At 48.0% G+C, this 68058-nt stretch overlaps 1 pseudogene, besides 7 other annotated features; it reads right to left on the reverse strand.

Annotated features, from left to right (window-relative positions):
- Positions 8901-9070, reverse strand: PTMAP6 (prothymosin alpha pseudogene 6; annotated as a pseudogene).
- Positions 19229-19842: an enhancer, noted in NCBI's record as "H3K27ac-H3K4me1 hESC enhancer chr20:55286729-55287342 (GRCh37/hg19 assembly coordinates)". NCBI's record gives its function as "activates a minimal SCP1, AML or CMV promoter by ChIP-STARR-seq in naive H9 embryonic stem cells {active_cell/tissue: H9 hESC(naive)}" and the evidence as "EXISTENCE:reporter gene assay evidence [ECO:0000049][PMID:30033119]".
- Positions 19843-20456: an enhancer, noted in NCBI's record as "H3K27ac-H3K4me1 hESC enhancer chr20:55287343-55287956 (GRCh37/hg19 assembly coordinates)". NCBI's record gives its function as "activates a minimal SCP1, AML or CMV promoter by ChIP-STARR-seq in primed H9 embryonic stem cells {active_cell/tissue: H9 hESC(primed)}" and the evidence as "EXISTENCE:reporter gene assay evidence [ECO:0000049][PMID:30033119]".
- Positions 29671-29740: an enhancer, noted in NCBI's record as "active region_18144". NCBI's record gives its function as "activates an Ori minimal core promoter by ATAC-STARR-seq in GM12878 lymphoblastoid cells {active_cell/tissue: GM12878}" and the evidence as "EXISTENCE:reporter gene assay evidence [ECO:0000049][PMID:35858748]".
- Positions 43642-44280: an enhancer, noted in NCBI's record as "OCT4-NANOG-H3K27ac-H3K4me1 hESC enhancer chr20:55311142-55311780 (GRCh37/hg19 assembly coordinates)". NCBI's record gives its function as "activates a minimal SCP1, AML or CMV promoter by ChIP-STARR-seq in naive H9 embryonic stem cells {active_cell/tissue: H9 hESC(naive)}" and the evidence as "EXISTENCE:reporter gene assay evidence [ECO:0000049][PMID:30033119]".
- Positions 50381-50880: an enhancer, noted in NCBI's record as "H3K4me1 hESC enhancer chr20:55317881-55318380 (GRCh37/hg19 assembly coordinates)". NCBI's record gives its function as "activates a minimal SCP1, AML or CMV promoter by ChIP-STARR-seq in naive H9 embryonic stem cells {active_cell/tissue: H9 hESC(naive)}" and the evidence as "EXISTENCE:reporter gene assay evidence [ECO:0000049][PMID:30033119]".
- Positions 67059-67662: an enhancer, noted in NCBI's record as "H3K4me1 hESC enhancer chr20:55334559-55335162 (GRCh37/hg19 assembly coordinates)". NCBI's record gives its function as "activates a minimal SCP1, AML or CMV promoter by ChIP-STARR-seq in primed H9 embryonic stem cells {active_cell/tissue: H9 hESC(primed)}" and the evidence as "EXISTENCE:reporter gene assay evidence [ECO:0000049][PMID:30033119]".
- Positions 67663-68058: part of an enhancer, noted in NCBI's record as "H3K4me1 hESC enhancer chr20:55335163-55335765 (GRCh37/hg19 assembly coordinates)", that runs on past the window's edge. NCBI's record gives its function as "activates a minimal SCP1, AML or CMV promoter by ChIP-STARR-seq in primed H9 embryonic stem cells {active_cell/tissue: H9 hESC(primed)}" and the evidence as "EXISTENCE:reporter gene assay evidence [ECO:0000049][PMID:30033119]".

A 68058-nucleotide genomic window follows, 5' to 3' on the forward strand; every position in this document is an offset into this window, starting at 1 on the left:
CGAGTAGCTGGGACTACAGGAGTGTGTCACCATGCCTGGCCAATTTTTGTATTTTTGTAGAGACGGGGTTTCGCTGTGTTAGCCAGGCTGGTTTGGAACTCCTGACCTTAGGTGATCCACACGCCTCAGCCCCTCAAAGTGCTGGGATTACAGGCATGAGCCACCACACCTGGCCTTTTAAGTGATTTTCTTGTGTGAATGTCATAGAGTGTACTTACACAAATCTAGATGGTATAGCTTACTACACACCTAGGCGTAATGGTATAGCCTGTGGCTCCTAGGCTACAAACCCGCATAGCACGTTACTATAGGCAATTTTAACATAACGTATTTATGTATCTAAACATAACTCAGGCTGGAAGCAGTGGCTTATGCCTGTAATCCCAACACTTTGGGAGGCTGAGGTGGGCAGATCACCTGAGGTCAGGAGTTCAAGACCAGCCTGGCCAAAATGGTGAAACCCTATCTCTACTAAAAATACAAAAACTAGCTGGCCGTGGTGGCACGTGCCTGTAATCTCAGCTACTCAGGAGGTTGAAGCAGGAGAATCACTTGAACCAGGAAGGTGGAGGTTGCAGTGAGCCAAGATCATGCCACTGCACTCCAGCCTGGGTGACAGAGTGAGACTCCATCTCAAACAAACAAAAGACTGGCCGTGCAGTAGGTTTCTTTATCCCAGCATGAGCACATGAGCAATGCATTGCACTATGACATTACAGCAGCTACGACATTAGGCAATAGGAATTTTTCAGCTCCATTATAATCGTATGGGACCACCATTGTATATGTGGTTTGTCGTTGACTGAAACAGTGTTGTGTGGTGCATGAGTGTACCCAAGAATCCACAAAATGTGTATGTGGATGGATGGATGGAGAGAGAGACAGGTACAGCAAGAGAGTGTGAGCAAGACCAAGACAGTGAGAGTACACGCGAGATCAACAGAATGTGTGTGTGAGACAGAAAGGGATGGAGGGAGGGAGATTCCTGAAGCCATCTTTGAGCACCTGGATTCAGCCATTCCTGAAGCTGACCTTGTTGTTAAAGGAGGCTATAAAGATCCATTTTTTTCTTACGCACATATGAATCAGATTTCTGTCACAAACCGGAGTCTGGGCTGATTCCTCTTCTGCCTCTGATCCTGTTTATTGTAACAGAAAGGGTTTTCTTTTTCTGTCTTTCTTGTTTGTTTGTTTGTTTGTTTGAGACAGAGTCTCACTCTGTCACTCAGGCTGGAGTGCAGTGGTGTAATTTTCACTCACTGTAACCTCTGGCTCCTGGATTCAAACAATTCTTGTGCCTCAGCCTCCTGAGTAGCTGGGATTGCACGTGCCCGCCACCATGCCTAATTTTTTTTTTTTTTTTGTATTTTTAGTAGAGACAGGGTTTTGCCATGTTAGCCAGGATGGTCTCGATCTCCTGACCTCGTGATCTGCCCGCCTCGGCCTCCCAAAGTGCTGGGATTACAGGCGTGAGCCACCGCCCCCAGCAGGATCACTGTTAAACCTCCTTGATTGTAAGTGTTGGAAACCCCAGTTCAAAGTAGATTAAGTGAAAAGTGGAGTTGATTGACTTGTGTGTGTGAAAAATCCAAGAGTGTACAAGCTTCAGGCACAGATGGATCTAGGGTCTTACATGATTTTTTTCCAAGATGTGGCCTTTCCCTTTCTGGGCGCTACTTTCTTTGTTGGCTGCACTCTCAGGCTGGCTGTTCTTTGAGGTGACTCCAGGTCGGCTGTAGACCCTCCAAGTCCAGAATCTCAGTGGAAAGAAATCTCCTTCCTCCAAAAAATTATATCTGAGGGCCTAGAATTGAGTACCAGTGGGCAGGTGCCGTACATGAACCAATCATAGGGATTCCCTAGCCTGGAAGAGAATGTACTGATTGGGCATGTGAGGTCACATGACCCTTGGGGTGGGAGGGTAAGGACCGAAAGTCCCTATCTGAAAGCAATGGAGAGGTGGTTCCCCAGAGAAAAATGCAAGTGCTGTCATCAGGAGAGGCAATGGACACCCGGTCATCATCCCCAATAATTCCCGTCCTCCTTTCTTTGAGTAACTACATCCCAGCGAAGTCCCCTAGGTCCTTCCAGAACTTGGTCCCCAGCATCTTAACCTCTCCCCAGAGAAGTGTTTCTCACTGGGCTGCCATCCAGGGATACTTCCAGTCTTTGGGAGGTGTTGGGGATCCTGTCTTTCCCTCTGCAGAAATGAAACAAAGGAGGCCAGGAAGAGACATCCCATCCCTTGTGGGGCTGGAAGCCGCCTGTCACAGAAACCAGGAGCCCTGGGCACCGTCATATGATTTTCCTCTTTTGTGTTTGCAGAAAATGTGGTATTAATACAGGATGTTTGACAATGCGGGCAGGATTAAAGGGCGGCCCTAATTGACCAAGGAGTGGGTTTCCAACTGGTTACTTTCTAGAATAATTCCATGCAGCAGGCGTGATTAGTCATGTCATCTTCATGTCATTTGCAGTGGAGAAGTTCAGCGTCCTAACAGTTTGTGACTGGCATGCCTGATACTGAACAGGAACCAGCCACTTTGGCCCATAAAAAGGATACAGCAAGTGTCTCTGAGCTATGGCCTGACCAGCTGCAAGCCTGTCCCTGCTACATTGCTAGGTGGAAGAGACCGCTTTTCTTTTCCTTTTCCTTTTTTTTTTTTTTTTTGAGATGGAGTTTCACTCTGTTGCCCAGGCTGGAATGCAGTGGCACGATCTCGGCTCACTGCAGCCTCCGCCTCCCAGGTTCAAACGATTCTCCTGCCTTAGCTTTCCAAGTAGCTGCGCTGATAGGTGCCTGCAACCACCTCCGGCTAATTTTTGTATTTTTAGTAGAGACGGGGTTTTGCCATGTTGCCCAGGCTGGTCTTAAACTCCTGACCTCAGGTGATCCACCCACCTCTGCCTCCTAAAGTGCTGGGATTACAGTCATGAGCCACCGTGCCCAACCCAGAACTTATTTATTTTAAGGAAATACACTCATGCGGTTATGGAGGTTGGCAAGTTCAAAATGGCAGGCTGGAGACCCAGGGGAGAGCCAATGCTGCCCTTCAAACCCAAAGGCCGTCTGCGGCAGGACTCCCCCCTACTGGGGGAGGTCAGTCTTTTGTTCTATTCAGGCCCTCAACTGATTGGGTGAGGCCTACCCAGGTTATGCGGGGCAATCTGCTTACCACCCATTTAAATGTGAATTTCTTTTCTTTCTTTCTTTTTCTTTTTTTTGAGACAGCGTCTGGCTCTGTTGCCCAGGCTGGAGTGCAGTGGCACGATCTAGGCTCACTGCGAGCTCCGCCTCCCAGGTTCACGCCATTCTCCTGCCTCAGCCTCCCGAGTAGCTGGGACTACAGGCGTGTGCCACCATGCCTGGCTAATTTTTTGTATTTTTAGTACAGACGGGGTCTCACCATGTTAGCCAGGATGGTCTCGATCTCCTGACCTCGTGATCCGTCTGCCTCGGCCTCCCAAAGTGCTGGGATTACAGGCATGAGCCACCGCGCCCGGACTTAAATTTTAATTTCATCTAAACACCTTCATAGAAACACCCAGAATAATGTTTGACTACATATCTGGGCACCATGGCCCAGCCACGTTGACACATACAATTAACCATCACAGATATCAACTAAGTGAAACCATGCAGTATGCGCCCTTTTGTGTCTGGCTTTTTTGGTCCCACCTTATGTCTATAAGATTTATCCATGTGATTGTATGTTCATTCTTTTACTTTGCTATGTAATACTCCATTGTATTATTATACTACCATTTATTTTTATTGTTGATAAATGTTTGCTTTATTTCCAGTTTGGGGCTGTCATAAATAAAACTGCCGTGAATATTTTTGTTTATACTATTTGGTGCACATAAATGCTCACTTCTGGGATTGTGGAATTGTTGAGACACAGGGATTCCTATGTCTCACTTCAGTGGGTACTGACACACCACTTTCCAAAGTGGGTCTATCTGTTCACCTCTCAGCAGTGTGCGAGCATTCCCGTTGCTCTGCACCCTCGTGTAGACTGGATATTGCCAGTCCTTCCGATTCAGCCATTCTAGTGGGTGTGAATTGGTATCTCAGTGTGGTTTTGATTATGCCTTTATTTTTAAAAAAATCTGTATTAAAGGAGACCAAAAACAGACTCTCATCTAACATTAAATTTTTTTTTTTTTTTTTTTTTTGAGATGGAGTCTTGCTGTGTCACCCAGGCTGGAGTGCAATGGCATGATGTCATCTCACTTATAACCTCTGCCTTCTGGGTTCAAGTGATTCTCGTGCCTCAGCCTCCTGAGCAGCTGGGATTACAGGCGCCTGCCACTACACCCAGTTAATTTTTGTATTTTTAGTAGAGATGGGATTTCGCCATGTTGGCCAGGCTGGTCTCGAACTCCTGACCTCAGGTGATCTGCTTGCCTTGGCCTCCCAAAGTGCTGGGATTACAGGTGTGAGCCACCATGCCTGGCCTGGACTCCCATCTAACTTAATCTTCATAAATATTTCTTTATAAAGATGACCCTATGTGTCAGTTTTCAGAGGGAGAAACTAGCATTTACTTTGTACTATTCTCTGACGGGAGCTGTGCTAGGAGCTTTACAGATTTTATCCCATGCCATCCTCAAGACAATGCTTTTAAATTTATTTTTAAATTTATTATTATTATTATTTTGAGATGGAGTTTCACTCTTCTTGCCCAGGCTGGAGTGAAATAGCGCCATCTCGGCTCACTGCAACCTCTGACTCCCAGGTTCAAGCGATTCTCCTGCCTCAGCCTCCTGAGTAGCTGGGATTACAGGTGCCTGCCACCACGCCTGGCTAATTTTTGTATTTTTAGTAGAGACAGGGTTTCACCATGTTGGCCAGGCTAGTCTAAAATTCCTGACTTCAGGTGATCCACCTGTCTCAGCCTCCCAAAATGCTGGGATTACAGGCGTGAGCCACTGCACCAGGCCTATTATTATTATTTTTTGAGACAGGGTCTCACTACGTTGCCCAGGCTGGTCTCAAACTCTTGAGCTCCTCCCAAAGTGCTGGGATGATAGGCATAAGCCACCACACCCGGCCTCAAGACAATTCTTAAAAGATGTGGACAACCCTGGGGATAGACTAGGCAGACAGGCAGTGCCACCAATCTCGCAAGCCCTGAGCATGAAAATGAGATGTCAGGTCTCTCAGGGAACTGACGCAGCAATTGCTCCTGCGACCGGCACAGTGTGAATATGACAGATGTCGCTGAAAAGAGAAAGCTGCTCTGGATGGAGCTGCTGCAGGAATCAGCTGAGGCTTGAGTGTAAATGCTTTATTTCCCATTCATCTCTGCATCAGGACCACAAATGGCAGACCGCAGGAGCCGAGTGTTTGCCTGCAGTTTGCCGCATCAGCCCTCTGGCGTCTGGGCCGGTGACATGTCCTTACCAGTTTCTCATGAAGATAATAGATGAAGGTATTTTGCTTTGTGAAGAAATGTTTATTGTTGATAAATGTTTCGTGTTCAGGACACCTGAACACGAAACAGCAGGCAGGCATTCTTGAAATAAAAGTGAATCCTGATGTTTAAAATTTATCTGTTGAAAGAATCCATTTTCCCCCTATTTCTGTCATTTTGCTGTGGAGTAGTGAAAAATTCATTGCAGACTGGGTTTTGTGAACCACTGGGGTAATAGAAAAGTACAGACTTTGGTGCCAAACTTAGGTTTAGGTCACAAACCTGGTACTTAGGGCTGCATGACTTTGGCAAAGTCACTTCATCTTTCGAAGACCCAGTTTCTGGGTAAAGGCTCGGAAGGTTGTCTGTGGAAAGTACCTGGTACAGCACCCAGCCTATGGGAGGGGTTCAATAAGTGTCAAATGAATTTCTGTTGTATTTCAGGTCCATAATCCTTTAGCTACAAATGCAACATTTTTTAAAACTACACAAACAGGGAGTGTTTTTCTTATCTTCTTATGCTTGGTTCAAATTCACTTGGCAGCAAAAGCTGACATGAGGCTATTTTATAGTCTCTATTTATCCCTATGGGCATAACTACTCATATGTTCTGCTTTAGAAATATTAACATATTTGATACTGGTGTGTCTTCCCAGGCCTCGGGGAGGTCATATAGTGCACAGCATACGCAATGTACTATATACGATCTGGACCATTCTGAATTCTGATATACATCTGGATTTTAAATGACAAACTAAATTCAGATCCACTTAGGAAAAAAAAAAGATATGTCATCTCATGAACATTAAAAAAAAAAACCCAAGGGTATTCTACCTTCAGGTACAGCTGGATCCGGGACTCAAATGATGCCTGTATGTTTCTGTTTGTCTCTCCACTCAGCTCTGAGACTCTCTGCTCTTCTTTGAGTTTTGGCTTCATTCCCATTCATGCTTAGACAGGGTTTCTTTGCATCGTGGGAAACAGGGTCCTTTGCAGCTCTCACTTCTAAGAAAGTGAGACCCTCCCCCTCCTGGCATTGAATATCAAATTTCAGTGAAGATTCCGATTAGCTCTTCTTGCGGCACGTGCCCACTGCTTGAGCCAATCAGCATGGAGGGGAAATAGGGTCTTGTAATTGGGTCAAGTGCCTACTCCTGCAGCCCTGCTTCGGATGGGGGGAGAATTGATAGCGCTGCAAGAGAAGTGTGGGGCCAGGCAAGCCAGCAGAGGCCAGGCCATCGATTACAAAGTAGCTCTGTGGCAATCAAGTCCTTCATCCACATTCCCAGCCCCAGGGAAATCCCAGTCTAAGCAAAGGACATCTTGGAGGAGGTGGCGCCTCACACCTTCTGAACCTTTCCTTTTGGCTCTGCATCTGTGCTACTTGGTGACAGGTGCATCTCTTGTGACAGCCTCACCTCTTGCAGATCCTTAAGGTCTCCCTGAATCTGCAGTCGTCTCTTTTTCTGTTCCTCAACGTGACTGGAAGAGCTGCCACAAGCTGTTCCTCTGCTGGAACGTTCTTGGCTCTACTTCTCACCTGGTGAACGCTGGCTCACTTGTGATTCTCAGTTTAAAGGACAGGTCTTCAGAAAAGACTTCCCTGACTCTCTAAAGCCTCTCTTCTAGTTCCCTCCCAATCCCTGCCCTCTTTTCTTGATCGTGTTCATTCCGTTTTGTAATTATATATTAATACTGTGTCTTTATTTGTTTAGAAACTGTCTCCCCGGCTAGACTGTCACAATTTAAAGGCAAGGCCATGTCTATTTCACCCACACTGTATCTTCTCAGAGCCAGACTCACAGTGGGTGCCAATAGTTTGTTTTTTTCCGAGACAGGGTCTCACTTGTTGGAGTGCAGTGGCATGATCACAGCAGACTGCAGTCTTGACCTCCCCGGGCTCAGGTGATCCTTCCACCTCAAACTCCTAAGTAGCTGGGACTACAGTTGTGTGCTACCATGCCTGACTAATTTTTGTATTTTTTGTGGAGATGGGATCTTGCCATATTGCCCAGGCTGGTCTCAAAATCCTGGGTTCAAGTGGTCCTCCTGCCTGGGCCTCCCAAAGTGCTGGGATTACAGATGTGAGCCACCATGCCCGGCCCCAACAAATACTTTTTGAATGAAGGAATGAATGAGTGAGTGAATGGCAAGGCTTGAATTGAAACCCTGGCCTCCTTGACAATTGGGCTCACTGCTCATCTCTCAGTGTGGTCAGACCTGAATGAGGATGCCTGAGTCTATCTTGTTCTAGGGCACCTTTCTTTCTTTTTGTTTGAACAACTCAGCCAAATAAAATCCTAGTTTATCTTTAGTTTTTTTTGTTGTTGTTGTGGTTTTGAGACGGAGTTTCGCTCTTGTTGCCCAGGCTGGAGTGCAATGGCGCAATCTTGGCTCACTGCAACCTCCGCCTCCCGGGTTCAAGTGATTCTCCTGCCTCAGCCTCCCAAATAGCTGGGATTACAGGCATGTGCCACCACACCTCACCTGGCTAATTTTGTATTTTTAGTAGGGGCAGGGTTTCTCCATGTTGGTCAGGCTGGTCTCGAACTCCTGACCTCAGGTGATCCACCCGCCTCAGCCTCCCAAACTGCTGGGATTACAGGCTTGAGCCCCACCGCGCCCAGCTTATCTTTAGTTTTTTGTTTGTTTGTTGAGATAGAATCTTGCTCTGTCACCCAGGCTGGAGTGCAGTGGTACGATCTCAGCTCTCTGCAACCGCTGCCTCCCTGGTTCAAGCAATTTTCCTGCCTCGGCCTCCCAAATAGCTAGAACTCAGGCACCCGCCACCCTGCTAATTTTTGTATTTTTAGTAGAGACAGGGTTTCACCATGTTGGCCAGGCTGGTCTCGAACTGCTGACCTCAAGTGATCCGCCTGCCCCAACCTCCCAAAGTGGTGGGATTACAGGCGTGAGCGATTGCGACTGGCCGGCAAGGTTTTCTTGAAGTTTGAATTTTCCTTTTTGGCTGCCTGGTCATCCTCATTGGTCTTCTGCTTCTTGGTAACAATATTGTCATCCTGATCATTTTCAGCAGCCAGTTTGCCCTCAGCAGCCTCAGCTTCCTCATCTTTATCTCCATCTTCTTCCTCACCATCAACTTCCTCCTCCTCCCCCTTCCTCTCCACTTTCTTCCTCTTCTTTTTTTTTTTAAATTAAATTAAATTAAATTAAATTTTATTTTATTTTTTTGGGACAGAGTCTCGCTCTGTCGCCCAGGCTGAAGTGCAGTGACACGATCTTGGCTCACTGCAAGCTCCGCCTCCTGGGTTCAAGTGATTCTCCTGCCTCAGCCTCCCGAGTAGCTGGGACTACAAGCGCATGCCACCACGCCTGGCTAATTTTTTTGTATTTTTAGTAGAAATGAGGTTTCACCATTTTAGCCAGGATGGTCTCGATCTCCTGACCTCATGATCCGGCCACCTCAGCCTCCCAAAGTGCTAGGATTACAGGCGTGAGCCACCACGCCCAGCCCTCCACCTTCTTCCCTTCTTTGTCTACCTCATGGTCAGCCTCCTCCTCCCCATTGCCCTCATTAGTATTCCTGTTAGTAGGGGCATCTCTTTCATTGTCCACCTCCTCCACAACTTCCTCCTTCTCCTTTAAGTCTTGGTGGTGATCTAGGAGCTGGTGTGCACGGCTGCGTCTGACATGGGGCACACAGGTGATCTGATGAAGGGGATTAAAAAGAAAGTGAGATTCGGGGACTGGTGACAAAGCTGCCTGCCAGAGGTGGCTGCAGTAAGCAGGGAGCCTGATGGCAAATAATACAAAGATGGCTTTTCAGAGCAGCCAGTGGGGGCTTCAGCACTTCTCATTTGCTTCCCTTTTCACGTATATTTCACAAATGTTAACTCCCCCTGCAAGAACCAGACTTCTCGGAGTACTCAGCATCCTCTGTGGCTTGTATGGTAGCTCCACAGACCCCCTCCTGGCCCCGCTCACCTCTGAGTGAGCGTGGTTGGTTTGTGTTGTCACCTGGATAATTACCATGGCTGGCAGCTTCCTGGTAGATGTAGAGTGCTGGGATTATGGGTGTGAGCCACCGTGCCCAGCCCCACACTTTATTATTATTATTATTTTTTGAGATGAAGTTTCACTCTGTCGCCCAGGCTGGAGTGCAGCGGCACGATCTCAGTTCACTGCAACCTCTGCCTCCCAGGTTCAAGCAGTTTCCCCTGCGTCAGCCTCCCAAGTAGCTGGGATTACAGGTGTCCACCACTATGCCCAGCTAATATTTTAATATATTTAGTAGAGACAGGGTTTGTCATGTTGGTCAGGTTGGTCTTGAACTCCTGACCTCAGGTGAACTGCCCGCCTCGGCCTCCCAAAGTGCTGGGATTACAGGAATGAGCCACTACGCCTGCCCCCCACCCCCCACTTCTAAAGCACCAGATCTCATGAGAACTCACTCACTATCATGAGAACAGCAAAGGGGGAAATCTGCCCCCATGAGTCAATCACCCCCACCAGGTCCCTCCCCAACATTGGGAATTACAATTCAGCATGAAATTTGGATAGGGACACACAGGCAAACCATATCAAGGCCCATGACCCAAGTTTAGCCAGTCAGAGTCCTTCCCTGGGACTTGCCTAATCCCTGGTCATGATGCCGTACGGCAGTGAAGCTGCACCCGTGTGACCAGGGCCCTCCTCAGGGACACGGCCATTCTGAGACTCAAGCTGACTCACCAGGAGTGGCAACGACAACAGAAGGCCCTTCGAATAGCAATGTTCCCATTTAGTGGACATCCCCGACGTTTTTCCTAAAGCCTCCACCAGCATTAGTTTCCTTTTCTGTAAAATGCGGATGACGACGTTCTGGGAGGCTAAGGTGCTTGCCCAAGATTTCAACATGGCAGAGCCAAGATTCCAACACAGAGAGGCTGCCTGCAAACCCTGCAGCCTCTGAGCTGGCCCGTGAGATGCTGCCTGCCACCCATTTTGGGGAGTCCCCTGCCTTAGACCTTGTCCTTGGCCCAGGAGAACTGAGGGCATCCTTTGTATAGCTCTGTTTTCATAGTGGGTGAGGGTGGGCACATGTTTGGCTGAGCGTGGGGTGAACAATAGACCCGGTGCCAAGGTTTCCAAAGCCCTCCCTCCCACCCCTCCTCTCGCTCCCTCAGGGCAGATGCATTTGGGGTCACTGTGGAAGCTACTCTCATGAATACCTGTGTGACAAAGGGCTGCTTCATAGAAGAGAAAGTCTCTTTGCCCAACACTAAGCCCAACGCCAGTTAAACAGCTGTAAAGCACACCCATTCCAAGGAAGCATTAAAGAAAAAAATCCTGTATCTCCCACTTAGGTAGGCACATCCCAGCGATGCTGGGGCAGAGCTGCTAATGGCCAGGGGAATGGCTGGCGCGTCTCTCAAAATTGGATCACACTAGCTCCTGGCTCCATCAGCCAGAACGGGATGGCGTGCACTCCCGAGGGGGCTCCGCGACCCTGGAGCAGTGCTGGGGGGCTCTCTGGAGGACAGGAAGGCCCCCGTGCGCCAGATTTTCAGCAACATCAGGATGTGGAGAGAGCCCAGCTCACCACATCCCCTTGGCGAACTGTGACAAGAAACGCACCAGCTTTCAACACAGCTCTTGTTCTCCATCAATGGGTTCCATTGTATGCACGAATTCCCCAGCTCTAGGAGTTGGTTCTGTGCCCTGGCCAGAGTCTGAAACCAAGGGACCTGGTCTCCCCCACTCCCTTCCTCAGTGTTGTGCAGCATCCGCAAAATCTGGTCAAAGAGCTTCACCTCGGGGAGTGTCCTTTCACTTCTCTCTGTGGAGGAGCTGGGAGGGTGGAGAGCCACAGGAACCACTTGGCCATCCGTCCTCGGGGCACTTGAGCCTTTGAGGTTTTCCCCACTGGCCCCACCTCACTGCCCTCCACTTGATATTCCCCATTCAAGTCCAGGCCGGAGATTGGCAAACTACTACCTGTGGCCCATCACTTGTTTTCCTAAATAAAGTTTTATTGGAACACAGCCCATGCTCATTGTTTATACATTGTTTATGGCTGCTTTGTCTTTACAATGGTAGAGTTGAGTACTCATGACGGAGATTGTACAGTTCACAAAGCCTAAAATATTTACTATCTGGTACTTTATTTTTATTTTTTTGAGACGGAGTCTCGCTCTGTTGCCCAAGCTGGAGTGCAGTGGTGCGATTTCGGCTCACTGCAAGCTCCGCCTCCCGGGTTCACGCCGTTCTGCTGCCTCAGCCTTCCAAGTTGCTGGGACTACAGGCGCCCGCCACCGTGCCTGGCTAATTTTTTTGTATTTTGATAGAGATGGGGTTTCACCGTGTTAGCCAGGATGGTCTTGATTTCCTGACCTCGTGATCCACCCGCCTCGGATTCCCAAAGTGCTGGGATTACAGGTGTGAACCACTGTATCTGGTCCTTTAAAGAAAAACTTTATCTTCCCATGATCTAGGTCCAAGAAGAACTACAGAGAATTTAACTTTTGGCATTTCCATTTTTTGGCTCAATTGACTGATTCATTCATTAGACAAATATTTCTTGAGAATCTAATATGCATTAAGCTCTGAGCTAGGTGCTCAGGATACAGAGATGGACAAGGCAGACATGTATGTGCCTGTCCCCAAGGAAAGCAGAGGAGATGGCCACTGTGCAAGCAGCTCACACATTGTTAGTTACAATTGTGCTGAGTGTTACAAAAGAGAGGGTGGTGTGCTCTGTGGACCCAGCCAAGGGGACAGAGACAGCTTCCTGGTGAGAGTAATTTGTCAGCTGAGACCTTGAGGATGAGTAGGAGTTAGCCAGGTCAATGGGCTGGGGAGAGAGGATGGAGACTCCTCTAGACAGAGAGCCCAGCCTGGGCCAGGCAGGACAGAGCATGGCTCCCTCCAGGAGTAGAGTGAGGTCCTGGGAGGAAACATGGAGGTTGAGCTTCCAGAGATGAGCCGTCACTCTACCACGACTGGATCTGATGAGGGACTGGGATTGACCCCTTCTTCCTCAAGACACTGAGGTTTCTATTTTCCCTATGCAAATCTCAGTCTTCTTCTTCTTTTTTTTTTTTTTGAGATGGAGTTTCGCTCTTGTTGCCTAGGCTGGAGTGCAGTGGTGCGATCTCGGCTCACTGCAGTTTCCACCTTCGGTTTCAAGGATTCTCCTGCCTCAGCCTCCTGAGTAGCTGGAATTACAGGCACCTGCTACCACGCCCAGCTAATTTTTGTATTTTTAGTAGAGTCGGGGTTTCGCCATGTTGCCCAGGCTGGCCTCAAACCCCTGACCTCAGGCGATCTGCCCGCCTCGGCCTCCCAAAGTGCTGGTATTACAGGCATGAGGCACCATGCCCAGCCAAAGCTCAGTCTTAATTCAGATCAACATATAGTTTGTAAAGTGGGATTGCCCAATTTGGTAGCCACTAGCCACGTGTGGTAATTGAAATCTAAATTAAAATTAATAAAAATAAACTTTAAAATGTTCAGATCTTTGGTCACACTAGTCATAGTGCAAGTGCTCAAGAGCCACAGTGACACCCCTGTCGGACAGTGCTGCTGGAGGACATTTCCAGCAGAGTAGAACATTTCCCTGGACAGCATGGCCTCAGGAAGGGCCCCGCCCTGTCCTCCATCAAGAAGCCACCATGTGAGGACTTGTCTTTCTTTTCTTTTCTTTTTTTTTTTTTGAGACAAGAGTTTCGTTCTTGTCAGCCAGGCTGGAGTGCAATGGTGCGATCTCGACTCACCACAACCTCCGCCTCCCGGGTTCAAGCGATTCTCCTGCCTCAGCCTCCCGAGTAGCTGGGATTACAGGCATGCGCCACCATGCCTGGGTAATTTTGTATTTTTTACAAATACAAAATTAAAGACGGGGTTTCTCCATGTTGGTCAGGCTGGTCTTGAACTCCCGACCTCAGGTGATCCGCCCGCCTCGGCCTCCCAAAGTGCTGGGATTACAGGCGTGAGCCACCCCGCCCGGCCTGAGGACTTGTCTTTCAAATGGAAAAATAGATTCTGGGCATTGGGGTTTTGGATCTTCTGCCCATGATCAAGTTGTGTGATCTTGGGCGAGTTACTTAACTTCTTCAAGCCTCAGTTTCGCCATCTGCAATACTGGCCCAGAGCAATGTTTGGTGTATGATAGGTAGGGCTCCCTAAATGGCAGCTGAAATAGTTTTAACTTTTGTAGTAGAGTGAAAAAAAAAAAAAAGTACAACCTTAACAATGGCCCCTAGGATCTCTATTAGAGAGAAAATTGTTTTTGTTTGTGAGAGCATTGTGCTAAGTTGCTGTTGGGGGAGGCTGGACTCTGGGGGACGGGATGTTTGAGTCTGCACTGGGAGATCAGGAACCTGTGTGTTATAGGAGCAGGGAGGAGGCAGAGAAGTGGCAGGAGGCTGGGAATCAGGAGGGATGGAGTGGATGTGTGGCAGGCACTGAACATCCTCATTGGCTTGAACTGGAGCTTAGTTCTTCATCCGTCCATCCATTCATTCACTCATAGATCCAACAGGCCTATTTTGGCTGCATGGGTCCAAAAACCTAATTGAAGGAAAGAATTAATGACTTACGTGACAGAATCATAAGCCAGAGGTGAATCAAATCTGGCTTTAGGGAAAGCTGGATGCAGGGCTCTAGCTGAACAAAAGGATGAGGTTTCTCTCTCCTCTGTATTGGCCCCACATTTTCCCATCTCACAAGATGGCGGCCAGGAGCTCCAGGGCCACATGGGCTTCCTGATTCCAGAAGAAGGAAGCAGCAAGAACCTTCCGGGGATCCCAGTGTCAGTCTCCTTGTGAGTCTTTGGGTTAGACTGGGTCACGTGCTTATCCCCGAGCTCATGGAACAGAACGATCTGCTTGGCTCCGGCTCTCAATATTCCGCATGGGCTGGGCCAAAGAAATAAAGGAACAAAATAACTGAAGGGTCAACAAATTGAGGAAACCAAGGAACATGGAGAAAGCTGAGTGGACGCTGGGTATGGAACAAGAGATGTCCACCATAACGAATTCACTCAACCCTCTAGGGCTGGGCTCTGGGGGCAACAGAAAACAAGCTGAGCCCTCAGCCTGCATGGAGCTTACGTTCTATTGGAAGGAAACAGCCTCATCCCGACGGCCCTTCTCTCCCTCCCCTGGGGAGACTGGAGACAGAGCCTCCTCTCCCTCCTGGTCTGAGTCCAGCCCCAGGAAAGGAGTGAAATTAACTGTCCATTGTTTTAGTGACACTTCCTGGGAGCAACAAAGGGCCTTTCACAGTGAGAAAGTGAAGCAAGTAGATGCGGGATGACCTGGAAGTCACAGAATGTGGTTGTCGAGGTGCCAGATGGAAAATGCCCAACAGGTCATGTTCAGAAATTGGAGCTGAAACAGACACACTCTTGAAAAAATATCCATATATGGTTGGCATTTCAGATGCACTTTGTGAAGTCAAGGACACTAGGCTGGGTACTCAGAAACAGGAAGCACCTAGAAGGTCTTGGAAAAATCAGTGAGCAATGGGATCCAAGTTCTCTTTCAGGTCCGCCCTCACTCTTCTGGGTTCATGCAGCTGTGGACCAAGGGAGAACTGAAGCACCTGGCATGTGGCCTCAGTCCCCATCCCTCTCCCTGCCATGCAAACCCCTCTCAATGGAGAATTCTAGGCAGAGGGAGTATCAAGAAAATAGACGGTGGAGGCCCGGAGCACGGAAGAATCAAGGGACTAAAAGCAGAGAGCAGAGAGGAGGACGGCAGGCGGGGGATGGGCCGGGCTGGTGAGCTGGGACAAAACTTAGAGGAGTTTGGAAGCCAAGGACATGAGCCTCTTCATTATCCCGAGAGCCCCCAGATGCTTGGTGAGAGTGAAGCTGGGGGGCGGGGGTCAGGGGGACTGTGTTCATCTCCTAAGGCTGCCCTAAAACAACAGAAATCTATTCTCACACTTCTGGAGGCTACAAGTCAGAAACCAAGGTGCCGGCAGAGCCATGCTGCCTCCAAAGTCCTTCCTTGCCTGGTCTGGCTTCTGGTGGCTCCCATCCATCCTGGCATTCCTCAGTTTGCACCTGTGTTGCTCTCGTCTCTGCCTCCATCTTCAAATGGGCTTTGTTTGTGTATCTCTGTGTGTCCTCTCCTCTTCTTATAAGGACACCACTCACTGGGTTTAGTGTCCGCCCTAATCCAAAATAACCTCATCTTAACCAATTACGTCTGGGAAGCCCCTATTTTCAAATAGTCACATTCTGAGGTTCTGGTGGACATGAATTTTGGAGGGAACACCATTCCATCAATGACAGTGGCCAGTTATGATTTTCACTTGGCAAAAAGGACTCTAGCAGCATAAAGAAGGCTTGAAGGAGGCCAGTTTGGAATCAGGAGACAGTTAGGAGGCAGGAGAGAGGTGGAGGGGGCCTAGGCCAGGATGGGGATGGCAGGAGAGAAGTGGAGGGGGCCTAGGCCAGGATGGGAATGGCAGGAGAGAGGTGGAGGAGGCCTAGGCCAGGATGGGGATGGCAGGAGAGAGGTGGAGGGGGCCTAGGCCAGGATGGGGATGGCAGGAGAGAGGTGGAGGAGGCCTAGGCCAGGATGGGGGTGGTGACGAGGGAGGAAAGTACATGGCATTGAAAGATGTTGAGGAAGGAAAATCCAAAGGATGGGTGGGATGTGGGGCAGAGTGAAAGGTGGACTGTGATGACACCACCCAGGCCGAGTGTGGCGGCTCACACCTGCAATCTCAAAACTTTGGGAGGCTGAGGAGGGAGGGTTGCTTGAGGCCAGGTGTTTGAGACCAACCTGGGCAACATAGACTTCACCTCTACAAAACAAAACAAAACAAAAAACCACAAAATTAGACATGGGGTGCGCGCCTGTGGTCCCACCTACATGGGAGGCTGAGGCAGGAGGGTTGTTGAGCCCAGGAGCTCAATGCTGCAGTGAGCTGTGATCATGCCACTGCACTCCAGTCTGGGTGACACAGTGAGACCCCGTCTCAAACGGGAAAAAAATGGAGACTCCCCAGATTTCTGGGTGGCTTATCAGCCTTATCTTCTGGGAATAAAATTTGGTGAGGCTTAGGATATGATAGAAAATAGACAGGCAGAGGCAAAGAAAGAAATGCTCTTTAAAAAGAGAGAGAAGAAAGCCTGAGCTTGCTGACACCCCACGAGATTTGCCCATGAGCTGCAGGAGTTCGCTTGGCCACTCCTAAACCTCTTGGCTCAGCGCGTGGGCACCACTCAGAAGCTGATGACAGCCCTCCATAGAATAAATAACCCTCCCTGTGAGCTCATTCTTCAATCAGGCCCCTCCTCGTCACTCACTCTGGCCCACGGACCAGGGGGATTGCTGGGGACATAGCCGAATGTAGCATCCGGTGGCTCGGGGGCCAGGACCGCTGGCGCAGTGATGAGCCTCCTCCTCCTCGCTTGCTCTCTGGGGTCACAGCCAGACACGGGGGCAGGGGCAGGTCTTCAGGGCTAGGGTCTCTGACCCAAAATGCTGGGAGGGTTTCCTCCATTGCAGTTCCCTTCGGAGCTCCTGGCGACTCAGAGATAAAGACCACAGAGGCTGCCCTTGGGCTGCCTGGGTTTGCCTGGAATCTGGGTGCATTTCTTGGGGCTCCCAGGACACACTAACATGAACTTGGTGGCTTAGAACAACAGAAACCTATTGCCCCACAGTTCTGGAGGCCAGAAGCCTGAAGTCAGTATCATTGTGCTGAAATCATGGTGTGGGCCGGGCTGCGCTCCCTCCGGAGGCCCCAGGGGAGGCCCCTTGCCTGGCCTAGCTTCTGATGGTTCCTGATGTCACTTGACTTGTGGCCACTGCAATCTTCAAATCCCACGTCTCCATCTCTCCTTCTGCCCTCCTCTTCTTAGAATGCATGTGATTGCAGTTAGGGCCCCCTTGGCTAATCCAGGATCACCCCCATCTCCAGCTCTTTAACCACACCTGCAATGATCCTCTTTTAGAAGGTAACATTTACAGGTTCTGGGGATTAGGACCTGCTACGTCCTGGGGGGGCTTTTATTCTATTTCCTGCAAACTCCTTCACTTACAAGCTGTGTGGGCAAGACACTTATCCTCCCCGTGCCTCAGTTTCCTCATATAAAAATAGCTGATACTCTGCTTTTTGTTTTTTATTTTTTTAAGACAGAGTCTTGCTCTGTTGCCCAGGCTGGAATGCAGTGATGTGTGATGACCGCTCACTGCAGCCTTGACCTCTCAGGCTCAAGTGATCCTCCTGCCTCAGCCCCCGGAGTAGCTGGGACTATAGGTGCATGCCATCATGCCCAGCTCCTTTTGTATTGTTTGCAGAGACAGGATTTCGCCGTGTTGCCCAGACTGGCCTTCAACTCCTGAGTGCATAGACCTGCCCACCTCAACCTCCCACAGGTGTGAGCCACCACACCCAGCTGACGCTCCGCTTTTTAACAAAAGAACCCACAATCTCTAGCTGGCCACAACGTCGTTCAAATACAGACAGCATTTTCCAGGCCCCCTTGCAGCTTCACAAGACCACGTGCCCAAGTCCAGCCAATGGGACGTAAGCAGGGGTTGATGTGTAGGGCTTCTGGGCAGGGTCCTACTCCTTTCCTTTCCTCATTTATGCCATGATGTTTAGAGGACTGGGACCGCCATCTTAGACCATGAGGTGAATTTGGGAGTGGAGGCCAACACGTCATAGGTTTTTATGAAGATTAAATAAGAGGCGCACATGGAGCCTTGAGGAGGGGCCTGACACGCACACATGATCCATGGGGGCTTATTTCTCTTTCCCTACCGCTCCTTCTTCCCCCTCTTCCCCTTCCCCCTTCCCCTCTACCTCTTTTCTTCCTCTCCCCTCCTCCTCCCCCTCCTTTGTTCCTCCCCTCTTCCTCTTCCCACTCCCCTCCCGGCTTCTCTTCCCCCTTTTCCTGTCTTCCTTCCTCTCCCTCTCTTTCTGTCCCTCCCCTTCCATCCCCTCTCCCTCCTCTCCCTCCTCTCCCTCCTCCTCCCCCTTTCCCTCCTCCTTCCCCTCTTCCTCCTCTCCTTCCTCTCCCTCCTCCTCTTCCTCCTCTCCCTCCTCCTCCCCCTTTCCCTCCTCCTTCCCCTCTTCCTCCTCTCCTTCCTCTCCCTCCTCCTCTCCCTCCTCTCCCTCCTCCTCCCCCTTTCCCTCCTCCTTCCCCTCCCCATCCTCCTCTCCTTCCCCCACCTCCTCTCCCTCCCTCTCCTCCTCCTCTCCCTCTCCCTCCTCCTCCTCTCCCTCTCCCCCCTCCTCTCCCTCCTCCTCTCCTCCTTTCCCTTCTCCTCTCTCTCCTCCCCTTCCTCCTCCTCTCCCTTCTCCTCCTCCCCTCCCTCCTCCTCTCCTCCTTGCTGCTGTTTTACTTCTGCGTCTGGGGTTGCAGATCCCACAGGCAACCTTGCGGACAGCATGCGGCCTCTGACAAGTGTTTCAGGGGCTCCTTGAGCGGTGTGTTTACACACGCCACACCCACAGCTTGCTTTTTTTAGTCATTCTTTATTAGTAATAAAAACAACGCATTACTAAGCAAGCCACTGCACTGGGCACTTAACATGCCTTGTTTCCAAACTCTCCAGCAATTACTAGGTAAAATTATTATATTGAATCTTGTGTTATCTTTATGAAAGTCATAGCTATCATTCCCTAATTTAAAGATGAAGATATTGAGGATCAGAGAGGATGTTGCCCGTTCACAGTCCCACAGCTTGTTGTGTTGGAATCAGGGGTCAAACCAACTCTTACCCTTGACTTGGGCTTCCTTCCATGGTAATGTATGGAGCCCGCACAGGGAACTGGCTCTGTGTTAATAAATATTGGGGTTACTAAGGTGAAAAAGATCAACCTCCACCTTCGAGGAATTCCTCATGGAAGGGTTATGCTGCGCTGGGAGACTGTTTGGGGTCAGGTGCTTGAGGTGGTTTCCTGGAGAAGACATGATTTGAACGGAGCCACAGAGAATGGATAGGGTGTGTATAGACAGAAAACGGAGTGAGCTGGGAGTGGCTGGGAGGCTGTGAGCTGGACATGGCTGGGAGGCTGGGGGTGCTGGAAAATCAGGAGGTGGACAGTTTGTCCTGGGGTGAGGATCTTGAGTCTACACAAAGTAATGCTTCCTCCTTTTAATCAGAGATTATGAATTTCTTTCTCTTCCAAGAAAGTTTTGCTTTGTTTTATTTTTTTGACAGGGTCTCACTCTGTCATCGAGGCTGGAGTGCAGTGGCATGATAAGGGCTCACTGCAGCCTTGACCTCCCAGACTCAAGCGATCCTTCTGCCTCAGTCCCCAGAGTAGCTGGGACTGCAGGCGTGACTGCAGGCATGCACCACCACACCCAGCTAATTTTTTGTATTTTTAGTAGAGATGAGGTTATGCCATGTTGCCCAGGCTGGTCTTGAGCTCCTGGACTCAAGCAATCTGCCTGCCTCAGCCCCCTCAAAGTGCTTGGATTACAGACATGAGACACTGTGCCCAGCCATTCTTTAATTTATGTAAATGGAATGCATATTCACTGGGAGGAATGTGGAATATACAGACAGTCACAGAGCAGGCCTCTCCACCGGAGACTTCCTGCTGTCAGGTCAGCAGCAGGCGTGGCTCACCACCGGGAGCCCTTCCCAGCACCGGGCACCCTGCTGTTCACTCGCCACTCACCCCTATATTCCCAGACATGCAAACTGATATACTGTAGATGGGCACGACCCTCTGTGTCTTCTTGTAATATTAAAAAAAAATTGGGGGCCCGGTGCGGTAGCTCACACCTGTAATCCCAGCACTTTGGGAAACCAAGGTGGGCAGATCACTTGAGGCCAGGAGTTTGAGACCAGCCTGGGCAACATGGTGAAACCCCATCTCTACTAAAAATACAGAGATTAGCCAGGTGTGGTCCATGCCTATAGTCCCAGCTACTCAGGAGGCTGAGGCAGGAGAATCACTTGAACCCAGGAGGCAGAGGTTGCAGTGAGCCAAGATCGTGCCACTGCACTCCAGCCTGGGCGACAGAGTGAGACTCGGTCTCAAAAAAAAAAAAAATTTTTTTTTTTGAGCCAGGCATGGTGGCTCACACCTGTAATCCCAGCACTTTGGGAAGCTGAGGTGGGCGGATCACTTGAGGGCAGGAGTTCAGGGCCAGCCTGGGCAACATGGAGAAACCTCGTCTCTATTAAAAATACAAAAATTAGCCAGACGTGGTGGTGTGTACCTGTAGTCCCAGCTACTCAGGAGGCTGAGGCGGGAGGATCACTTGAACCCGGGAGCAGAGGCAGAGGTTGCAGTGAGCCATTGCACTCCAGCTTGGGCGACAGAGTGAAACCCTGTTTTGAAAAAAAAAAAAAAACAATTTTGGCCAGGCGCGGTGGCTCACGCCTGTAATCCCAGCACTTTGGGAGGCCGAGGCGGGTGAATCACAAGGTCAGGAGATCGAGACCATCCTGGCTAACACAGTGAAACCCCGTGTCTATTAAAAAATACAAAAAAATGAGCCGGGCGTGGTGGCGGCCGCCTGTAGTCCCAGCTACTTGGGAGGCTGAGGCGGGAGAATGGTGTGAACCCGGGGGGCGGAGCTTGCAGTGAGCCGAAATCGTGCCACTGCACTCCAGCCTGGGTGACGGAGCGAGACTCCATCTCAAAAAACAACAACAACAACAACAACAACAATTTTTTTTAGAGATACTTGTAGATTCACATACAATTGAAAAGAATAATTCAGGGGGGGTCTCCTGTATTCTTCACCAAGTTTCCCCAAATGGTAAGTTCGTGCATAACCAGAGTGCAGTATCACAATCAGGAAGTGGACGTCGATACAAGCCTCCCACCCAGTTGGATGCCCCCAGTTGTTCCTGCAGGCGCTTGTGTGTATTTAGTCCTGTATCATTTTATCACACGTGTAGGTTGGTGCGACCCACACCACAGGTCAAGATGCGGGACGGTTCTGTCTTAGTCAGTTTGGGCTGCTGTAACAAATAACACCCTAGACCGGGTGGATACAGCAGTCTGTATTTACTTCTCACAGTTCTGGATGCTGAGAAGTCCAAGATCAAGCTGCTGGCAGACCCAGTATCTATGACCCAGCAAGATCACAATGTGCTTAACCTTGGATCCTTGGTTGGCAGCTATCCACCCTCTGGTCGTGTCCTCACCAAGGCCAGAAGGAAAATCATCTCTCTGCTGTCTCTTGTAATCCCAAATTTGAGGGCCCCACCTTCATGACCTAATCACCTCTCAAAGGCCCCACCTCCTAATACCATCCGAATACCGTCACACTGAGAATTAGGCTTGCATATGTGAATCTGCGTGATGGAAGCGTGCTGTTTGTATCAAGCTCCATCACATCCACCCCTCATCTGCCCTTTCTACAGCCACAGTCGCTTTCCATTCCTTTCCATCCTGACAGCCACTCATCTGTTCTCCACCTCTATAATTTTGTCACTAAAAGAATATTAGATAGGCTGAGTGCAGTGGCTCATGCCTGTAATCCCAGCACTTTGGAAGGCCAAGGTGGGCGGATCGCCTGAGGTGAGGAGTTCAAGACCAGCCTGGCCAAATGGTGAAACCCCATCTCTACTAAAAATATAAAAATTAGCCAGGCATGATAGCAGGTGCCTGTAATCCCAGCTACTTGGGAGGCTGAGATGGAAGAATAGCTTGAATCCAGGAGGCGGAGGTTGCAGTGAGCTGAGATAGTACCAAGGCACTCCAGCCTGGGCGATAGAGCAAGACTCCATCTCAAAAACAAAAACGAAAACAAAACAAACACACACACACAAAAACAAACAAAAGAATGTTAGATAAATGGAATTATACATCATAGAATCTTTTCAGATTTTTTTTTACACAGCAGAATGCCCTTGGGTCTCCATGTAATTTTGCGTTCTATAGCGTGAGGATTGTATTCAAGTACACAGCGAGATCACAATGTGTTTAACTCCCTCCTGCTGTGTAGGTTATTTTCACTTAAACATTATTTTGAATTATGCTGTGGCAAATATCCTTGAAGCTGAGTATACACTTGTATAATAAGGATTTATTTCTTAAGACAGGTTCCTTGCACTGGACTTGCTGGGTCAGTGGTCTCGCCAGATTTTAAAGGCATTTCACCTAATTGCCCACTACAAGCAAGGTTCTCATTTTTACCCCTCCAGCTGGTGAGGGAGACATTTTGGCTCCCTACATCCTTGCATCCTTTCTTAAGGAGAAAACTCCTGTCCCCTGAAGCTCATCTCAGGCCCAGGACTGCTAAGAGTGGACAGAAAGGGGAAGAGAGCAGAGGAGCCACTTGAGCATCAGTGAGAGAGGGGACGGGGCCTGCTCTCTGGCCGGGCTCTGCAGCACAGGGTCCCAGTTTAGATGGAGAATTATGTGACAACCCTACCGATAGGACATGGGGAAGGAGTAGACCCTTCTCTGCCTTCTCCTTCTCAGCCTCCTGGACCTCTTATTTCACTTAAAAGACATCATCACAGTGCAGGGGTCACAGGCATAGACAGGGGGCCGGACAGCTCGCAGAAATGGTGATGGAAGGAAAACATGCCCCCACTCCTTTCTCCCGAGACACTCAGCCCTCTTCTCCAGCGCTCTGCCTCCCTCCCCAGGCTTTCACAGAGGCAAGAGCACTGCGAGAAAGTCTCTTTCCCCTTCACCAGGACCGCCCAGACATGCTCCAGCTTCAGGGCCTTTGTCTCTGCCGGTCCCTCCAGCTGGTGGGCTCTTCCCGTGCTCACCCCTCCCCTTCTGCAGGTTTTCCCCAGCGCCACCTTCCCAGTGAGGCCTTCCTTCCTTACCCGCCCACAGCACTCTTAACCCATTTTCCTGCTGAAATTTTCCTGTTAGCGTTTATCACCAGCCACAAGCTATGCATTTTATGTATTCATATATATTTGCAATCTGTTTTTTTCTGTTTTTGCTGTCTTGTTCCATGCTTTATTCTCAGTGCCAAGAACAATGCCTGATGTGCAGGAAGCACTCAAAATGTCTTATTGAATGAATGAGTGAATGAATCAACCCATGAATGGGTGGATGAAAGACCAGACAAATAAACAGTGAATGGAAGCAGTAGAAGGAAGGAAGGAAGGAAAGAAAAAAGAAAAAGAAAGAAGGGAGAAAGAGAGAAAAAAGAAAAGAAAAAAGGGAAGGAAGAAAATAAAGGAAAATAAAAAAAGAAAGAAAGGGAAAATGGAAAGAAAGAAAAATAAAGGAAGGAGGGAAGGAAGGAAACAAAGAAAGGAAAAAAGGAAAGAAAGAAAAATAAAGAAACGAAGGAGGGAAGGAAGGAAAGAATGAAAGAAAGAGAAGGAAGAAAGAAGGAAAGAAAGAAAAAGGAAAAAAGGAAAGAAAGAAAAATAAATGAAGGAGGGAAGGAAGGAAAGAAAGAAGGGAAAAAAGAAAAATAAATGAAGGAGGGAAAGAAGGAAGAAAAAATAAAAGAAAGAGAAAGAAGGAAGGAAGGGAGGGAGGAAGAAAGAAAAAAAGAAAGAAAGAAAAAAGGAAGGAAGAAAGAAAGAACTCTACCATAAGCAAAGCTGTCCTGGCATATGTGGCATCTGGCAGGCAGCAAGTCTAGACTGGGGAACAAAAGGGACTGTTGAGGCCTGGGGTAAACCAATGTGTTTTGGTCTACAGCGGGCACCTGCCATCCCACTCCAGCCCACGGCTACTTGGTCTTCAGTTTTTCAGGACTGAGCAGAAAAATCTCAACTTACATTAGCATAACCATCTAAAGTTGCCAGTATTTGATCATTTCTTAACCCACAGAAATAGTAATCCCATGTGATTCAAACTTAATGCGCAATTCCTTCCAACTTAAATTGTTGCCAATAAATTAATAGTAACAACACCATTAACAGTAACCCACTGACTGCTTGGGCCAAAGGGACACATCTGTGAGGTGGGGTCCTCCCAGGGCCACTGCTTTGCAAGCTCCACAGAGGCCTGGAGCAGCCAGTTGCCATCCCCCAAAGCCAAATGCGGAGCCCTGCTTTGGGCCAGGAGCTTGGTCTAGCCACCTGTGTGCAGAGAGGAGCTGGGCTGGCAGGCACGAGAGGTGGTGATGTGCGACATGCAGGGTGAATCCCTCCTCCAGGGGTGGGGGCTCAGGTTCTTGACCAGCGAGAGACCCGGCCTCTCCCTGCTGGAGCCCCAGGTGCCAACTGCAAGCCCTTGCAAGGAGCACCCATCTCAGCGAGAGGCTCTGCCCCCAGCGGATCTCCGGGAGCCAGCAAGAGGCAGGTATCACCTTTGCCAGGCCCAGACTCAGCCAGTTTTGCTCCCGGGGCTGTGATTTCATCAGGTGGCGAGAGCTTGTCAGCACTGGTGCTGCGTGTAGTCAGATGGATGCACAGATGTTTGAAACTCGGAAAGGTGCTAAAGAGGCTTCTGGGCAATTAAGGGAGTTGGGAGAAGAAGAATCTTCTAGCAGTAAAACAACCAGTCACCCAGCACCATAAGGGGCCTTGACGGGACTGAAAAGTGGGCCTATCCATGTGAAGGGCTGCGTTTCAGGCATGAGCCTTCCCTCACAGCATCATGACGGGGCTCACTACCCAGGGCCCAGCCCAAGGGGTTCAAGTCTCCCCTTCAAGGGCAAGTAGGGAGGCTCCCCCTCCCCACCCTGCTGAGCATTCCAGGATCTCCCATCCCCTTTGGGTTTGACATAGGTCCCAGGTGCTGACAGTTCATTCTGTTGTTCATTCCCCGACTGTCTCATTCATTCAGAAGCACATGTACATTAAACATCTACCACAAGGGATCCTTAAGGGAACAGGAGACAAAGCTCTGGTCTTCTGGCTCCCGCATTTGAGTGGGGCGGATGGCAGACAGTAAACAAGTGGATATGCCATATGAGGTGGGGAGTTGTGGGAAGTTTTTCTCCAAGAGAAGGCGGGGTGGTCAGTGGGAGAGAGTTCTGGGCTGACTTTGCACATGCAAAAAATAGTCACACTCAGTGCACACATGCAACACACACACAGAGAAAGAAGGAGAGGGAGTCAGAAAACCTATAGGGAATCTCTTAATTTTACATTCATGGAAGTTGGCCACATTCTAAATAACCACATTTTATTCCATGGCTTCATATGATCTTTTTCTTTTCTTTCTTTTTTTTTTTTTTTTTTTTGAGATGAAGTTTTGCTCTTGTTGCCCAGGCTGGAGTGCAATGGCGCAATCTTGGCTCACCATGACCTCCACTTCCTGGGGTTCAAACGATTCTCCTGCCTCAGCCTCCTGAGTAGCTGGGACTATAGGCATGCGCCACCATGCCTGGCTAATTTTTATTTTATTAGTAGAGATGGAGTTTCACCAGGTCGGCCAGGCTGGTCTCAAACTCCTGACCTCAGGTGATCCACCCGCCTTGGCCTCCCAAAGTGTTAGGATTACAGGCATGAGCCACCATGCCCGGCCTCATATGGTTTTTATTTTGATGGATGTAAACACTCTGAGTTCCTAGGGCCTCAGTCAAGGCCCACTCATCAAGCCCTTCCCTGGAGGTGCCCATCTGGGACTTTCTGGAATAAGATTCCAGCCACCAGCCCATCCAGGAAACCCCGCGCGCCTCCCTCGGGCCGCCTTCACTCCTCTGCAGCCCTCGTGTCTTGTGCTGTAGACCTGGAAGGTCCATACACATCAAAGCCCAAGTTGCTCAAAACCAAACCCTGGGCTCCTGTTCTAGATGTTGAATCGGGGTATGCTCAAGGGTCAGCCGCTGCTACAGGCCAGGGAAAGTGTTTGCCTTTCGATGGGTGTTTGTGGGTGTGAGGGGGAGCTGTCCTTCCCTCTCATCAAAGATTGGAGTTTTCTAATGCAAGAAAGAAAAAGGAAGGAGAGAAAATCATTTAGGCATCACATTAAACAGGGACATAACAGAGGTTAATAATATAGGGCCTGGTGGGCCAGGCGCAGTGGCTCACGCCTGTAATCCTAGAACTTTGGGAGGCCGAGGTGGGTGGATCACTTGAGCCCAGGAGTTCAAGACCAGCCTGGAGAACATGAAGAAACCTTGTCTCTACAAAAAATACAAAAATAAAAAAAGAGTAGAGGGGCTGGAGCCTGTGCACCTGGCTTCAGATCCCAGACCCACTTTCTATTAGGTTGGTGCAAAAGTAATAACAGATTTTTACATTACTTTCAATGGCAAAAACTGCAATTACTTTTGCACCAACCTAATAGCTGTGTGTTTTGGACTCCTTACCTAACCTCTCTGTGCCTGGGTTTCTTAAACTGTAAACAGGAGATAACGATAGTCTCCACCTTATGGGTTGCTGTGAGACGTAAATGGGTGAACACATGTGCACTATTTAAGACAGTGTCTGGCATATAGAAGCCCCCAGTAAATGTCAATTTGATTATTTCAATCAAGTGGAGAAGACATGTGAAGCAGTAAATGTCTGATTCCATACCTGTGGCAGGATGGCAGCCACCTGTTGTGACCCAAGCCCTGCACTGTTTGTCCAGCCTTCACCATATAGCTGTCCCCATCTGGCAGATGAGGAAGCTGAGCCTTGGAGCTGGTCAGAGGCTTAGACGGGGTCCCGAAGCTTGAAGGGTGGGACTGAGGTTCAAGCCAGGATTGTGTGACTTGAAAGTCGATGTCCTTTTCTTCTGGGCACCACTGAAGGTTGGACTGGCTTGGCCCAGACTGCCTTCCCTTTTGACAGGGTAGTTCGTCAAGCCATATTTTCTGAGCACTGCTGTGGGCCAGGCACTATGAGCAAGACACAGTGGCCTGGAGGGCTGTCCGCGTGATTTGTGAGGCTCCTTGTTCAAACATTAAGACTTTCTTTTCTTTCTTTTTTTTTGTTTTTCTTTGTTTCTTGTTTTTTTGGTTTTTATTTTTTTGAGACGGAGTCTCGCTCAGTCTCCAAGGCTGGAGTGCAGTGATGCAATCTCGGCTCACTGCAACCTCTGCCTCCCGGGTTCAAGCGATTCCCCTGCCTCAGCCTCTTGAGTAGCTGGGACTATGGGCACATGCCACCACGCCTGGCTAATTTTTTGTATTTTTAGTAGAGACGGGGTTTCACAGTGTTAGCCAGGATGGTCTCGATCTCCTGACCTCGTGATCCGCCCTCCTTGGCCTCCCAAAGTGCTGGGATTACGTGTATGAGCCACCCACCGCGCCAGGCCAAATATTCAGACTTTCAAGAAAGCAGAGCATTGAATGCAGTGCAGGGCCCTTACGAATGCGGGGCCACATGCCGCTTGCCAGGTCTCACGACCATGAGGCCGGCCCTGTCTGCCTGCGTGATGCTTGGGTATGTGTGTGTCTTTTGGGGGCTATGATACCATCAGTAAGGTAAGGAAGACATGATATTAAGTTTTTTTGTTTGTTGTTTTTTTGAGACAGAGTCTCACTCTGTCGCCTAGGCTGGAGTGCAGTGGCACAATCTCGGCTCACTGCAACCTCCCCTTCCCAGGTTCAAGCAATTCTCCTGCCTCAGCCTCCCGAGTAGCTGGGACTACAGGTGTGCGCCACCATGCCTGGCTAATTTTTTGTATTTTTAGTAGAGATGGGGTTTCACCGTGTTGGCCAGGCTGGTCTCGAACTTCTGACCTCAGGTGATCCACCCACCTCAGCCTCCCAAAGTGCTGGGATTACAGGCGTGAGCAGCTGTGCCCAGCTGAGGAAGACATAATATTAATATTGATACTCAAACCAAGACAGCACAACAAGCGCTATAAAGGGAGGCCCTAGGCTTTGTGCAGAAGCCACAAAGAAACACACACCTTGCTTAGTCTGAGATTCTTTGCTTGAAAATGAATTCTCATGGGGAATTTTCTGCAACCCAGGACACTTTTAGAGGAATTCAGAAACATTTACCGAGAGCTGCGTGTGTTTTAGGTGCTGAGAGATGATGCTGAAGCCAAAAGAGGCATGGTCTGTGTGATGCTTAATACTGAGTGTCGACTTGATTGGATTGAAGGGTGCACTATTGATCCTGGGAGTGTCTGTGAGTGTTAACTCAGATTAACATTTGAGTCAGTGAGCTGGGGAAGGCAGAGCCACCCTTAATCGGGTGGGCACCACCTAATCAGCTGCCAGGGAACATAAAGCAGGCAGAAAAAATGTGAAAAGAGAGCATGGCCTAGCCTCCCAGCCTACATCTTTCTCCAGTGCTGGATGCTTCCTGCCCTTGGACATCGGACTCCAGGTTCTTCAGTTTTGGAACTCAGACTGGCTTTCCTTGCTCCGCAGCCTGCAGATGGCCTATTGTGGGACCTTGTGATTGCGTAAGTTAATACTTAATAAACTCCTATATATATCCTATTAGTTCTGTCCCTCTAAGAGAACCCTAATACAGTCTGTCTCCTGCAGCTCATGGTCTAACTGGGAGACAGATGATAGGCATTAACCAAATGATCCGATGAATGGATGAGCAGGTACAGGTGTGATAAGTGTGGGGCCAGGGAGAGAAGGGGTGCTCTGGTTGCTTTTAAAAAGGGGCTTTGACCCAGTTTGCCAGGGATGTCTTTGCTGGGGGGAGCGCCAAAGCTTGAGCAGACTTTGACCAGATGCAAAGCAGAGAGAACAGTGTCCCAGGCAGAAGGCCGATGTGTGCCAAAGCCCAGAGGGGGACAGAGGAGCCTCAGGCCAGCATGACAGTGCCCTGTGAGGGAGGGGCAGGGAGGTGGGAGAGGAAATGCTGAGGTCCCAGGGCTAGATTAAAAAAATGCCGCCTATGGGCCAGGTGCAGTGGCTCACGCCTGTAATCCCAGCACTTTGGGAGGCCTAGGCAGGTGAATCACCCGAGGTTGGGAGTTCGAGACCATCCTGGCCAATACGGTGAAACCCTGTCTCTACTAAAAATACAAAAATTAGCCAGGCATGGTGGCAGGTGCCCATAATCCCAGCTACTCGGGAGGCTGAGGCACGAGAATCGCTTGAACCCAGAAGGCGGAGGTTGCAGTGAGTCAAGATTGTGCCACTGCACTCCAGCCTGGGCGACAGAGACAGACTCCATCTCAAAAAACAAACAAACAAAAACTGTCACCTACAGCCACTCAAAGATTTCATCCTCGGAGCACTGTAAAGCCAGTGACCGAGTTTAGCAGGAATTAACTGACGCAATCAGTGTTCTGAAGAGGTCACTCTATTCTCTTCTGCCGCCTTCCCTCCCGTCCTACCCACTGGGACCCTCGGACTGGTTCCAAGGAGCAGAGAGGCTGAGATTTACCACGACGTGACAGAAAGGGCTGTCATTTCATTTGAGCCAGCCTGCTGCACAATGATTGTCATCTTGCCAATTACCATCCTGTTTCCAAAAGCACTTTATTGCTGGAGGAATGAATGGGGCTCGATATGGCCTTATATAACAGTTGGACTTCCCTCGCCGGCTTGAAAACAGAGCTCCTGTCAGACTATCAGCCCATAAGAGCATGCCTTGGATCTGATAAACAGACGTTGGCAAATGGGAGGTTGGAAGGTGGTGCCAAGCTCTGTGGTTTGGACTGGTCCTATGAGCGAAACAATCGAAGCAGCTAACCATCTGCAGGAGGGAAAAGAGGAAGGGAAACTCAGCCTGAGACACAAAGAGGAAGTGTGGGAGACAGAGGGGCCGCAGTGGACGAGGTCCCAGTCCCAGCCCCGTTACTACAGCCTTGCAGACTACTGCCTGCCCACCAGCAGGATGCCACGTTTGTAGGGCGAGTAGACGTTCTGTTGATTTCACTAACCTTCCTTCCTGTGGTGCCTCCTTCAGGAATAAAGGGGTGGATGAGGTTGCAAGGATGGAGATGGGAAGGAAGATTGGTGGACAATTTTGTAGAGAGCTTTTGCGGATGATGAGTTGCCCTTCGTACTTGCTGATGTTCACTTACAAGCTGTAAAGCCTTTACTGCTGTTGCCATTGGATGGTTTTGGACTGAGCTAGGCACATTCTCTTGCACAGGGCTACTTGAGACCATGGCCAACTTGTCAGAGGCTTGGCTGCAAGTCTACCCTGCTGGCCTGTTAGGAGTTCAGGGAACCACACAGAGACCCCACTTGGGCATACTTATAGGACAACATCTATCATTTGGATGGACAGCGGACAGAGACAAGATCTGCTCAACCAAATCCACTTCCCCAGCTTTTATCATGTAGGCCACTGTTAGGCATGTATTCTCTTAAATGCAGCCCAAAGCATCCCCAGTGAATACACCAGAGGGCCCCCTGAATATTCTTGCCAAAGCCTTTGAGTGTGCAAGGCCTTGAGCCAGCAAGTGAGAATTCCATTCCTTGTGTTATGCTGCCTTGGTGGAAGCAGTGCTGTTTGGCTCTTGATACAATGCATGGTTTAGAGAAGCAGCTCTTCAGATTTTATTCCTGGAGCCCTCTTCTTTTTAAGACCGATCATGTGGCTAGAGCAGGCTTCTCTGCCTGGGCACTGTTGACCTTAAGGGCGAGATCATTTCATGTTGTGGAATTATGTTCCATGTGGTGGGGCATCCCTGTCTTCCACTCACTAGATGCCAGTAACACTCTCCCCTAGTTGTGACAACCAAAAATGTCCCCAGGAGGCAGAACTGTTTCCTGTTGAGAACCTTTGGACTAGAGGAATAATCTGGAATCAGATTTGTATACAGTCTACCAAAATTCTGAGCGTCCTTCTCTCCTGACCTGCCTGTTTCTTTACCTGTGTCAAGACTGCCATGCGATCTTGGTTACATCCTCATTCACAGCTAGGATGACTGTCACAGGACTCTCATGCAGAGGGAGGGCCATCTTCCTACGGCCTCATTGGTTTTCCAGAAACGCTTGAGCAAATTCCGGGTCACTGCTGGGCAGAAGTGAGGACTTGAGAAAGTATTCAGACAGCTGCTTCCGAGCTCCTCTCACAGTTAGACTGAGATGGAGGACAGCTGAGAGGCTCAGTAATGTCCATGGATTTGGCCCCAAATTGGCTATGGAGAGTAGGTTGGAAGTTTAAAAAACAATAATAGATTTTCTTTTCTTTTTAGACAGAGTCTCATTCTGTTGCCCAAGCTGGAGTGCAGTGGTGCGATCTCATGTCTGAGTCTCCCCAGTAGCTGGGATTACAGGCGTGTGCCACTATGCCCAGCTAATTTTTGTATTTTTAGTAGAGATGGGGTTTTGCCATGCTGGCCTCAAGAAATCCACCCGCCTCAGCCTCCCGAAGTGCTGGGATTATAGGCATGAGCCACTGTGCCCAGACAATAATATAATTTCTTGTTAGAGGCCGTCACTCCTGGATTTGAGATGAGTTAGGTGTCAAAACCGGAAGTGGAGATTTGGTAGAGTGAAGAGGCATTTCCAGCACCCAAATGGGCCTTGAGAATCAAGAGACCTCATTGCAAGGAAATGGTCTTGGATGGGAAGTGCAGGCCCTGCCACCGGTGTGGCTCACTCTCCCCACAACGCCAAACAGCAGCCCAGTCTCAACGGGGGAACCTGGGTGTGTTGGGGTTTTTGTCTAACATCTTGGAATGATTCATTCATCTTCTGCTCTCAATCAAATCCACTGGCCTTGTTGAAGACCTTCCCATCATCACAGAACCCTGTTTTGTATAAAATAAATTGGAACCACTGGCATTGAATGGAGCAAAAAATAGAACTCTGTGAGAAATACTTGCTGTCCAGTAAGCCGGGGGCGGCTTTTCTTTACCAATGCCTCCTTCCCTTTGAAAACAGGAAGTCACCATGGCCAAAAGTAAATGAGTTTCCAGCCGGCTGGGTCAAAATCCAGACTCCACCTCCCACTCCCACCTGTGGGCTCCATGTCAACCTGCCCAACTTTCTCTTTGGGTCTTGACACCAGCGGCTGACTAAGCCCCTGTCAACGCAGCCCTCCTCTTTGATCTGAACTTTCTGGCACTGTCTCTGTTCTTGTTCAGAGGGAAGCTTCCATCTTCCTCCTCATGTCTCCTCTTGGCCCCCTTTCCTAATCCTTGGAGTGCAGGCAAAACTCTGAATGTGTTTTTTCCTCAGATAAATTGTAAAAAGGGGCAGGTGCCAGAGCTGTCCAGCCAGCACTCAGTATTCTTACCCACCCTGGCTTAGGGTTGAAGAGGAGAACTGTCTGAATTCTTCATACAGGTCTCTGACCTAAGACATTTCATGAGGTTTGTTTAATTACAGGAGAGTGAAAACCCTATGCAAACTTTCTTTTTCTTTTCTTTTTTCTTTTTTTTTTTTTTTGAGATGGAGTCTCGCTCTGTCACCCAGGCTGGAGTGCAGTGGTGTAATCTCAGCTCATGGCAACCTCTGCCTCCCAGGTTCAAGTGATTCTCCTGCCTCAGCCTCCCAAGTGGCCGGGACCACAGGCGTGTGCTACCATACCTGGCTAATTTTTTGTATTTTTAGTAGAGATGGGGTTTCACCGTGTTAGCCAGGATGGTCTTGATCTCCTGACCTCGTGATACACTTGCCTCAGCCTCCCAAACTGCTGGGATTACAGGTGTCAGCCACCGCACCCGGCCACAAACTTTCTTAGATAAACAAAGAAATTTATTGACTTATGTGGTTGAAAAGGCCAGTGGCTTCAGGCACGGCTGGATCCAGGGGCTGAAGGATGCCATCCGGAATCATTCTCTATTTCTCTCTCTCTTTTTTCTGGAGACAGGGTCTTACTTTGGCCCCCAGGCAGGAGTGCAGTGGCACAATCACAGCTCACTGCAGCCTTGACCTCCTGGGTTCAAGCAATCCCTGCCTCAGTCCCCCAAGCAGCTGGGAATACAGGCATGCTCCACCATGCCCTGTTAATTTTTGTATATATTTTAGAGATGAGATTTTGTCGTGTTACCCATGCTAGCCTCGAACTTCTGAGCTCAAGCGATTTGCCTGCCTCAGCTTCCCAAAGTGCTGGGAATCCAGGCATGAACCACCATGCCCAGCCATTCTCTATCTCTCAATATTGCTTTCCTCTCCTGGCTTTCTTCTAAGGCAGATTGTGCCCTGTGAAACCCTGACCACCAACTTTCAGCTTACACCCTATCACTGTAGAAAGTCCAGGCAAAATGCACATTGGACAGGCAAAAATGGTGGTGCTGCTGCTGGTCACTACCCAGACAATAGATGTCATGCAGCTGCCTGTGCTTGTTTTGTTTTAAAATTTCTCTTTATGTTTTCTGGTCCTTCTCAAACTTTGAACAGTGAACATGGGCTTAGTCAGAGATATATTGGTTACAAACAGCAGACACCTACTCAAACTAGCTTAAGCACTAAATACTTTCTTTTTCCAGGGATTTAATGGTCACTTGGGAAATCAAGGGCAGGTAGTGAGGCCTGACTTTGTGGAGATTGTCAGAGGAAATCAGGAATCCATTAAGAATCAGCACTGTCATCTCACTTTCTCTTCATGATCATTCGCCTCTGATCATCCTCCGGCATTAGATCCAGTCTTCCTCTCTGTCTGATTGTTTTGCTTTTCTATGCTGGTGAGAGGACGCCTCTTAAACAGGTACCCAGAGGTAGAGGTGGCGCTTGGGCTTCCGGGTACCTCTTGCTGGGATCTTAACTCACTGCAACCTCTGCCTCCTGAGTTGAAGCTGTTCTCGTGCCTCAGCCTCCAGAACAGCTGGGACCAAAAGTGTGTGTGGCACCACACCAAGCTAATTTTTTTGTATTTTTTAGTAGAGATGGGTTTTCGCCATGTTGGCCAGGCTGGTCTCAAACTCCTGACCTCAAGTGATCCGCCCAACTCGGCCTCCCAAGGTGCTGGGATTATAGGTGTGAGCCACTATGCCCAGACTAGAGTACTTGTTTACCAGGTATTTGAAGACTAAACAGACAACAGATTAATAACCAAAACAGCAGGTGTAATTTTATAAATAGAAAAATTAAAGATCATAGAATTAGCAGTACCAATGGCTTAAATAAAAATCCTAGGCCAGCACGGTGAAACCCTGTCTCTACTAAAAATACAAAAATTAGCCGAGCATGGTGGCAGGTGCCTGTAATCCCAGCTACTCCGGAGGCTGAAGCAGGAGAATCGCTTGAACCTGGGAGGCACAGGTTGCAGTGAGCTGAGATCGCACCACTGCACTCCAGCCTGGGCGACAGAGTGAGACTCCATCTCCAAAATAAATAAATAAATAAATAAAAATCCTAGATAGATGATAAGAATTACTGATGAAAAATAAATTAAAATATTTTTCCTTCAAGCAGATAAAAAACATACTAGACAAATCACAAGATTTACTACTTTTAAAATCTTATTTAAATTTTAGAATAGTTTTACATTTACAGAAAAATTGCAAATATAGTACAGAGTTTCTATAGGCCCCACAATCCGGCTTCTTCTATTATGAACTTCTTACGTTACTATTGCATATTGTCATAATTAATAAACTAATACTGATGGATTTTTATTAACTAAAGCCCATACTTGATAGACATTTCCTTAGTTTTCCCCGTGTTGTTTCCCTACTCCAGGATACGACATGACATTGAGTCATCCTGTCTCCTTATGCTCTTCTTGGCTGCGGCAGTTTCTTAGACTTTCTTTGTTTTTGATGACCTTGATGGTGGGAGGCCAAGGTGGGTGGATCATCTCAGGTCAGGAGTTCGAAACCAGCCTGGCCAACACGGTGAAACACCCTCTCTACTAAAAAAAAAAAAAAAAAAAAATTAGCCGGGTGTGGTGGTGAGCACCTGTAGTCCCAGGTACTTGGGAGGCTGAGGCAGGAGAATCTCTTGAACCTGGGAGGTGAAGGCTGCAGTGAGCTGAGATTGCGTCACTGCACTCCAGCCTGAGCCACACAGAGTGAGACTCCATTTAAAAAAAAAAAGATGTTTTGTAAAACATACCTCAATTAGAATTTGTCGGATGTTATTTTCACCAAACAGACTGAGTTTAGGGGAGGAAGATCACAAAGGTGAAGCCCCTTCTCATCACATCCTATCAAAAAAGTACGCACTGTCAACACGAGTTATCACTGTTGATGTTGACCTTGATACCCTGGCTGTGGTTGAGGTTGTGTTTGCCAGGTTTCTCCACTTTAAAGTTACCTTTTTCCCTTTCTTACTTCTTAAATCAACCCCTTTCTTAACCTATTGTGTTTATTCGTCCACATAGTGTCTCTGCACTTGATGCATGACTCTGCATTTGATGCAAGAAGGGAAATAGAATGTCATACCGTTGTCATACCATTGAAATGCATTTTTCAAGACCATCCCGACCAAGATGGTGAAACTCTGTCTCTATTAAAAATACAAAAATTGGCCGGGCGCGGTGGCTCACGCCTGTAATCCCAGCACTTTGGGAGGCTGAGGCGGGCGGATCATGAGGTCAGGAGATGGAGACCATCCTGGCTAACACGGTGAAACCCTGTCTCTACTAAAAATATAAAAAATTAGCCGGGCGTGGTGGCGGGCGCCTGTAGTCCCAGCTACTCAGAGTCTGAGGCAGGAGAATGGCATGAACCCGGGAGGCGGAGCTTGCAGTGATTCGAGATCGTGCCACTGCACTCCTGCCTGGGGGGCAGAGCGAGACTCCATCTCAAAAACAAAAACAAAAACAAAAACAAAAACAAAAACAAAAACAAAACAACAATTAGCCAGGCATGGTGGCGCAAACTATAGTCCCCGCTGAGGCAGGAGAATCGCTTGAACCTGGGAGGTGGAGGTTGCAGTGAGCCAAGATCACACCACTGCACTCCAGCATGGGTGACAGAGAGACTTTGTCACAAAAAAAAAGAAAGAAATTCATTTACAGCAGAGTTTTTTTGTTTAAAAAAAAATTCCCCTTTTCAAAATATGTGGTTTTCTCAAGGGACGAGAGCATTCTGTCTAAAGCACTGTTGCCCTCAAAAAGAAAGACTGGAATGAGCTTTGGTTTCTTTTCCATTGTGACAATTCCCAGATTTGAATAATTCACCACAAGCGTAGATCTCTCCCAAGTCTCCAGTTTTCAAAGCACTTTGAATTTGTGGAAAAACAGAGTTATCCGGATGGTTGGGGCTGGCAGTTCTCTGGGGGACAAAGTGTGCTATAGAAATACATGATTGCCTAAAGAAACTGCTTTGTAAGCCTCCCTACAAGATAAGAGAAACTTTTTTTTTTTTCTCCGAGATGGAGTCTTGCTCTGATGCCCAGGCTGGAGTGCAGCAGCACCATCTCAGCTCACTGCAAGTTCTGCCTCCCAGGCTCAAGTGATTCTCCTGCCTCAACCTCCCAAGTAGCTGGGACTACAGCCATCTACCACCACGCCTGGCTAATTTTTGTATTTTTAGTAGAGACGGGGGTTCACCATGTTGGCTAGGCTGGTCTCGAACTCCTGACCTCGTGATCCGCCTGTCTTGGCCTCCCAAAGTGCTGGGGTTACAGATATGAGCCACCGTGTCCAGCCAGATAAGAGGAGCTTTTTTTTTTTAACAAACAAACAATCCTGCACCCAACTGCTCTGTGTTGGATTTAAGACTTAATTTAGATTATTATTTACAAATTTCCAGAGTCAAGTATATTTCATTTTTTATCAGTAATTCTTATCATTTATCTAGGATTTTTACTTGAACCACTGGTAATGCTGATTCTATGATCTTTAATTTTTCCTATTTATAAAACACCTCTGTGCCCCCAACAACTTCATCATTGTTTTTCTTTTTTTCCCCTCAAGCTATTTTGGAGCTAAATAAAAATTTAACATTCGGGCCGGGCGCGGTGGCTCACGCCTGTAATCCCAGCACTTTGGGATGCCCAGGAGGGTGAATCACGAGGTCAGGAGTTCGAGACCATCCTGGCCAACATGGTGAAACCCCGTCTCTACTAAAGATACAAAAAATTAGCTGGGCGTGGTGGCGGGTGCCTGTAATCCCAGGTACTTGGGAGGCTGAGGCAGGAGAATGGCGTGAACCCGGGAGGCGGAGGTTTCAGGTTACATTTTTCATATATGGCAGCCAACCTGCTTTGCTAAAGCTGCCAAATATTTCATGTCTAAAAAGGGAAATAAAAGACACTTTGAGGTATAAGGAAGTAGAGGACTAGATGAAGGATAATGCCGTTTTGAAGGGTGTGTTTATGGAAGGAAAATATTGTGTATTTTTGGGTGTTTGGAAAGCCCCAGAATGGTGGATTTTACTAATAGAAGTTTGTTGCCCTGCTCATGAGCTACTTTGCTTCTGTAGGTATCCACCAAGCTCCCAAGTGGGCTAGCACATAGTGCAGGCTGAAGAGTGAGCAGGATGAGTGAGCCCACGTCTTATCTCTGCAGGATCCTCTTCTTACACATTGACTTCATCAGCAGGCTTCTGGTGAAAGACAGTGATGGCAAGTGACTGAAATCCAAGATGATGATCCATTGGCTTCCCCCAAATCAAGGAGGGGCCAACTAACCAAGCCACGAGAGGCATGACACTGCTGCTGGGCCTCACGAATGGTCTGGAACCAAGGGATGGGTCGGTGATATTCTTCTGGCAGAAAAGGCGGGCATCAACTTGCACAAGGTAGACCTCTCATTGGCTCAGCTTGGGTCAGGTGACTGCTCCTGGACTACGGGATTGGTTCATCTGGAAACCGGGCTGCCATAGGAACCATAGGGTCCAGAGGGGCGGGGTATTAACAGGAAAACTAGGAGTTCCGTTTTCAGAGGAAGGAGAGTGGTCTGGGCAGACAAAACTGTTAAGGTCCATGACACTAACTTAATGATGAGCATATAAGTAGAAAGTTATAGATGTCGCCACGTCTGGTGTTTTCTCAGTTTTTTTCCTAGAGAGGAAAGTAAACATATTATTCTGTTTTAATAGGTTGCCAGGTGGCCCATCCTATAATCCCATATCCTCACGTTCTGTTAATATGTTGGTATTTTTCCTTCTAGTCTTTTCTTTTCTCCACCCCCCACTCCAGGCTATGGTTTCTTAGGCTGCCGGTTTTTGCTTTGCATGAAGCTAGACTGACTTTTGGGTTCTTAGCTAACTTCCAAATCTGTGAGCTTTTTTCAAATGAAGTTGGAATAGTCTCCCTAGCCAGCTATATTGACAGGAAACTAGGTGAAAAGATCTTTGAATAAATTGTTTGTCTCTGCTTGCCAATTCTAGTGAATCTTGAAATATGACTCTCAAAGAGACCATTGAAAATGACCTGGAAACTTTGGCCACTTGGTCCCATGAAATAGAGGGCCCCCAAAGTTTGGTATAACAAAATCACTTCCAAATTTTAACCTAGACATTACAGGCTGGAAGGACTGCAGGCCAAATGTGACCCAGATGTGTTCTGTTTGCCTCATACAGCTAAAAAATTTCAAATTAATTACCAACCTTTGAAATCAAGAGCTTTTATCTGAATTTTGATCTTCTCTCTAGATATGGGGAGATGTGGCCGTGCCTGGTCAGCCTTCCTGAACCACACATTGGCTGGATTGCTGTGGGTGGGGCAGACTTTGTTGCTACAGAACCCCAGACCCCGCTGTTACCCACTGGAGTTATTTACAAGGCCTGCCGGATGCCTGTACGTCAGTGGCTTCAATCCGGCCACTCTCATTGGCTTGCTGCTCCTGGAGTTGCCCATGCTGAGAACCGTTCTGTTCCACCCAGCCAGCAGCCAGTGGAAATTTCCTGACCCCTCCTGGGCCTGAAGCCCCAGAGCCAGGACCGGACCTTTGTGGATACTGATGGCTGGAGAAAATGTCTGTAAGACTCTCAGTAGAGAAATGCTAGGTGCAAAACTGCACAGGGCCTATCATCCTAGGGTAATTTAGAAATACGTGCATATAAAATTATCCCTATCTTGATGTTTCTGTTTGGGTTGTTACCTCTGTTCCCTGATCTTCATATCTACACCAACATTTTAACAATGTAGAATTCCGGTACATGTGCATTTCACTTCTAATTTACATACACTCCAAAGAATTTTCCAAAAATGTTCTCATTGCATATTTTGCTTATGTATATACACTCTTCAGCGTGCATGCCCTCCACTCCCATGCCTTAGCCACACCTCATCCCTAGTGGACAGGAACCCATTTCCACGCCCAGCTGTTATCTATACTTTATCCTGCACAGGTTGTACACACAAACCCTGCTTACTGCATTTTGTGCATGATTTATGGGATTTTCAAGAGTAATTCTGACCACGCCCAGTTCTTTTTAAGTGCACTGATTGAGAACTCAAGGTAATTCTTGGGGAGATAGGGCAAGAAGACCAGAAACCAGGAAGAAGGCAGGAAAAAGACAAGATCTGGGTCTGCGTGGGACTTCCATTCTAGGAAGTGGGAGTTTTCAGCTGAGCATAGCAAGGATTTGAATCTGGGCTTGCGAGGTCCAGAGGCATTTGCATACTTCCCTAGCGTTGATGAATTGAGCTAACTCACACACACCAGGTATCCACACATCTTGGAACCAGATAGTAGATGGGAAAACATGGAAACACGGCATAAACACAGGAAACAATGAGAGGTTAACAGTGTATTTTTTGCTTGTTATCTGTGTGACCTAAAGCATGTATTGAACCTCTCTGATATCACTTTGCTTGGGTCATGTAATGGGCCCATTATAGTGGGTTCCTTATGTGGTTGTGGTGTTCATGGAGATTAGAAATAGCAATAACACCCACCATTTATTGGGCATTAAAAAAATATATATATATATAATATATTAATATATATGTGTATATATATATATTATATATATTTTTTATATATATGTATATTTTGAGACAGGGTCTCACTCTGTTTCCCAGGCAGGAGTGCAGTGGTGTGATCTCAGCTCGCTGCAGTCTCCAACTCCTGGGTTCAAGTGATTCTAGAGGCATGTATTATATTTCAGGTAATGTGCTCAATATTTTATATCCATGATATCACTTCATCCTCTCAATCATACAAGGGATAGGTACCATCACTATCTCCATTTTACAGACAAGCAAACTGAGGCTCAGAGGGTTTTTTTTTTTTGACAGAGTTTCGCTCTTGTTGCCCAGGCTGGAGTGCAATGGCACAATCTTGGCTCATCACAACTTCAGTCTCCTGAGTAGCTGGGATTCCAGGCACTCACCACTATGCCCGGCTAATTTTTTTTGTATTTTCAGTAGAGATGGGGTTTCACCATGTTGGCCAGGCTGGTCTCAAACTCCTGACCTCAAGTGATCTGCCTGCCTCGGCCTTCCTAAGTGCTGGGATTACAGGCATAAGCCAGCGTGCCTAGTTTAAAAAAAAAACACTTTTTTTCTTTCTTTTTTCTCTTTTTTTCTGAGACGGAGTTTCACTCTTGTTGCCCAGGCTAGAGTGCAATGGCATGATCTTGGCTCACTGCAACCTCCGCCTCCTGGGTTCAAGCGATTCTCCTGCCTCAGCCTCCCGAGTAGCTGGGATTACAGGTGCCCACCACTGCACCTGGCTAATTTTTTATATTTTTAGTAGAGATGGGGTTTCACCATGTTGGCCAGGCTGGTCTCGAACTCCTGACCTCAGGTGATCCACCTGCCTTAGTCTCTCAAAGTGCTGGGTTTACAGGCGTGAGTCACTGCACCCAGCCAAACAAACAAACAAACAAAAAACCACTTTTTAAATCTAAAATTTAAAAAATATATATTTTTAGTTTATTTTTTAATATTAAAATTTTTTGTAGAAATGGGGTCTCACTATGTTGTCCAGGCTGGTCTCAAACTCCTGGCCTCAAGTGATCCTCCTGCGTGAGACTCCCAAAATGCTGGGGTTACAGATGTGAGCCACCATGCCCAGTCAATCCCTTGGCAATTTAAAAAATTAAAATATTTAGGAAGTCCAAATTTATTTTTTACTTTTTAGATAACATACAGAAATAGAACCTCTGATCATTTTTGATGACCTTCAAAAAAATATTTGCTTTCCCAAAGCCTGCTTTCTCATCTGTAGAGATAATAATGGCCCAACTTCACATCATTGTTGTGAAATTTAAAAAATAATGTCAGTGAATTACTTACTGCAATAAGAGTGCAATCAAAGTTAAGTCATTATGAGGTCAACGTTGTAAATTTTATTTATATTTACCTGCTTGTTTTACAAAATGGAGCCATACTTCCTATGCTGTTTGCTACCTTGCCTTCTTTTTTAAAAAATGTAACAGCATATGGTGACATTAGTATATAATCATCAGTGTCATTTATAATAATTGCCATATATTTTGCTGTGTGGATTTTTGATAGTTATTAAACAAAACCCCTATTGATGGGCATTTTGGTTGTTTGAATCTTTCCCATTCTTACAGGTTTAGGAGACCTTTAATTATGTTTTAGGGTAAATTCCTACCCAGGGGAACCTTTTCTTCCTACCCCACCCTGGCGTTTCTGGCTCCTCCACTCTGGGAAGGCACAGAAGGTTTGTTTGAAATTGACAAAGAAATCTAGGCTGGGGACTGTGGGGTGTGGAGGTGGGGGCAGGGGATGGGACTTGGGGATTTTGCTGGTGGCCCAGGTAAAATCAGATAAGGAGGCCGATTATGCATGCTGATAGAGGCCCAGATAGCCACCGGTTTACAAAATCCTTCTTGCAGATCGTTTTAAAGATGCCCTTCTTTTGTGATTTTAATATGTCCTGACTCCACCCACCACTGAAGCTATTCCCAGGTTGATACCTGCGAAGAGCCAGAGAACCAGTGCCCATCTCTTTATCTCTTTCTCTCTGGTTTTCATTCCTCGTCTATTTTCATTCCACCAAATAGGTTTGGTTTTTAAGCTTTTCCTCAGGAAAATGAAATACAAGATGCAGATTTTTTTTTTTTTTTTTTTTTTTTTTTTTGAGACAGAGTCTCGCGTCTCGCTCTGTCACCCAGGCTGGAGTATAATGGTGCGACCTCGGCTTAACTGCAACCTCCGCTTCCCAGGTTCAAGTGATTCTCCTGCCTCAGCCTCCCGAATAGCTGGGATTACAAGCGCCTGCCACCATGCCCAGCTAATTTTTGTATTTTTTAGTAGAGATGGGGTTTCACCATGTTGGCCAGGCTGGTCTTGAACTCCTGACCTCAAGTGATCCACTTGCCTCGGCCTCCCAAGGTGCTGGGATTACAGGCATGAGCCACCACGCCTGGCCAAGATGCAGATTTTTTGTTGTTTGGATGCAAAAGCACAGCTTTGGGGAAAAAAAAAACCCAAAAAACTGATGGAGGCACTTTCTTAAGCAGATTGGAGGCCCTGCACCCTGCTAGGGGCTGGGTCCCCACCCTGGAAGCCTATATTTAGATATCTGAGAGTGAAACAGGAGGGAAAGAAACAAAATGAAGAAAACTTCTGTAAGCCTCAGTTTCCTCGTGCAAAATGTGGACGTTAATAGTATCTCCTTACCTCGGGGTCACCACGGTATTGGATAAAATAATGCCAGTAAAAGGTGTCCCAGTATCAGAGAAGATGGCCATTACTCAAAGGCTTGCTCTAGCAAATGTCAAGCTACAGACAGAAATCAGCGCTCTCAAGGAGAGCTTGAGGGTGAGATTTTGGTCTAGATTTGGGCATGGCAGTGGCAGTCGGGAGAGGCTTCCCTGGGGAGGCAGCCAGGCCTGCAAACGGTGTTTATCGTTCTCTCCATCTGGCATTAGGGCCAGAGCACTACTGTCTCTCTGTTCCCCCAACACGACGCGCTGCCAGCACCCACACTGCTGCAGAGCCTTAGCACAGGCTGCTTGCTCCGCTGGATCACACCCAAACCATGGCCTGGCTGGCTCCTTGTTGACTTTCAATTCTGAGATGAATGATCATCTCCCTGGAAAAGGCTCTGCCACTCTCCAATGACCCAGCTCTGGTTTATCTTCACCGTGCTGATCGCCCCTGCAATCTGTTTGCTTTCAGCTCTTGGACCTGTTCTTCCCTACCCACCCAGGTGCGCTTGGTGCTGTGTGCACAGTAGGTGCTCGGTCAATATTTGTCCAGGGCATAACACGCCTTCCAGCAGTGTGGCTCCAGCTCCGAGGGCATATTCATCATCGGGGGATCTTGTTAGAATCAAGGGTCCAGTTCAGTAGGTCTGGAGTGGGGCCCAGGAGTCTAAGTGTCTGAGAAGCTTCCAGGTATTGTGATGCTGCAGGTAGGTGGGCCGTGCTTTGGGGTTCAAGAGTGTGTGAATGGGACAGCTGCGACCTGGGGCGTCAACAGAGGGAGGGGCTGGTTGAAACAGGGAGGGGCTTCATTGAGGAGGAGACCCTGATATTTAAGTAATGGAATTTGTCTCCCCCACCCCCACCCCCACCCCCACCATCCCTTCATCCCTGCTGCCATTATTTCTCAGCCACGTTATTTTTTTTTTTTGAGACACAGTCTCGCTCTGTCGCCCAGCCTGGAGTGCCATGGCGCGATCTTGGCTCACTGCAACCTCTGCCTCCTGCGTTCAAGTGATTATCCCGTCTCAGCCTCCGGAGTAGCTGGGATTACAGGCATACACCACCACACCCGGCTAATTTTTGTATTTTTGGTAGAGACGGGGTTTCACCGTGTTGGCCAGGCTGGTCTCGAACTCCTGACCCCAAGTGACCCACCTGCCATGGTCCCCCAAAGTGCTGGGATTGCAGGCGTGAACCACCGCGCCTGGCCTCTCAGCCACATTATTGATCTGCTCATCATGTCCTCCTTCCCCCCGATCATTGTCCCCAAGCTAACCTGAGCTTCCTAAAGCCCACAGAGAGCTTGCCATGGCCTCGGGAACACTCAGACTCTTGCCTACTCCTCCAGCCTGGCGCTAAAGAGGCACCCCCCACAAAAAATTTGCTGAATAAAGGACTGAGTGATGTCATTGGGCCACAATTGACTCCTGGGGCTCTCTTGTCCCTTCAACTCCACCTCTCATCTGCATGTGTGAACCTCCCAGTTGGACTGGAAAAAGGTTTAGCTCCTCTCTTTATCCTGCAAGGAAGCTCTGCAGGAAACTCTCCAAGAGGACAATAAGCCCCCTTGCCTTTGCAAAAACATTTTAATACCTGTTATTTTCAGCTGAGTCCCGCACAGATCGGCAGCACCGGTTTTGAAGGCCACGTGTACTCCAGGTAAGGAGGATGCAGGTGCAGGGGCCAACTGCCTGTGCTTGTTCCCTTACACACTTGTTGTTTTAACTTCTTTGTGCTTCGATTTTCCCATCTGTGTAATGGGGATAATAAAATGTACCTCCAGGCCGGGCGTGGTGGCTCAAGCCTATAATCCCAGCACTTTGGGAGGTCGAGGCAGGAGGATCACCTGAGGTCAGGAGTTAGGGGACAGACTGGCCAATATGGCGAAACCCCGTCTCTACTAAAAATACAAAAATTAGCCAGGCGTGGTGGCTCATGCCTGTAATCCCAGCTACTCAGGAGGCTGAGGCAGGAGAATCACTTGAACTTGGGAGGCGGACGTTGCAGTGAGCCGAGATCGTGCCACTGCACTCCAGCCTGGGTGACAGAGCGAGACTGTCTCAAAAAATCAAAAAATAAAATATAAAAAAAAGTAAAGTACCTCCGATTGCTGTTAGCATGACGAAGTAGTTAATACAGCTGCTCAAGCAGAGTGGCGCCTGACATATTGTGAGCCCTCGGTTGTATTCGATGCTGTTGTGTTTAGCAGAGTAAGAAAGACTGTGAACAACTGAATGGCCAGTTCAAGCCTGCTTACCTTGCTAATGGGAGAACTGGGCTGAACAAGTTCTCCTGTCTATAAATGCTATGGGCTTTCCTTGTATTTCAGGAGTCCCCAGTATGGGATATTTTTGGACCAGAAAATTGAAATGCCAGTGGTACCTTTGAGGACCCCTGGCATTTCATTCCAGATGGAACTAGTAAACATCCGGTGGAGGGGGGCAGGGAATTATCTCAGACTCAAGAAGGATCATTCTCATGAAGACAGAAAGTGTCTGCATCCATAGGGTATGGTCCGCTCTTATCTCAGTTCTGTGGAGAATCTTGACTATTTTGTTCTAGAGCAGTGATGCCTCCATTGGTACCTCAAAGGGTCACTGAAAATGTTTGGGGAACTCTTTGATTGTCACAATGGCCAAAGGGCAGCTGGTGACATTCATGGGCAGAGGTCATGGATGCTAAATGTCCTTCAAGGTGCAGAGCAGTCTTCCGCCCACAAAGGCTGTCCCACCTCCCACATGACTTGGTGTTTTGTTTTGTTTGAGATGGAGTCTCACGCTGTTGCCCAGGTTGGAGTGCAGTGGCATGATCTCAGCTCACTGCAACCTCCACGTCCTGGGTTCAAGGGATTCTCCTGCCTCAGCCTCCCAAGTAGCTGGGATTACAGGCACCCGCCACCATGCCTTGCTAACTTTTGTATTTTTAGTAGAGATGGGGTTTTCCATGTTGGCCAAGCTGTTCTAGAACTCCTGACCTCAAGTGATCTGCCTGCCTCGGCATCACAAAGTGTTGGGATTACAGGCGTGAGCCACCATGCCTGGCCTCCCACAGGACTTTGAAACCACCCTTAGCCATTCCTGTAGGCAAAGAACCAGTTTCTCATTATCCAAGTCTAGAACCCAATTACATATAACATTGAAATACAAACTATTTTTGCATACTTTTAATAATCACTGATTTTTTTTCAGAAATATAACTACTGGATAAATGAGGGGGAAATAGGTTTTGTTTTGTTTGAAATTTTACGAAGAGTTGGCCATTTTGCAGATTCTTGTCACCAACGGTACCACTGCTCCGCCTTGAATGCTGTCTCCCCTGAGCTGTGAGTCCCAGGGCAGATGCTACCCTTCTCACCCTGTGTCCCAGCTCCAGTCACACCCACTGGTCCAATGTGGGCTGGCACAGAAGACTGCAGGCCTGGGGGTGCCCAGCACTGGGACTGGAGATCAGAACACCTGACTTCAAAGTCTGGTTTGAGCACTTTCTAGCTGTGTGCCCTTGGGTAAGTCTTTGGTCATGCTGAGCCTTGGTTTCTTTCACTGTAAAATGGGATCCTAAAGTGCCAACTCGGCCGGGTGTGGTGGCTTCATGCCTATAATCCCAGCACTTTGGAAGGCTGAGGGGGGCGGGTGGATCACTTGAGGTCAGGAGTTTGAGACCTGCCTGGCCAATATGGTGAAACCCTGTCTCTACTAAAAATACAAAAAATTAGCCAGGAGTGGTGGCACGCATCTGTAATCCCAGCTACTCAGGAGGGTGAGGCATGAGAATCGCTTGAATCCAGGAGGCGGAGGTTGCAGTGAGCTGAGACAGTGCCACTGCACTCCAGTCTTGGTGACAGAGTGAGACTCTGTCAAAAAAAAAAATTATACCATGGAGTGGATATGAGGGCGCAAGGAGATCATGGGGGCCTGTGCTCAGCCTGGCAACAGGAGCACACAATTTACACCTGTTATCAAAGATGAACGGCCAAATGAATGGAGGAATGAAGGGAGTGGACCTCGAGATTGCGTGCATTTTCTATTTTTTCCATGGCATGAGATGGTGTTTAGGGAGTCAGTGGTGTTGGTGAAAACACACACACACAGCAGGATAAGAACAGGTGGGTCCTTCTGTTGATCCACGTCCTTGCCCTCCCCTTGGCCTTCCTCCATCCTTCTCTCTCTCGGCCCCCTCCTGCTCCCACCACTCCCCATCACTCTCTCAGGATGAATGAGAGGGAAGCACTGAAACCCCCTGACCAGCCCCCACTGCAGCATGGCCTTGAGGAGCAGAGGCCACACCTGAGAGCAGGAGGGCCTGGATTCACGTACTGAAGCCACCGTTCCCTGGCGGGGTGACCTGGAATTCTTGATTCTGTTTCCTCCCTGGAATTCCCCATTATCTCGTCACACCTTCACATCCACTCTATGAGGCTGGTACTTTAGGATCCCCATTTAGCAGCTAGAGAAACAGAGGCTCAGGGTAACTAAAGAGTTCCTGCCTTGGAGGGTTGGGAGGATGAAAACTTGCAACTTCCGTGTGCAAGTTGCTTGGCCCAGTACCTGAGGACAAAGGATGGTCAGTAAACAAGTCCCTGTGCCCTCCCTCCTCCTTTGTCCTCCTTTTGTTTCTGGGCTATGATTCACACCTGGGTTATGGGAGCTTCAGAAATCCTGTATTTTCTAGGCACCAGAGGGCTGTCAGAACAGGGACAGGAAACAGGGGAGCTGGAATGGAGTCATGGAGAAGTTGATCAGGGAGGCCACTCAAGTGTCTCCACCTGTGGAAACTCATGCTGGCTCCAGGATGCAGGCGTGTGCAGCAGGTGAAGGGGTTGAGGCTGGGGAGCGGGATACCAGGCAGAAAGAAAGGCAAGAGCAAGAGAGCAGGGTGTTCATGGGCGTCTGCGAGGAGCCACTTGCCAGACACCAGTGACTGATCAGCTCCGGAGGACGTGCCATGTTCAGAGATGCCCCACCTGTCTTGTTCTTGATAAGGACACCCCGCTTGACTGAGAATTATAGTGGAGATCAACCCAACGGCCTCAAATTCCAGGGACCTGCAGATGGATACTAGTGTCCTTCAATATCAAGATTCTGGAATTCTTGCCTCCTTATTTATTCAAATGGATTAACTGAGAACCTACTGTGTGCAGACAGCATTCTCAGTGCTGGGATACAAGCATGAACAAGACAAGGTCCTGGCCTTCTGTCTTAGTCCATTTGGGCTACTGTAACAAAATACCTTAGACTGGGTGGCTTATAAACAACAGAAATGCATTGTTTACAGTTCTGGAGACTGGGAAGTCTAAGACCTAGGCGCCAGCAGATTCTGCATCTGAGCTCTGTGCTTCACGGTGTCTTCTTGCCACGTCCTCCCATGGCCAGAGGGCAAAAAGCTCCCTCAGGGCTTTGTTATAAGGGCAAGAATCCTGTTCATGAGGGTGGGGGCCTCCCTAACCCCAAAGGCCCCCTCTTAGTACCATCAGACTGAGGATTCAGTTTCAACACATGGATGTGGGGGACACAGACATTCAGACCAAGTGGCCTCTAGGATGGCCGTGATGCTAATGGAAGCAAAAGTGGTGCAAATCAGGAAGGCGGGATTTTCCTCCACTCAATCCGGTGACAAACTTCTTTTCCTGTCTCACTTTACAGGCAAGGAGACTGGTCCTTTGCCCAGATCCCACAGCCAGAGAGGGGCGAGGCAGGATGGAAACCCTGGTCTGTGTCCCTCGGAGCCTGGGCCCTGGGATGTGTGAGTCTCTTCTGGCTTCTGTAACAAATGACCACTAACTGGCTAGAGACAGCACAACTGTAGCATCTTACAGTTCCGGAGCTCAGGAGTCGGAAACGGGCCTTGCCTGGCTAAAATCAAGGTGTCAGCCGGAAGGCGCTCTCCCTGGAGGCTCTAGGGGAGAAAGTTGTTTCTTGCCTTTTCCAGCTTTTAGAGGCTGCCTGCATTCCTTGGCTCATAGCCGCCTCTTCCATGTTCAAGGCCAGCAATGGAGCATCCTTAAATCTCCCTTTCTGACTCTGGCCGTCCTGTCTCCCTCTTATGAGGACCCTTGTGATGACACTGGCTCCTCCAGATCAGCCAGGATCACCTCCCCACTTGGAGATCCTTGACTTCCTCACATCTGTAAAGTCCCTTCTGCCGTGTGACATATAAGGAGGCCAAGATGCGTCTGATCTTTAAAAGACTAAAGCCCCCCAAACAAGTCTGAGGAGACTCCTGGCTTGTTTTTATTTTGGCCAGGAAAGTTTTCCAATATCCCTGGCCTTCAGGCTTGTCCCCTAGGAGGATGGAGGGACTGAGCTGGGGAGATGTCTGTGAATGGGGGTGGGGTGGATTCACAGGTTTCAGGGGTTAGAACGCCAGTGTCTTTGGGACCCATTATTCTGCCTTCCACTGCGTGGATGATGGGAAAGCTCCTGGTTCCAGGGCGCAAACTTAGCCTGGCTCTTTGGCCTCTCTGTGCCTCAGTTTATATAATGAGGGTGAGGAGAATATCTGTTGGGGTTGTTGAAGTAGTGAAGGAGTTGGTAATTGAAAAGTGCTAAGCATATGCCAGGCACTGTGGACACATGCGCTGTACCTTTTGGGAGGGCACATCCCTCCCCCACCTGCTACCACCCCACCCAGGCTGGCATGCAGTGGTGCAATCACAGCTCACTGCAGCCTTGACTTTCCGGGGCTTAAGTCATCCTCCCACCTCAGCCTCCGGAGTAGCTGGGACCACAGGTGCACACCATTACACCCAGCTAATTTTTAAATTTTTTGTAGAGACGGGGTTTTGCCATGTTGTCTAGGCTGGAAGTCCATCTGACATTGAAGTTCTCTTTCAGTTTTGACATCTGATCCATCTAGGGCTGTGTGTGTGTGACAGTGTGTGTGTGATTGTGTGTGTGTGTATGATTGTGTGTGTGTATGATTGTGTGTGTGTGTATGTGTGCACATGTCTTTATGGGGATTGAGGGTGGGTGGAACAGAGACTGGGAGAGACACTTTGTGAAATGTTTATATTTTATGCCTTTTGATGTAATTCCAACTAGATCTTAAATCATGCAGCAGGAAGCTCCTTAAAATTTTTAATTTGTTGTTTTTCTTAGAAATGATTATTTCCACATTGCGCCCAGAGACACTCGTGCCTCGTCCTGCCTCCCATCCTTGTGCTGTTCTAAAAGGTCCCCAGGCGGTGGTTGTTTACTGCTGCCAATCAGGTGGGCTTTGCACAAACCATGCTTTGGGCCCACCCTGTCGTTCTGTGAAGCTGTAATATCTTTGGGAAGATTTTTATAGCTTGTCCCACATAGGCTGGGGCTGGGATATTTAGAAGAAGGCCAACCTGTAGATTCCTTGCTAAAAACCACATGGTATTTTACAAGACGGGTTGAGAGGGAGAGCTGGGGCTGGGTGTGGGGCGGCATAGAGCTGGATTCTTGGGGAATCTTCTCCACATTTAATTTAATTTTTGACGCCGAGAGCTTGATCCTGGTTTTGAAGAACTGGAGTATAAGAAGAAAAAAAAATCACATAAATTTAATTAGGACGGAGGAAAGAGATGCTTTTGATCTTTAAGAGACTAAAGCCCCAAACAAGTCCAAAGTGTGTCCCTGGCCTTTAAACTGATAACCCAGGAGGACGGAGGGACAGAGCTGAGGGAATATTTGAGATGGGGCGGGGGGCGAGCGTGGGCTAATGGGTGACCCACAAGCTGACTTCAAAGGCTAGCTCTTTACAAGCAAGCAAGGACACCAGAGGGTCTGTGAGGGGTGCGGGGATGCCTCTAGGGGCTGGGCCTGCAGGAATTTCACACCACCACAAGGCACCAGCGGCAAGAGGGGCTCAGAGAAAGGACTTGAGGCCATGGTCGCACAGGGTCCCTTTGCAGGGGACACCTCCTGAGGGTCGGGATGGGGGTAAGGGCATGAAGGTGGGGCTTGGGAGCGAGGCAGAGATGGGTTCAAATCCCAGCTAGCAGTGCTGGGACAAAGCACATGACTCTCTGTGTTTCAGTTTCCTCATCTGTAAAGGGAAGGTGATTTTAATTCATGATGTTGTTGCAAAGGTGGAGTGAGCTGGTGGGGACAAACAGGCCCAGTGAGGAACAGCCATGGGATTTCAAGATGGAAACAGCTTTACTGTTTTTGTCTGATTCTAACTGGGGTTTCTCAACTCTGACACTCCTAACATTTCTATTGATTGATTGATTGAGACAGGGTCTTGCTCTGTTGCCCAGAATGGGGTGCAGTGGCACAGTCATGGCTCACTGCAGTCTCCTTCTGCCTGGCTCAAGCCATCTTCCCGCCTCAGCCCCACCAAGTAGCTGGGACCACAGGTGCATGCCACCACACCTGGCTAATTTTTAAAATATTTTGCATAGAGATGAGGTTTCACTATGTTGCTGAGGCTGGTCTTGAACTCTTGGCCTCAAGTGATCCTCCTGCCCTAGCCTCCCAAAGTGTTGGGATTACAGGTGAGAGCCCCTGCACCTGGCCACTCCTGACATTTCAATCAGGATCATCCCTAGCATACCCACTAGATGCCAGCAGCAATGCCCAGGCCCCAGCTGTGACAACCAAAAACATCTCCAGACACTGTCAAGTGTCCCCTGTGGTCAAAATCCCCCCACCCCCATTGATAGCCACTGAGTGTGCCTATTGTAAACGAAACAAAAACCAAAAGCAAAGATTGTATCAGACAGAATAGAAGAATATAAAGAAGAAATAAGTATCCAGAGATTCTGAAATAACCACTGTTTCCATTTAAGTATACATTTTTTGGAGATTTTTCTATGTAAACACACACATAGTCTATACATCCAAGTGATATAAATTTAATTTTTCATACAACTGATCATAGGGATATACGATACGTTTTTTTCTTAAATAAAATTTTCACTTTACTGGCTTTTCATAAAAATATCAAAAGGAATGCACACTTATTGTTAATAGGTCAAACAACATACAGGACTGCAGAGAAAAGGAAACGACTCCTTCCCTCCTACTTTGAGTCCTACTCATTCTATACTATTATTGCTAGTAATGACAGCTACTATTTATGCAAAGCTCTCTCGGTGCCACCAAGCAGGTGCTAAGCCCTGGCCACAGGTGTCTCATTCAGGGCTTGCTGCATCCCTCTGAGATGGACACTCTTATTGTCTTTCTAGTTTATGGATGCAGAAACCCAGGCACAGGAGGTTCCCCTCCTGCTTGCTAAGGGCTGGCTCCACGATCTATTACATGCTACACCCATCACAGGCCTTTGCAAGTTTCCTCGCCCTTTGCAGGAGTTGATGCACTCCGTGGAGTCAACCCTTCTGTGTTTTTGTTCTGCTGAACTAGGCTTCCATTTTCAAAAGTATCTCATGGATCAAGATGGCCTTCAGAGCTCCAGCCATCACACTCACATTCCAGCTGTCGGGAAAGAGAAAGGAACAAAGGAAAAAATGAGGAAACACAATACTCTCCTGAGCTTGGAGCTCTCCCCTTAAATCCTTCCATAGAAGCAGCCCCGCTTCCACATCGGTGAAAGAGAAAACCCAGACACTCTGACGTGCTCTCTCTCTCCCTTTTTTTCCTTCCTTCCTTCCTTCTTTCTTTCTTTCTTTCTTTCTTTTTCCTTCCTTCCTTCCTTTCTTTCTTTCTTTCTTTTTCCTTCCTTCCTTCCTTCCTTCTTTTCTTTCTTTCTTTCTTTCTTTCTTTCTTTCTCTCTCTCTCCTTCCTTCCTTCCTTCCTTTCTTTCTTTCTTTCTTTCTTTCTTTTTCCTTCCTTCCTTCCTTCCTTCCTTCCTTCCTTTCTTTCTTTCTTTCTTTCTTTCTCTCTCTCTCTCTCTCTCCTTCCTTCCTTCCTTCCTTCCCTCCCTCCCTCCCTCCCTCCCTCCCTCCCTCCCTCCCTTCTTTCTTTCTTTCTTTCTTTCTTTCTTTCTTTCTTTCTTTCTTTCTTTCTTTCTTTCTTTCCTTCTTTCTTTCTTTCTTTCTTTCTTTCTTTTAGACAGAGTCTCGCTCTTAGTCTCTGTCTCCCAGGCTGGAGTGCAATGGCACGATCTCGGCTCACTGCAACCTCCGCCTCCTGGGTTCAAGCGATTCTCCTGCCTCAGCCTCCTGTGTAGCTGGGATGTGCCACCACGTCCAGCTAAGTTATGTATTTTTAGTCGAGACAGGGTTTCACCATATTGGCCAGTCTGCTCTCGAACTACTGGCCTCAAGTTATCTGCCCACCTCAGCCTCCCAAAGTGTTGGGATTACGGGTGTGAGCCACTGTGCCTGGCCTGACCTGCTCTTTAAGGCCGTTTATGTTCTGTGCACCAGGGCCTGGGCACCGCACAGGGCTTGGTTCTCAGAAAGGCCTGTGCTGGGCTTTGTGCTCTGCTGATACTGTCTAATGGCTCTTGCATGAGGGGCCCCACACTTTCGTGTTGCATTGGCCTGTATCATATCGGGGAGTCACAGAGCTGGGCTTGATGCCACCTCCTCCTTCTCCAGCCCAATCCTTAGTCCCCTTAAGCTTATGATGCCTTCAGGGGGACCAGGACCCCTCAGACCCCCACAGCCTTGTGTTTACAACACTTCAACCCTTTAAAGCAGGATTTGCAAGTACCTGACATGGGCACAAAGGGTCTGGGGAAGGAAAAGTGGGGATCAGGAGCAGCTGAGGTTCCCAGGAAAGCCACAGCCTGCCTCGAGAGGCTGCCTCTCAGATCTGGCCATGGACAAAAGTACACTTGGCTGTGCCACAGCCTTACTGAGGGCAAACATCCAGAGTTGAAGATGAATGTCAGACTCCCAGTGGTTGGCAAAATCCACATTTTTAAAAGCGCAAATCCACATTAGGAGATTTTCTCCAAAAACTAACCTGGATTCTTGAAAAAGGTCGATGTCATAAAAGACAAAAATGAAAACAACAGCAGAACAGTTCCAGATGAAAGAAGACAGAGGAGACGTGACAGCTCAGAGCACAGTAAGGAACGCTACTGGGACAGCTGGGGACATAGGGACACAGGCTGCATGTTAGATAATAGTATGGGTGCTGTTATATAGGTATTAGTGTAAGAATATGCTATCATTATATCATATACATGATACATTTCCCACTAAATAGTTTGAAAGCTGTACTCTAGTTATGTAAGAGAAAATCCCTAGGAGATATATATTGAAAGTTTTATTTATTTATTTTGAGACAGAGTCTCATTCTGTTGCCCAACGTGGAGTGCAGTGGTGCAATCTTGGCTCACTGCTACCTCCACCTCCCAGGTTCAAGCGATTCTCCTGCCTCAGCCTCCCGAGTAGCTGGGATTACAGGCATGTGCCACCGTGCCCGGCTAATTTTTGTATTTTTAGTAGAGACAGGGTTTCACCATGTTGGCCAGGCTGGTTTCAAACTCCCGATCTCAAGTGATCTGCCCTCCTCGGCTTCCCAAAGTGCTGGGATTACAGGTGTGAGCCACCACACCTGGCCATATATTGAAAGTTTTAGATGCGAAATGTTATGACATCAGCAAGCTGTGTATGTACATCGACACATACACATTTCCACCATCTGTCTCTATACACAGAGAGATACAGAGAGAAGGCGGTGTGAGAAAATAGTGTCCAGTGCTGAGCCTAGGTGAAGACGGGTGGATGGTCATTGTACTTTTTGGGGCAGATTTCAAAATAAAAAGTTGGTGGCAAAACTTGGATGGCTCACACTCTCAGGCAAATCTGCAGGCCGTATGTGGCCCATGACCTTCCTGGTTTGTGACATTTGCATTAAATCACCTGATGCATAGGCAACTTCCTGCCTGGCTGGCAGGCCCCAGAGAAACATCACCTCTGTGATCACCTGAGAGCTAAGCCGAGACCTTGTCCCGTGCACTTGCAGGTAGTGCAGTCCACTGAGTTACAGCTGGGTGCCTATTTGTCTTCTCTGAACTAGGCTATGAGCACAGCCGGGAATGTTTCCTACTCACTTTCGTATCTTTCTCCCCACGCCCTACCCCATATTATTAGGACTAAAATGCAAAGACTCTGAATCACAGGGATGTGAACGAGAGAAACATTTACTTCTAAAACATCCTTAGAAGGTCAGCAGGAAAGGGGTCCAGGCCTTGTGTGGCTGGTACTCCATGCAGTCAACCCTTCTGTGTTTTTTCTTTTCTTTTTTTTTTTTTTTTTTTTGAGATGGAGTCTTTCTCTGTCGCCTGGGCTGGAGTGCAGTGGCGCGATCTCGGCTCACTGCAAGCGCCGCCTCCCGGGTTCCCACCATTCTCCTCCCTCAGCCTCCCAAGTAGCTGGGACTACAGGCGCCCGCCACCACACCCGGCTAATTCTTTTTGTATTTTTAGTAGAGATGGGGTTTCACCCTGTTTAGCCAGGATGGTCTCGATCTCCTGACCTTGTGATCCGCCCGCCTCGGCCTCCCAAAGTGCTGGGATTACAGGCGTGAGCCACTATGCCCGGATAATTTTTTGTGTGTTTTTAGTAGAGACGGGGTTTCACCCTGTTTAGCCAGGATGGCCTCGATCTCCTGACCTCGTGATCCGCCCGCCTCGGCCTCCCAAAGTGCTGGGATTACAGGCGTGAGCCACTGCGCCCGGCCAACCCTTCTGTGTTTTTGTTTTGCTACACAAGGCTTCCATTTTCAAGACTATCTCACAGATCAAGATGGCTTCCAGAGCTCCAGCTATCACACCCACATTCCAGCTATCAGGAAGGAGAGAGGAACAACAACAAAAAAAAAAAAAATGGGGAAATAACATGTGTTACCTGCTGGGGAGGTTTTTAGAAACTTCCAGATGATGCTTCTGTTTGCATCCCCGACAGTCACATGGCCACTGTCACCTCCAAGGAGACCTGGGAATGGAGTCATTATTCCGAGAGACCAAGTGCCCATCTGAAATGTGGGGGTTCTGTTCATGTAGAAGAGAAGAATGGTGACACTAAGGTACAAACTGCAGCCTCTGCCACCCTTCCAAGCCCATGGAAGGCCTGGCATATACTTCATTGAGAGGCAGCAAACTACATCTCTTGCGCCAAATCTGGCCAGATGTCTGTTTGTCTACAGTCCATGAGCTAAGCATAGCTTTTACACTTTAAATGATTATATTTATTTTATTTTATAATTTTTTTTTGAGGTGGAGTTTTGCTCTTGTTGCCCAGGCTGGAGGGGGCCGATCTCGGCTCACTGCAACCTCCACCTCCAGGGTTTAAGTGATTCTCCTGCCTCAGCCTCCCAAGTAGCTGAGATTACAGGCATGCGCCACCAAGCCAGGCTAAATTTTTGTATTTTTAGTAGAGACGGGGGTTTCACTATGTTGGTCAGACTGGTCTCGAACTCCTGACCTCAGATGATCCACCCACCTCGGCCTTCTAAAGGGCTGGGATTACAGGCATGAGTCACTGTGCCAGGCCTAATTGATTGTATTTAAAATGGATATGCAAGAACCTATGTTAACAGCCTTGATGTTGCCTCTGACCTTTAAGAAAAAGTTTGCCGACCCCTGTCCTGGATGCTTAATAAACTCTTTTAAAGATTTGTTTTTCAAGTATTTACCAGCCTCTCCCCATGTGCCAAGCACTGGAGATGCAGCAGCAAGCTGCCCTCATGGGGGCCCTGGCTAGGACGGAACAGAGATAAGAAATAACTAGTGAAATGTAGTTAACTAATTACAGCTGTGCTTCCTGCTATGAAGAAGTGTTAGGTGTTACAAATGCATATGATGGGGCAGCTAATCTATTTAAGGCAGGCCAAGAGAGGGCTGAAGAGGGGCTGGGTAGCTGAAATCCAAAGCAGGTGAAGTTAGTTAGCTTGATTAGCCCTTGAAGTGAGTGCTGGGGAGGAGTGGAGAGTTCCAGGCACAGAGAAGAACAAGGATGAAGACCAGAAGGTGGGAAAGATCTGTGTTGTCTGGAAGTGGCAATAGGCCAGTGTGTTGTTGTTGTTGTTGTTGTTGTTGTTGTGTAAGAGTGAAGGGAGAGGAGAGAGGCAACATAGAAACGAAAAGCTTTCTCTCCTGGAGCTGCAGGAAACCATTCACATTGCCATTTGCTTCCGTCTGTTTCCAGGAGCCTTTCAAATCCCATGAAATAGCCATTTCTAAATTGTACCCACTGCCCTCCTTTCTTTTCATCCCCCCTGCCTTTCCCTAAGTCTTTTAGAAAAAAAAAAATGCAGGGATTCCAGAAAGACTGGTCCAGCCGCATGGAAAGCGGCCCAGGAAACTGCCTGGTGATGGTTGCAAATGCCGTGAGAAGGAAATTGTCCTGTAATTGAAGGGGAAATTCTTTACTAGGATTGTTAAAGAGTTCTTCTACAAGCTCCTTTCATCTGTGGCTTGTTCCATGCCTTAATTAATTTTGATCCGGGAGGTTTCCCGAGCCTCTGGTTGCACCCATGTCTCTTGGAGATCAGGCCTTCTGTTGCAGGTGGAGAAACTGAGGCCAAAGAGGCCCTGGGGTGTGGGGGACCTTGGGGGAACAAGTCCTGCATCAGAAGGCTGGTTTCTGAACATTTTGAGCCTCAGGCTTTCAGGAAAGAGCCCAAAGCCAGCCATGTCAAACAAGAGAAAGAGTTTCTACCTTTAAAAAATGTGTTTTTGTTATAAAATTGGTGAAATCACATTTTATAAGTGATTAGAAAAAACCAACATATAAACACAGGAATATTCATGACCTGTTTTTGTATTGTAACTGGCTAAAAAAAAAACCCTGATATTGCCCACTGGGTTATTCTCCTTTTTCTTGATTCTTGACTGAAACCCAACTGAAACTGGCTTAAATAAAAATTGTACTTCGTTGGCTCACATAATAATAAATCCTGAGGTAGATCCACCTTCAGGCATATCTGGTTCCACGGGCTTAAGCAATGTCATCAACTTTCTCTCTCAGCCTTCTTTGCTCTGTGGCTCTCTCTCTCTCTCTCACGCTTTTTCTCTTTCGCTCTTCAAGTTTTCTCTCTCCTCTCTGCTTTCCAGACTCATCATGAGGTGGTCTTAACAGCTCATAGAGCTTGCTCAGTTTTGCAACTTCAAGGGGAACGTGGTGTCTTCTTCTCAAGAGATTCAGGAAAATCCCAAGAGGGAACAATATTGAGAGGCACAGAGATAGTAAAGAGGACTTCAAAGAATTTTGCTTATTGCTCTGACAATATTTCTCCCTTGGGGATGTTTAAGTGACGTTTGTAAAGTTTCCAATTGCTTTCAACTGTGGTTTTTTTTTGGTTACTGAGCTGTTTCTTTGAAATCATGTAGAAAAACAGACACACACAAATCATCACCCATTATTTTACCATCACTGTTATTATTTGGGGGTGTCTTGTTGTCTGGGTCCCAACGCATTTCTGTGCTAAGTGTAATTGGGGTGGTGATGGGAGGGGTAGGGTAGTGTATTTAGGCTTTGGAGCCAGATGGACTTGGTCTGAATTCTGCTTCTTTTATTCTTATTAAGTGCATGGTCTTAAGTAATAAGCACGGCATGGGGAAAGGAAGAAAGAGAAGGCGTCCCTCGAGTCTTGGAACCAAAGCCCTGAGCTCGATGCTAATTGGATTAACCCTGACCATTGCCTGTGGCCAGGAGAATGCCACGTGCTGACTGGCTCAGGTTGTAGTTACCTGAGCCAATCGCCGTGGAAGGCAGGGAGGGGGGGCACCCTGATTGGCTTAGACAGGTGAAGGCTGCTACAATGATGGACTGGACTGCAGATGTGCGGAAAACTACCGCAGAGCTGGTGCAGGCTCCCGGGAGGCGGGGCTGCGGCACCTCCTGGGCCGGTAGGGTCCTTAGGCGCGGAGGGGAGGGGAGGGGAGGGGAGAGGGTCCTGTCTGGGCTTCTCGCCGGGCATGGCTCTGGGGCTCTGCCCTCCACCTGTTCCCTGACCTGTGTCCCTCTGCTCACCCCGCCCGTATCCCAAGCCAGGGTCATGCCACGTCCCCAACCCTCGCCTTTCTCCTGGGCGAAGGGAGCCCTAACCGCTGCAGTTTGGAGGCCAGACGGTTTTTTGTTTCCTCCTTGGCAAAACATGAGTTCTCTTTTTCTAAGAAAATAAAGGGACTTAAAAAAGAAGAAGAAGAAGAAAATGGGAAAATCGTATAAAAATAAAAGCCCAAATCCCAACTCCAGTAGCAAATTATACTCCAAATAACTCTTAACAAACTAGGCTTGGAACCATTCTATAGGAGGCAACCAGACCCATCAGAATTAAGTTTTTCATAAAGGCAGAGCCAAACCGAGAAAGGTTCTCAAGGAAAAGATTGCTCGAGGCTTCTGAAGCAGAGATTTTAATAATTGTTATCAATACCCACGACTTACTGAGCGCTTACCCTGCACTGTGCTAAGTGTGTTACCTATTATCTATAATCCTCCCGATGACCCTGTTTTACAGAAGAGGAAACTGAGACACAGAGTTAAGTGGCTTGCCCCAGGGCACACCGTTTGCAAGCCACAGGGCTGGCACCCAATCCTGTCTCTTTTTCCAAAGCTCCGTAACCACTGTCCTTCCCTACCTCCCTCCACATCTGGGATTTCAGAATGTTTGCAGAGTGAGGTTGCTGGAGTGAGTTGGGGCTTGAGGCAGGTAGAGCCTCCCCTCCTGGTCCCTGGATTCTGTTGGGTTTTGGCTTGGTCCTTGTAGGACTACTTCAAGCTGGCTGGAGAAGGGGCTTATTCTTTCTGATTTGTTACCCCCTAGATTCTTCCACAAAGCGAATTAGCTCCAGCCAGCCTGGAGTTGCCTGTCTTCTTGTTTTTTAGATGAGAGGGAAGCAAAGCATAATGAACTGTTGCAATAGGCAAGATCCCTGGACTTAAGAAGGAAATAGTCTCCTCTCCTGCTGACTTTGTGAGGCAAAGCAGACCAGAAAGGGTCAAAATTCTTTCACCAGAAGTAAGTGCTAAAAAGACAAGAAGAGCAAGCTAAAGTGGAGAGGTACTGGAGGTGCTACTTTGGGTGGGTGATCACGGAAGGCCTCTCTGAGGAGGCGACATAGAAGCAAGGCTCTGAATGATGGAAAAGAACCAGCTGTGGGAGAACCTGGGGAGAGAGCATTGCAAGCCCAGGAGCAGCAGGTGCTGAGATGTGGAGGCTGAGCAAAGGTTACCTAGGGAAGGAAGGGAAGCATGTGGTGGGAAGAAAGGCCTTCCTGGAAGAAGAAAATGCCTGTTGCCTTTCATGCCGGGAATGTCCCTAAGCCAGTGGAAGCTTCTGCCACAGTCAGCTAGGATGTCATCTGAGTCTATGCCACAGTGGTCTTCCCAACCTGGTGACCTGGGGGCCCACTCAGTGGCTAAGGAACGTAGTTATTTGTGCCTGCAGAGAGTGGGATGGTGCGTGACATCCTGCACTAGGTGGGGAAAGGAAGTTTCAATAAGAAAAGTCGTCCCCACCATGGGGATTCTTGGGGCTGCCTTCACCCTTGGGTTTAGCGACCTGCGAAGGAAAACAGCCCAGGGAGGGAGGGATGTGGCCTGCCTAGCTGCCAGGCTCAGAGTGCTGGCAAGGAGGAGGAGCACGCTTTGTTGAGGAAGCATGAGTCGTCACTTACAAAATGCTTGCTTGCTTCTTTCTTTCTTTTCTTCTTTCCAGTTCAGAGCAAATGGCACCGCCTTATCCTGGAGGCAACATCAGGTTGTTTTTCAAAAGTGAAAATTGATATTTGCTCTCTGCGTTGTGTTGACTTTCATTTTAGTAGCCCTCCAGGCAAGCAAATAAGAAAATATCAGTTTCCAGGATGGGAAAGCAGGGAGATACAATACTTGAGGGGCAACAACCCAAAATTTAATATGGATGATTTGCTTAAATATTCACTGGGTCTGTTTAAACATTCCAGATAACCAAAATTATATCCTGAGGAGGCAGCACAGCACATATTTAAACCAGCCGAGTGCATGAGTCCTGATAACTTGGGTTTCAGTCTAATTTTTGCTTCTTACCAGCTCTGAGAATTTGAACAAGTGCCTTAGCCTCTATGAGCCTCAGTTTACCTGCCTAAAAAATGGAAATAACTTTCTCATAGTATTGTTGCGTCTCTCAGTACAGGCTTGGATATACAGGAAATGCTTAGCATAGTGTCTGGAACATGATAACAGTTCACAACATTTAAACTAGTTGTCTAATAATGATGATTAGTGGAATTCGTATTTGTAGTAATAGTGATGAATGGTAGATTCCAGAGTCAGACTTTCTGGGTTCAGTTGCCTGGCTCTGCCACTTACCGTCTGTGTGACCTTAGGCAGGTTAGTTGACTTCACTGAGCCTCAGTTTTCCCATCTACAAAGTGGTGATGAGAGTAAAACACAGTAGTATGAGAACTAAATGTATAAGAACTAAGAACCAATCTTGGTATGGGGTGAGCATTATACGAGTGTTATTATATTATTAACAGTCATCTATTATTATTCTAAGGCTAGAAAGTATTCTTCCTGAGAGCAAGGGCTTGGTTCTGTTTTCCACTGTATCTCTAGTGTCTTCCACAGTGCTGAGCACAGAGTAGGAGCTGAGTAAATTTTCACCAACTGGCTGGGAATGGTGGCTTACGCCTGTAATCCCAGCACTTTGCGGGGCCGAGGCACGTAGATCACTTGAGGTCAGGAGTTCAAGACCAGCCTGGCCAACGTGATGAAACCGTGTCTCTACTGAAAATACAAAAATTAGCCGGGCATGGTGGCTCATGCCTGTAATCCCAGCTACTTGGGAGGCTGAGGCAGGAGCATCGTTTGAACCTGGGAGGTGGACGTTGCAATGAGCTGAGATCGTGCCACTACACCAAAGCCTGGGCAACAGAGCGAGACTCCGTCTAAAAAAAAAAAAAAATCACCAACTTGGTTAAATAAATGGAATAGAAGGCCATGAATGACTCCAGAGTTCCACTGCAGATGGAAAGAGCCTCACTCTCTATCTGCTAAGCATTCTGGTAGGTCTAGAATAGAAATACCTCTCCTTCCCTTCAAGTAGATGCCTTTCAGGACCAGGTCTTGTGCCACAAATACATACAATGCTCAGTAAATGGGTGTAAAGGCTTCTCCGTTCTCCATGGACTCACAGCACCAAACACCAATTCTGTCTCCAGCATGCATCTCCCAGTAGGAGCTCCACTGGCTCAGGAGCCTGAGATCTCCTTGGTGACCCACTGTGTTCAGTTCATTGGCATCTCCAGGGCCTTCCACATAGTAGGCACTCCACTCAGGCAAGTTGATGAAATAGTACTGACACATACAGAGGACACTCAGTAATGGCATTTTGATGGAGTTTGCATGTTTGACTGAAGAGGAGAAGAAAGAGATGCATATTTTTCTCCTCAAGCTGGAGCACACAGGTCGTTGGGGGGCAGAGCTTGATTAGAGACTGGGCCAACTGAGTAGCCACAGGGGCTGCTAACATCTCTAGGACACTAACTTGTCACTGGGCAGGCAACGAGATAGAGAAAATTACATTTGTCAGCCCTCCATTCTGAGAGAATATTCTCTCAAGCATCTGCAGTCATAAGGAATATTTTGATAAGCGGCTTGGGCTGAGGATGAGATGATGAGACCCTCTCTGTGTTGGTTAATTTAAGGTGCCAATTTGACTGGATTAAGGAATACCTAGAGAACTGGTAAAGCACTTCTGGGTGAGTCTGTGAGGGTGTTTCCAGACAAGATTGGCATGTGAGCTGAGTTGGTGAACTGAGTGGGGAAGCTTTGCCCTCAATATGGTGGGCACCATCCAATCAGCTGAGGGTTCAGAACAAAAAACGCAGAGGAAGAGCAATTTTTCTGTCTTTCCTAGAGCTGGGACATTCTTCTCCTGCCATTGGACATCAGAACTCCAGGATTTCTGGCCTTTGGACTGCAGGACTTACACCAACACCCTTCCCCTTCTCCCTACCCCCAGGATTCTTAGGACTTTGGCTTTGGACTGGGAGTTACACCATCGACTTTCCTGGTTCTGAGGCCTTTGAACTTGGGCTGAGACATCAGCCTTTGGCATCCTAGTGTTTCCAGCTTGCAGATGGACCTCATGGGACTTCTCGCATTGTCTTGGGGAATAGCATGTGTCTTCCTTCTATCTGTACTAATCTTTTAAACAAATGGCCACACCCTTGGTTTGCTCTCCTAAAGATGCCTTTTATGTGGCCAGGTGTGACTCTTCCAAATCTCTCTGCTATGCTTTTCTTTTAATTATAAATTTTTTCCTTAAATAATTTCTCTCCTCTCACGTCTTACTCTATGTCGTTAAAAGTAGCCACACAGTTCCTTCAGCATTTTGCTTAGAAATTTCTTCTGCCAGATATCCTAGTTCATCACTCTTAAGCTCTGCCTTCCATAAAGCCCTTGGGCATGGACACAGTTCAGCCGAGTTCTTTGCCTCCTTGTAATAAGGATGACCTTTACTCCAGTTTTCAATAAGAGAGTCTTCATTTCCATCTAGACGTCATAAGAATGGTCTTTACCATCCCTATTTCTACCAGCCTTCTGGTCATGACCACTTAAGTAATCTCTAAGATGATTCAGACTTTCCTAAGCTATTCTCTTCTGAGCTCTCATCAGAATTGCCCTTAATGTTCCCTTCATGGCAACAGAAGCTTTTCTAGCATCTTCTTCTGAATTCTTCCAGCCTCCGCTCATTATCCAGTTGTTGTTATTGTTGTAGTTTTAAGATGGAGTCTCACTCTGTCGCCCAGACTGGAATGCAGTGGCATGGATCTTGCCTAACCACAACCTCTGCCTCCCAGGTTCAAGCAATTCTTCTGCCTCAACCTCCCAGGTAGCTGGGATTACAGGCGTGTACCACCATGCCCGGCTAATTTTTGTATTTTTAGTAGAGATGGGGTTTCACCATGTTGGCCAGGCTGGTCTCGAACTCCTGACCTCAGGTGATCCTCCCTCCTCAGCCTCCCAAAGTCTTGAGATTACAGGCATGAGCCACCGTGCCTGGCCCATTACTCAGCTCTGAAGTTGCTTCCACATATTCAGGTATTTGTTATAGCAACAGCTCCACTCCCAGTGCACATTTCCTGTCTCAGCTCCTTTTGTGTTACTGTAACAGAATACCTGAGACTGGGTAATTTGTAAAGAAGAGAGATTTATTTCTTATAGTGCTGAGGACTGAGAAGTCCCAGGTTGAAGAGCCTGCATCTTGCAAGGGCCTTCTTGCTGTGTCATTCCATGGTGGAAGGTGGAAGGGCAGGAGAGCATATGTGTAAGAGAAGGGGGCCAAACTCATCCTTTGATTAGGAGCCAACTCTCGTGATAACTAACCCACTCCTGAGATAATGCCATTAATCCATTCACGATGGTGGAGCCCTCATGACCTACTCACCTCTTAAAGGTCCCACCTCTCAACACTGTTCCATTGGGGATTAAGTTTCTGACACATGAACTTTGGAGGGCACATTCAACCCATAGCACTCCCTCACTCACGTTCAAATAGAAGTGAATTGTCACCAGGCTGCCTCCCTGGGACTCTGTGCTAGTGGACTAGGAGTGGAGGGGGGGATGCAGAGTAGGGCATGCAAGAATAGGACAGAGCTACATTACCCTAGAGAATGAACCTGAGGGTCCCTTCTGGCATTGCTTCTCAGTTTGAAAGTCAATAGAGTTTCTAGCTTGCTTCCCAAGATGATTGTTTCTGAGGCAGGGAGTGATAAGCCAAGGCGTACGTGAAGCCACAGCTTAAACGTGGTATTTCTTTCGAAGCCGGTTGCAAACCCTTTTAGGATAATTTAAGACAAGTGTCAGGACATGATGGAGTAGAATAACAAATGTCTTCACAGATTTTTAAACACAGTATTTCAAAAAAATCTTGAGCTTCTTCCAGCCAAGTCATCCAGACTCTTAGATAATGTGTTTGCTATTTTCTCTGCAGTTAGAAATATTTTGGTGGACATGGTTATGAAGCACTCACATCGCATTCCTTTTTTTTTTTTTTTTTTAGACGGAGTCTTGCTCTGTCACCCAGGCTGGAGTGCAGTGGCGCAACCTTGGCTCACTGCAACCTCCGCCTCTGGAATTCAAGCAATTCTCCTGCCTCAGCCTCCTGAGTAGCTGGGATTACAGGCGTCCACCACCATGCCCAGCTAATTTTCCTATTTTTAGTAGAGACAGGGTTTCACCATGTTGGTTAGGCTGGTCTTGAACTCCTGGCCTCAGGTGATCCACCCACCTTGGCCTCCCAAAGTGCTGGGATTACAGGCATGAGCCACTGTACCCGGTCTCACATCCCATTCTTAAAACCCGAAGAGGGACCCATAAAACTGGCCATGTCTCTTTCTCTCTACTTCTTCTTTTAAGACTAATTTCTGCAAAAAGATGACTTCTTTGATCTTGAACTCCTTCAGAGGGGCAAGCTAGAGTTAGACTATCATTGGCATCAATGGGGCATTTGGGAGGCAGTCAGAGTGTCTGGGTTTTTTGGGATAAAATCCCAATTCAAACTAAGTTAAAGCCAAAACGGATGCTGTTTGGCTCACAGAACTGGGGAGCACAAAGGTGGCTCCATGGATTCACATGTTGTCATCAGAGCTCTCTCTTTTCCAGTTCTTCTCTCTCTCTTTCTCTACATGGCCTCTTGCTCTTCCATGGAGGGACTTCATCTATGTGGCTCTGTAAAGGTGGTGGGGGTCATGGGCACAGACAAAGCCAGGATTACAGTGTAACCTTGCTTGTGGCAATCACAGAGGCTATAGAGAGCTTGAGTTTCTCAGGGTTTGCCTATAAAAAACCCAGGGCAGGGCTCTGATTGGTCCAGCCTAGATCACATGCATATCCCTGGGCCAATTAGAATAGTGAGGGAGATGGAATCTTGTGATTGGCCAGGCCTAGATTACTGCCTCTCTCTCTCTAAAGGGAGTGGTGGGCAAGTGTATGATCGACAGCTGAAGTGGAATCGCATGGGAAGAGGGGCAAGGTTCCAAAGGTAGGAAGAAGTCATTTACCAGATTGGGGAGAAGCATTGGGCAGAAAGAAACCAAAGATTTTTACCACCCATGAAAAGATATTCTCATAGGAGAAATGGGAAGTCACCCAATGATTTTTTATGGAGTTAGCACCAGGTTGGTGTGGGATTGTGTGACATAAACTCAGATCTTTACCTAAAACCAGGACATTTTATGGGTCTCCATATCCTCAGGGGACCCTATATTCCTTCTCAGGAGAATGTTAAAAATTAGAAAAGGAAGGATTTTCCAAGACCAGAGCATGACTGGTTCTGATTTCTCTATGTCTTAAGAGATTAAGGTGGGAGAATGTTCTGGAGCAAATGGCTCAGTCTTCTTCCAGTTTCAAATTTTGTGCATCCTTCAATGCATCTGACAATGCGGCTAGACTAACTGGGTATGTGGAGGAGATGGGCTAATGGATACAACTTTCCAAGTATTTAATAGCTTCCAGCCAGAGGCCACAAAGTGATGGCATGCTTTCTTTGGCCAGCACAGGGGTTAAGGGGGAAAAGAAATCAAATGCTTGCTAACGTTTGAGATATTGGAATATCTCACATGAAAGCCTGGATTTCCATCTTCTCTAGGTAAACCGGAAGGCATAGTCAAACTTGGCTATAGTTGGCTGGAGCTGAGGAGCAGCCCCTCTTAGATAAGTGTGTATACTCTAGTTTACCACAGTCTCCGCCACTCTGTCCCGCTACCCCAACCCACTTTATTCATTTATCCCATTATGTGTTTGGCCTAAGTAAGCATTTACCTTTGCAAGTCCTGTGTTTTACAACAACAAATTCCCTGAGCACAGTCACTGAAGAACCGGATATTTCTTTTTCTAACTTTGTGCCCTTAAGCAAGTTACTTTCTCTTTCTAAACCTTCTTTTATCTGCAACATAGGGATGAGATGCTTACTTTATTTAACCAATCCTTATGAGCACCTATTATTCTGAACACTGAGTTTACATCAGTGAGCAAATAGACTAAGTCCCTGATCTCATCGGGCTTAAAATCTAGTGTGGGGGAAACAAACATAAAGAGATAAATTGACAAATAGATGGTGGGGGCAGACAAAGGTAGGTGTTCTTGACCCAGGGAAGTGGGAGCACACACTGGGGAGACGATTAAATGTCATAATGTATCTAAATCGTTTAGTCCAGGAGTTGGAAAGCTACAGCTCCTGGGACCAATCTTTCTGCCACCTGCTTTGGTAAATAAAGTGTTATTGGAACACAGCCACTACACTCATTTACATATTACCTGAGCACTACAGACTGCTCTATGATGGCAGGGTTGAGCAATTGCGACACAGACTGTGTGACCCTCGGAGCCTCTAATTTTTACGATCTAGCCCTTTAGAGAAAAAGTTTGTGCAGCTACTGCCTTAGCCTAATGACTGGATAAATAGAAAGACCTCAGCTGGGTGCGGTGGCTCACGCCTGTAATCCCAGCACTTTGGGAGGCTGAGGCGGGTGGATCACTTGAAGTCAGGAGTTTGAGACCAACCTGACCAATAGGGTGAAACCCTGTCTCTATTAAAAATACAAAAATAAGCTGAATGTGGTGGCGTGTGCCTGTAGTCCCAGCTACTCGGGAGGCTGAGACAGGAGAATTGCTTGAACCTGGGAGGCGGAGGTTGCAGTGAGCCGAGATCATGCCACTGCACTCCAGCCTGGTGGCAGAGCGAGACTCCATCTCATAAAAAAAAGAAGGACCTCATTAAATCGCAACTTCTTCTTAGGAGTAGTGCAAATGACCTCCCTCCTTGACGGTTGGTTGCTGGCCCTCCAGTGCTGGAGCCTTTACCCGCTCACTGCACCTCCCTAACCCACCTGCCTTTTTCTTTGCCTGCCTAACAGGCATGCTCCTTATTTAGGGATTAGCCACAGTGAGACTTCCATGGAAAGTTGAATGTGGCCCTAATCGGGGGCAGGGTTGGGTTTGCCCACTGTCCCTGTCGGTGCATTAGATCAGGTTAATCAGACCAAATCACGTACAGGATTAGGCAGGCCACAGCTTGAAGCTTCATGGCAGAAAGGGCTGGATCGGTGTTGACTTCCATTTTTCAGTGGGGTGTGTGTGATGGGCTTGCTGAGGTTTTCTGTGGCTCATCAATGGTCTGCCCATGTGCCAGCTCCCACAGCCTGGCTGCCTCCCAGGGACCTTTGCTCTCAACTGCTTGGGGAGATTTGCTTATCCTGGGCGTCAGGGCACTCATCAGCACAGACCTCCAGCCAGGGTGGCCATAGGGAAAGAGCAGGTGGTGTGCAGAGATGTCAAACAACAGCAAAGGGTTCTGGGTGGGGAGCCACGCAGGCCAGCAGAGTCCTTGGGCCGGGCCTGCTTCACGGGCACATAGAGCTGGGCAGCCACACAGGACCCTGCACTAAAAAAGGCCCTGTGCTTGGTTTGATGCTCTGTGGTTTATGTCTTGAAATTCTTAATAAGTTTGGAGCATTTGCATTTTTATGTATTTATGTATTTATTTTTTGAGACGGAGTTTCACTCTTGTTGCCCAGGCTGGAGTGCAATGGCATGATCTCGGCTCACTGCAACCTCCACCTCCCAGGTTCAAGCAATTTTCCTGCCTCAGCCTCCTGAGTAGCTGGGATTATAGGGATGCAC

This window comes from Homo sapiens, chromosome 20 (genome assembly GCF_000001405.40).
Source record: "Homo sapiens chromosome 20, GRCh38.p14 Primary Assembly".
Classification (NCBI taxonomy): Eukaryota; Metazoa; Chordata; class Mammalia; order Primates; family Hominidae; genus Homo; species Homo sapiens.